Source organism: Oncorhynchus clarkii, unplaced genomic scaffold (genome assembly GCF_045791955.1).
Source record: "Oncorhynchus clarkii lewisi isolate Uvic-CL-2024 unplaced genomic scaffold, UVic_Ocla_1.0 unplaced_contig_9158_pilon_pilon, whole genome shotgun sequence".
In the NCBI taxonomy this organism is placed as follows: domain Eukaryota; kingdom Metazoa; phylum Chordata; class Actinopteri; order Salmoniformes; family Salmonidae; genus Oncorhynchus; species Oncorhynchus clarkii.
The window spans coordinates 18762-89555 of record NW_027258079.1 but is presented as its reverse complement, the minus strand read 5'-3'; the positions used below and the strand labels follow the sequence as shown (position 1 = coordinate 89555).

General features: G+C 40.3%; 1 protein-coding gene, 1 non-coding gene and 1 pseudogene across 3 annotated transcripts; all 3 read left to right on the top strand.

Moving 5' to 3' along the window:
- LOC139395233 (globoside alpha-1,3-N-acetylgalactosaminyltransferase 1-like) overlaps positions 1-7089 on the top strand; it is a 68131-nt pseudogene extending 61042 nt beyond the window's left edge.
- Positions 7090-39492: 32403 nt separating this feature from the next.
- Positions 39493-66861, top strand: LOC139395234 (uncharacterized). 2 transcript variants are annotated; one of them, XM_071142882.1, is made up of 13 exons: positions 39561-39760; positions 39881-39942; positions 40517-40665; positions 41473-41601; positions 41719-41830; positions 41895-41961; positions 42063-42109; positions 46640-46821; positions 46950-47063; positions 49353-49639; positions 49745-49843; positions 65660-65738; positions 66601-66861. In XM_071142882.1, exons 2-13 carry the CDS (start codon positions 39894-39896, stop codon positions 66610-66612), a joined length of 1326 nt encoding a protein of 441 aa, XP_070998983.1. In that variant the 5' UTR covers positions 39561-39760; positions 39881-39893; the 3' UTR covers positions 66613-66861. The 2 variants fall into 2 exon arrangements, with proteins under 2 accessions (XP_070998984.1, XP_070998983.1); XM_071142883.1 differs by having other exon boundaries at positions 39493-39942.
- Positions 47494-47565, top strand: trnaa-ugc (transfer RNA alanine (anticodon UGC)). The gene has a single exon. It is a non-coding gene; the product is annotated as a tRNA-Ala (tRNA).
- Positions 66862-70794: the final 3933 nt, after the last annotated feature.

The following is a 70794-nucleotide window of genomic DNA, read 5'->3' as shown; positions in this document are numbered from 1 at the left end:
TTACGGCAAAAGCATAGCATGCGATTGTCTGAGGACATCGCCACACATCAACATATTTTTCATCCAGCACAGGCATCACAAAAACACAAGTATCGATAAAATAAATCACTTACTTTTGAAGATCTTCCTCTGTTTGCAATCCCAAGGGTCCCACTTACACAATGAATGGTTGTTTTGTCTGATAAAGTCCTTCTTTATATCCCAAAAAGTCAATTTAGTTGGCGCCATTGATTTCAGTAATCCACTCGTTCAACATGCAGACAAAGGAATCCAAAAAGTTATCGGTAAAGTTCGTCCAAACAAGTCAAACGACGTTTCTAATTAATCCTCAGGTACTCTAATATCTAAATAAACGATAATATTTCACATGGGAAAGTAGTATGTTCAATAGGAAAGAAAAGAACGAACTATACAACTTACTTTTTCTAGCTTAACAGCTGTTTGAATGTTTTTGGGTCATTTAGAAAAGTCCTTGTTTTTGAAAGAAACACACATTTTTATTACCATTAAAATAACATCAAATTGATCAGAAATACAGTGAAGACATTGTTCATGTTGTAAATGACTATTGTAGCTGGAAACGACAGATTTTTAGTGGAATATCTACATAGGCGTACAGAGGCCCATTATCAGCAACCATCACTCCTGTGTGACAATGGCATGTTGTGTTAGCTAATCCAAGTTTATCATTTTAAAAGGTTAATTGATCGATAGAAAACCCCTTTGCAGTTATGTTAGTGAAGGGTTAAAGTTGATATTGTGTGTCTTCTCAAGACCCCCACCACAGATTATGTTGTTATTAATTTGCTTACGTGCCATTGTACTGATGCTCACTCTATAGCTGAATATTAAGGCCTCTGTCTGTGCCTAGCTCTCTGCTAAAACACGCAGGAACCACGGCGTCTGTGTGAAAAGGTGAGAAAAGGGACTGTGGGTGATAGCGAGACACAGAGAGACAGCGTCTGTTTTTCTCTGATACTGTGGCAGATTTGCATAACGCTGAAACAGGTTCTCAGAAACCTCGTGTTAACTGGGTCTTTTAGCTGCACATGCAGTGTTTTCACACTGGTGTTTAATGGTTTATGTTACCATGAGGTAGGAGATAGGAGGAGATGGCACCATGAGGTGTGACCTCGGGTGTATAAGATCCTGTCTTTCTTTTGTTCGGGGCTGAACTCAGGACGGACATACGTTTGTATGTTGATCTTTGACTTCTGACTACAACTGTTTTCTAATTAAAATATCTTAATGTTAAATATGCACATTTAGTGTATTCAACCAACATTAGCTGAAAACGGTTGAACATTTAGTGTAGTCATTATTTGTTAAGTAAATAAACGGAGCCCAGAAAAGTGGAACCAACATTAGAACAGCTGAAAACTGTTGTTCTGATTAATGAGGCATTAACACGGTCTTTCTTTAGACTAGCTGAGTATCTGGAGCATCAGCATTTGTGGGTTCGATTACAGGCTCGAAATTGGCCAGAAACAAAGATATTTCTTTTGAAACTCGTCAGTCTATTCTAGTTCTGAGAAATGAAGGCCGTTCCATGCGAGAAATTGCCAAGAAACTGAAGATCTCATACAACGCTGTGTACTTCTCCCTTCACAGAACAGCGCAAACTGGCTCTAACCAGAATAGAATGAGAAATGGGCTAGGCCCCGGTGCACAACTGAGCAAGAGGACAAGTACATTCAAGTGTCTAGTTTGAGAAACAGATGCCTCACAAGTCCTCAACTGGCAGCTTCATTAAATAGTAACCGCAAAACACCAGTCTCAACGTCGGTAGTGAAGAGGTGACTCCGGGATGCTGGCCTTCTAGGCAGAGTTGCAAAGAAAAAGTTGTATCTCAGACTGGCCAATAAAAATAAAAGATGGGCAAAAGAACACAGGCACTGGACAGAGGAACTCTGCCTAGAAAGCCAGCATCCCAGTTTTATTTTATTTTCCTCTGTAAAATATCCCCACAACATGATGCTGCCACCACCATGCTTCACCGTAGGGATGGTGCCAGGTTTCCTCCAGACGTTACGCTTGTTATTCAGGCCAAAGAGTTCAATCATCCGAACAGAGAATCTTGTTTCTCATGGTCAGAGTCCTTTAGGTGCCTTGTGGAAATCTCCAAGTGGGCTGTCATGTGCATTTTACTGAGTAGTTGCTTCCGTCTGGCCACTCAACCATAAAGGCCTGATTGTTGCGGTGCTGCAGAGATGGTTGTCCTTCTGAAAGATTCTACCATCTCCACAGAGGAACTCTGGAGCTCTTTCAGAGTGTTGTTATGTAATGTTAGTTACATATCATTGTTATCTTCCACATTAGCGTGTAGCCTAGTATACCACACGTCTTTTCAAGGACCTTTATTTGCAAAACTACTGAGATAATAATCAGTATGTCACGATTGTCGTAAGAAGCGGACCAAAGCGCAGCGTGGTGTGAATGCATAATTTAATAGATGACGAAAAACACGAAGTAAACTGTACAAAAACAATAAACAAATAACGACCGTGACGCTATCATAAGAACTGTGCTGACACAAGCAACTAACATAGACAATCACCCACAAACAAATAGTGCAACCCAGGCTACCTAAGTATGATTCTCAATCAGAGACAACTAATGACACCTGCCTCTGATTGAGAACCATACTAGGCCGAAACATAGAAATCCCCAAAATCATAGAAAAACAAACAAAGACTGCCCACCCAAATCACGCCCTGACCATACTAAATAAATACACAACAAAGGAAATAAAGGTCAGAACGTGACACAGTACAACACAGTCTGGCTTGATCTGTATATCTGTAAACATTGAGATCATAATCAGAACAACACAGTCTGGCTTGATCTGTATATCTGTAAACATTGAGATCATAATCAGTACAACACAGTCTGGCTTGATCTGTATATCTGTAAACATTGAGCTCATAATCAGTACAACACAGTCTGGCTTGATCTGTATATCTGTAAACATTGAGCTCATAATCAATACAACACAGTCCAGCTTGAGCTGTATATCTGTAAACATTGAGCTCATAATCAGTACAACACAGTCCAGCTTGATCTGTATATCTGTAAACATTGAGATCATAATCAGTACAACACAGTCTGGCTTGATCTGTATATCTGTAAACATTGAGATCATAATCAGTACAACACAGTCCAGCTTGATCTGTATATCTGTAAACATTGAGCTCATAATAGGTACTATACAGTCCCGCTTGATCTGTATATCTGTAAACATTGAGATCATAATCAGTACAACACAGTCCGGCTTGATCTGTATATCTGTAAACATTGAGATCATAATCAGTACAACACAGTCTGGCTTGATCTGTATATCTGTAAACATTGAGATCATAATCAGTACAACACAGTCCAGCTTGATCTGTATATCTGTAAACATTGAGCTCATAATAGGTACTATACATTCCAGCTTGATCTGTATATCTGTAAACATTGAGATCATAATCAGTACAACACAGTCCGGCTTGATCTGTATATCTGTAAACATTGAGATCATAATCAGTACAACACAGTCCAGCTTGATCTGTATATCTGTAAACATTGAGATTATAATCAGTACAACACAGTCCAGCTTGATCTGTATATCTGTAAACATTGAGATCATAATCAGTACAACACAGTCCGGCTTGATCTGTATATCTGTAAACATTGAGCTCATAATCAGTACAACACAGTCCGGCTTGATCTGTATATCTGTAAACATTGAGCTCATAATCAGTACAACACAGTCCGGCTTGATCTGTATATCTGTAAACATTGAGCTCATAATCAGTACAACACAGTCCAGCTTGATCTGTATATCTGTAAACATTGAGATCATAATCAGTACAACACAGTCAGGCTTGATCTGTATATCTGTAAACATTGAGCTCATAATCAGTACAACACAGTCCGGCTTGATCTTGTTTTGTTTCTTTAGTCGTACTGATGTGGTGGCAGTCACCCCATGGTTGGCACCCATCGTCTGGGAAGGAACCTTTGACCCTGACCTCGTCGACACAATCTACAAGTCCATGAACATCACCATAGCAACCACAGTGTTTGCCGTTGGAAAGTGAGCAGCCTACAACCTTTCCCAAATATTCAAAAAGGGAAATTAAACTAGCAATATTTTTATAAACACTGAAACTACACTGAGTGTACAAAACATTATGACCACCTGCTTTCTCCATGACAGACTGACCAGGTGAATCCAGGTGAAAGCTATGATCCCTTATTGATGTCACTTGTTAAATTCACTTCAATCAGTGTAGACGAAGAGGAGGAGACGGGTTAAAGAAGGATTGTTAAGCCTCAACACATTTAAGACATGGATTGTGTTTGTGTGCCATTCAGATGGTGAATGGGCAAGACAACAACAACACTGTGTATGAGGCCATCACCAGCTATGGGAAGCATTGGAGTCAACATGGGCCAGAATCCCTGTGGAACGCTTTCAGCACCTAGTAGAGTGTATGAGGACATGACCAGCTATGGGAAGCATTGGAGTCAACATGGGCCAGAATCCCTGTGGAACACTTTCAGCACCTAGTAGAGTGTATGAGGACATGACCAGCTATGGGAAGCATTGGAGTCAACATGGGCCAGAATCCCTGTGGAACACTTTCAGCACCTAGTAGAGTGTATGAGGACATGACCAGCTATGGGAAGCATTGGAGTCAACATGGGCCAGAATCCCTGTGGAAAGCTTTCAACACCTAGTAGAGTGTATGAGGACATGATCAGCTATGGGAAGCATTGGAGGCAACATGGGCCAGAATCCCTGTGGAACGCTCTCGGTGGTGCAACTCAATATTAAGGTGTTGTTAATGTTTTGTACACTCAGTGTATGAGGACATAACTAGCTCATGTCACATGGCAGGTAATACAATATCATAATTGTCATGATTCACAGCTTGGCTAAGATTTGAATAATTGTACTACTTTGTTTATTTTCTGGTAGACTGTAATTTCGGGTCGGAAACGGTTTAGAATGTCCTATACAGTCCTATGAGAATGACCATACAACAAATAGAACAACTAGAATATTCTATAATTGTGGTACAACAAAGGTCAACTATTCTAGTTCTGGGTCCATGTGTCCATGTTCTGATTCTCTGGGTCCATGTTCTGGTTCTCTGGGTCCATGTTCTGGGTCCCTGTGTCCATGTTCTGGTTCTCTGGGTCCATGTTCTGTGTCTCTGGGTCCATGTTCTGGGTCTCTGTGTCTCTGGGTCCATGTTCTGGGTCTCTGGGTCCATGTTCTGGGTCTCTGTGTCTCTGGGTCCAAGTTCTGGGTCCATGTTCTACAGAGCGTTTCTGGCATCAGAATTGCAGGTGCCTGATACTGCCGTTGTGCCATTGAGCAAGGCACCTTAAACCCTTATGTATTGTACAGGTCACTGAACAAAATAATGGAAAACACTAGTAAATGAGGGATACAACGTATATTGAAAGCAGGTGCGTCCACACAGGTGTGGTTCCTGAGTTAATTAAGCAATTAACATCCCATTATGCTAACTGTCATGTATAAAAAGGCTGGGCTGACTATTATTTCAGTCATTCTTTTTGCTACCATGGCTAATCACCCAGAACAACAATGCCCCCATTTACAGGGCACAAGTGGTCACTAAATGGTTTGATGAGCATGAAAACGATGTAAACCATATGCCAGTCACCAGATCTCAATCCAAATGAGGCCGTACCTGAGATAGAGTTTTCCACGACTATCAACAAAACACCAAATTATCCCTCCGATAGAGTTTCAGACACTCGTAGAATCTTTGCCAAGGTGCATTAGAGCTGTTCTGGTGGCTGGTGGTAGCCCAAGGTTGGTGGTGGTGGCCCAAGGTTGCTGGTGGTGGCACAAGGTTGCTGGTGGTGCCCCAAGGTGGCTGGTGGAGGCCCAAGGTGGGTGGTGGTGCCCCAAGGTGGCTGGTGGAGGCCCAAGGTTGCTGGTGGAGGCCCAAGGTTGCTGGTGGAGGCCCAAGGTTGCTGGTGGAGGCCCAAGGTTGCTGGTGGTGGCCCAAGGTTGCTGGTGGTGGACCAAGGTGGCTGGTGGTGGACCAAGGTGGCTGGTGGTGGACCAATGTTGCTGGTGGAGGACCAAGGTGGCTGGTGGAGGACCAAGGTTGCTGGTGGTGGACCAAGGTGGCTGGTGGAGAACCAAGGTGGCGGCCCAACTCTCTATTAAGATGCTTTATGTTGATGTTTCTTTTATTTTGCCAGTAACCTGTGTGTCTTTAAATTCTGACAGATACGTCCGCTTTCTCCGAGATTTCCTGGAGACAGCAGAGAAGCACTTCATGGTCGACTTCAACGTGCGCTACTACGTTTTCACAGATCGTCCCGACGATGTTCCATCAGTGAACCTGTCTCAGGGGAGACATTTGAGTGTGATCCAGGTGCCAGGTTCAAACCGCTGGCAGGAGATATCAGCCCGGAGGATGGAGATCATCCAGACAGCCATCGAACGTCAGATCAGCAGGGAGGCCGACTACATCTTCTGTCTGGACGTGGACAGCAAGTTCCACGCTCGCTGGGGAGCCGAGTCTCTGGGCAGGCTGGTTGCTGTGATTCACCCATGGTTCTACCAGGCGACCCGTGACCACTTCACATACGAACGGCGTCCAGCCTCGACAGCCTACATCCCCATGGATGAGGGAGATTATTAATTTGCCGGGGCCCTGTTTGGAGGATTCGTGGAGGATGTGTACACACTACCAAAGGTATGTCGGAACCAGCTTGAAGAGGACGCGAGGAATTCCATCGAGGCTGCCTGGCAGGAGGAGAGTCACCTCAACAGGTACCTGCTTTCCAACAAGCCCAGCAAGCTCTTGTCTCCAGAGTACCAGTGGGATGACAAGAAGACCAAAACCAAAGAGGTCAAAATCATTCGCTTCTCTGGGATCATTAAAAACTATGCTGAAATTCGTCCCAATGTAAAGGACTAGGAATTGGATATTCGACCGACAGAAGAAAAACTTAATAGATTATGGTTAATGTTAGGTTAAGTTCAGGTATAGCTTCACTGAGGTTTGGGTTAATGTTAGGTTAAGTTCAGGTATAGCTTCACTGAGGTTTGGGTTAAGGTTAGGTTAAGTTCAGGTATAGCTTCACTGAGGTTTGGGTTAAGGTTAGGTTAAGTTCAGGTATAGCTTCACTGAGGTATGGGTTAATGTTAGGTTAAGTTCAGGTATAGCTTCACTGAGGTTTGGGTTAATGTTAGGTTAAGTTAAGGTATAGCTTCACTGAGGTTTGGGTTAATGTTAGGTTAAGTTCAGGTATAGCTTCACTGAGGTTTGGGTTAATGTTAGGTTAAGTTCAGGTATAGCTTCACTGAGGTTTGGGTTAATGTTAGGTTAAGTTCAGGTATAGCTTCACTGAGGTTTGGGTTAAGGTTAGGTTAAGTTCAGGTATAGCTTCACTGAGGTTTGGGTTAATGTTAGGTTAAGTTCAGGTATAGCTTCACTGAGGTTAAGGTTAGGTTAAGTTCAGGTATAGCTTCACTGAGGTTTGGGTTAATGTTAGGTTAAGTTCAGGTATAGCTTCACTGAGGTTTGGGTTAATGTTAGGTTAAGTTCAGGTATAGCGTTACTGAGGTTTGAGTTAAGGTTAGGTTAAGTTCAGGTATAGCTTCACTGAGGTTTGAGTTAATGTTAGGTTAAGTACAGGTATAGCTTCACTGAGGTTTGGGTTAAGGTTAGGTTAAGTTCAGGTATAGCTTCACTAAGGTTTGGGTTAATGTTAGGTTAAGTTCAGGTATAGCTTCACTGAGGTTTGGGTTAATGTTAGGTTAAGTTCAGGTATAGCTTCACTGAGGTTTGGGTTAAGGTTAGGTTAAGTACAGGTATAGCTTCACTGAGGTTTGGGTTAAGGTTAGGTTAAGTTCAGGTATAGCTTCACTGAGGTTTAGGTTAATGTTAGGTTAAGTTCAGGTATAGCTTCACTGAGGTTTGGGTTAATGTTAGGTTAAGTTCAGTTATAGCTTCACTGAGGTTTGGGTTAATGTTAGGTTAAGTTCAGGTATAGCTTCACTGAGGTTTGGGTTAATGTTAGGTTAAGTTCAGGTATAGCTTCACTGAGGTTTGGGGTAAGGTTAGGTTAAGTTCAGGTATAGCTTCACTGAGGTTTGGGTTAATGTTAGGTTAAGTTCAGGTATAGCTTCACTGAGGTTTGGGTTAAGGTTAGGTTAAGTTCAGGTATAGCTTCACTGAGGTTTGGGTTAATGTTAGGTTAAGTTCAGGTATAGCTTCACTGAGGTTTGGGTTAATGTTAGGTTAAGTTCAGGTATAGCTTCACTGAGGTTTGGGTTAATGTTAGGTTAAGTTCAGGTATAGCTTCACTGAGGTTTGGGTTAATGTTAGGTTAAGTTCAGGTATAGCTTCACTGAGGTTTGGGTTAAGGTTGGGCTAAGTTCAGGTATAGCTTCACTGAGGTTTGGGTTAAGGTTAGGTTAAGTTCAGGTATAGCTTCACTGAGGTTTGAGTTAATGTTAGGTTAAGTTCAGGTATAGCTTCACTGAGGTTTGGGTTAATGTTAGGTTAAGTTCAGGTATAGCTTCACTGAGGTTAAGTTCAGGTATAGCTTCACTGAGGTTAAGTTCAGGTATAGCTTCACTGAGGTTTGGGTTAAGGTTAGGTTAAGTTCAGGTTTAGCTTCACTGAGGTTTGGGTTAATGTTAGGTTAAGTTCAGGTATAGCTTCACTGAGGTTTGGGTTAATGTTAGGTTAAGTTCAGGTATAGCTTCACTGAGGTTTGGGTTAATGTTAGGTTAAGTTCAGGTATAGCTTCACTGAGGTTTGGGTTAATGTTAGGTTAAGTTCAGGTATAGCTTCACTGAGGTTTGGGTTAATGTTAGGTTAAGTTCAGGTATAGCTTTACTGAGGTTTTGGTTAATGTTAGGTTAAGTTCAGGTATAGCTTCACTGAGGGTTGGGTTAAGGTTAGGTTAAGTTCAGGTATAGCTTCACTGAGGTTTGGGTTAATGTTAGGTTAAGTTCGGGTATAGCTTCACTGAGGTTTGGGTTAATGTTAGGTTAAGTTCAGGTATAGCTTCACTGAGGTTTGGGTTAATGTTAGGTTAAGTTCAGGTATAGCTTCACTGAGGTTTGGGTTAAGGTTAGGTTAAGTTCAGGTATAGCTTCACTGAGGTTTGGGTTAATGTTAGGTTAAGTTCAGGTATAGCTTCACTGAGGTTAAGGTTAGGTTAAGTTCAGGTATAGCTTCACTGAGGTTTGGGTTAATGTTAGGTTAAGTTCAGGTATAGCTTCACTGAGGTTTGGGTTAATGTTAGGTTAAGTTCAGGTATAGCTTCACTGAGGTTTGGGTTAAGGTTAGGTTAAGTACAGGTATAGCTTCACTGAGGTTTGGGTTAAGGTTAGGTTAAGTTCAGGTATAGCTTCACTGAGGTTTAGGTTAATGTTAGGTTAAGTTCAGGTATAGCTTCACTGAGGTTTGGGTTAATGTTAGGTTAAGTTCAGGTATAGCTTCACTGAGGTTTGTTAGGTTAAGTTCAGGTATAGCTTCACTGAGGTTTGGGGTAAGGTTAAGTTCAGGTATAGCTTCACTGAGGTTTGTGTTAATGTTAGGTTAAGTTCAGGTATAGCTTCACTGAGGTTTGGGTTAAGGTTAGGTTAAGTTCAGGTATAGCTTCACTGAGGTTTGGGTTAAGGTTAGGTTAAGTTCAGGTATAGCTTCACTGAGGTTTGGGTTAATGTTAGGTTAAGTTCAGATAGCTTCACTGAGGTTTGGGTTAATGTTAGGTTAAGTTCAGGTATAGCTTCACTGAGGTTTGGGTTAATGTTAGGTTAAGTTCAGGTATAGCTTCACTGAGGTTTGGGTTAATGTTAGGTTAAGTTCAGGTATAGCTTCACTGAGGTTTGGGTTAAGGTTAGGCTAAGTTCAGGTATAGCTTCACTGAGGTTTGGGTTAAGGTTAGGTTAAGTTCAGGTATAGCTTCACTGAGGTTTGAGTTAATGTTAGGTTAAGTTCAGGTATAGCTTCACTGAGGTTTGGGTTAATGTTAGGTTAAGTTCAGGTATAGCTTCACTGAGGTTAAGTTCAGGTATAGCTTCACTGAGGTTAAGTTCAGGTATAGCTTCACTGAGGTTTGGGTTAAGGTTAGGTTAAGTTCAGGTTTAGCTTCACTGAGGTTTGGGTTAATGTTAGGTTAAGTTCAGGTATAGCTTCACTGAGGTTTGGGTTAATGTTAGGTTAAGTTCAGGTATAGCTTCACTGAGGTTTGGGTTAATGTTAGGTTAAGTTCAGGTATAGCTTCACTGAGGTTTGGGTTAATGTTAGGTTAAGTTCAGGTATAGCTTCACTGAGGTTTGGGTTAATGTTAGGTTAAGTTCAGGTATAGCTTTACTGAGGTTTTGGTTAATGTTAGGTTAAGTTCAGGTATAGCTTCACTGAGGGTTGGGTTAAGGTTAGGTTAAGTTCAGGTATAGCTTCACTGAGGTTTGGGTTAATGTTAGGTTAAGTTCGGGTATAGCTTCACTGAGGTTTGGGTTAAGGTTAGGTTAAGTACAGGTATAGCTTCACTGAGGTTTGGGTTAAGGTTAGGTTAAGTTCAGGTATAGCTTCACTGAGGTTTGGGTTAAGGTTAGGTTAAGTTCAGGTATAGCTTCACTGAGGTTTGGGTTAATGTTAGGTTAAGTTCAGGTTTAGCTTCACTGAGGTTTGGGTTAAAGTTAGGTTAAGTTCAGGTATAGCGTTACTGAGGTTTGAGTTAAGGTTAGGTCAAGTTCAGGTATAGCTTCACTGAGGTTTGGGTTAAGGTTAGGTTAAGTTCAGGTATAGCTTCACTGAGGTTTGGGTTAAGGTTAGGTTAAGTTCAGGTATAGCTTCACTGAGGTTTGGGTTAATGTTAGGTTAAGTTCAGGTATAGCTTCACTGAGGTTTGGGTTAATGTTAGGTTAAGTTCAGGTATAGCTTCACTGAGGTTAAGTTCAGGTATAGCTTCACTGAGGTTAAGTTCAGGTATAGCTTCACTGAGGTTTGGGTTAATGTTAGGTTAAGTTCAGGTATAGCTTCACTGAGGTTTGGGTTAATGTTAGGTTAAGTTCAGGTATAGCTTCACTGAGGTTTGGGTTAAGGTTAGGTTAAGTTCAGGTATAGCTTCACTGAGGTTTGGGTTAATGTTAGGTTAAGTTCAGGTATAGCTTCACTGAGGTTTGGGTTAATGTTAGGTTAAGTTCAGGTATAGCTTCACTGAGGTTTGGGTTAATGTTAGGTTAAGTTCAGGTATAGCTTCACTGAGGTTTGGGTTAAGGTTAGGTTAAGTTCAGGTATAGCTTCACTGAGGTTTGAGTTAATGTTAGGTTAAGTTCAGGTATAGCTTCACTGAGGTTTGGGTTAATGTTAGGTTAAGTTCAGGTATAGCTTCACTGAGGTTAAGTTCAGGTATAGCTTCACTGAGGTTAAGTTCAGGTATAGCTTCACTGAGGTTTGGGTTAAGGTTAGGTTAAGTTCAGTTATAGCTTCACTGAGGTTTGGGTTAAGGTTGGTTAAGTTCAGGTATAGCTTCACTGAGGTTTGGGTTAAGGTTAGGTTAAGTTCAGGTATAGCTTCACTGAGGTTTGAGTTAATGTTAGGTTAAGTTCAGGTATAGCTTCACTGAGGTTTGGGTTAATGTTAGGTTAAGTTCAGGTATAGCTTCACTGAGGTTAAGTTCAGGTATAGCTTCACTGAGGTTAAGTTCAGGTATAGCTTCACTGAGGTTTGGGTTAAGGTTAGGTTAAGTTCAGGTTTAGCTTCACTGAGGTTTGGGTTAATGTTAGGTTAAGTTCAGGTATAGCTTCACTGAGGTTTGGGTTAATGTTAGGTTAAGTTCAGGTATAGCTTCACTGAGGTTTGGGTTAATGTTAGGTTAAGTTCAGGTATAGCTTCACTGAGGTTTGGGTTAATGTTAGGTTAAGTTCAGGTATAGCTTCACTGAGGTTTGGGTTAATGTTAGGTTAAGTTCAGGTACAGCTTTACTGAGGTTTTGGTTAATGTTAGGTTAAGTTCAGGTATAGCTTCACTGAGGGTTGGGTTAAGGTTAGGTTAAGTTCAGGTATAGCTTCACTGAGGTTTGGGTTAATGTTAGGTTAAGTTCGGGTATAGCTTCACTGAGGTTTGGGTTAATGTTAGGTTAAGTTCAGGTATAGCTTCACTGAGGTTTGGGTTAATGTTAGGTTAAGTTCAGGTATAGCTTCACTGAGGTTTGGGTTAAGGTTAGGTTAAGTTCAGGTATAGCTTCACTGAGGTTTGGGTTAATGTTAGGTTAAGTTCAGGTATAGCTTCACTGAGGTTAAGGTTAGGTTAAGTTCAGGTATAGCTTCACTGAGGTTTGGGTTAATGTTAGGTTAAGTTCAGGTATAGCTTCACTGAGGTTTGGGTTAATGTTAGGTTAAGTTCAGGTATAGCTTCACTGAGGTTTGGGTTAAGGTTAGGTTAAGTACAGGTATAGCTTCACTGAGGTTTGGGTTAAGGTTAGGTTAAGTTCAGGTATAGCTTCACTGAGGTTTAGGTTAATGTTAGGTTAAGTTCAGGTATAGCTTCACTGAGGTTTGGGTTAATGTTAGGTTAAGTTCAGGTATAGCTTCACTGAGGTTTGGGTTAATGTTAGGTTAAGTTCAGGTATAGCTTCACTGAGGTTTGGGGTAAGGTTAGGTTAAGTTCAGGTATAGCTTCACTGAGGTTTGGGTTAATGTTAGGTTAAGTTCAGGTATAGCTTCACTGAGGTTTGGGTTAAGGTTAGGTTAAGTTCAGGTATAGCTTCACTGAGGTTTGGGTTAATGTTAGGTTAAGTTCAGGTATAGTTTCACTGAGGTTTGGGTTAATGTTAGGTTAAGTTCAGGTATAGCTTCACTGAGGTTTGGGTTAATGTTAGGTTAAGTTCAGGTATAGCTTCACTGAGGTTTGGGTTAATGTTAGATTAAGTTCAGGTATAGCTTCACTGAGGTTTGGGTTAAGGTTAGGCTAAGTTCAGGTATAGCTTCACTGAGGTTTGGGTTAAGGTTAGGTTAAGTTCAGGTATAGCTTCACTGAGGTTTGAGTTAATGTTAGGTTAAGTTCAGGTATAGCTTCACTGAGGTTTGGGTTAATGTTAGGTTAAGTTCAGGTATAGCTTCACTGAGGTTAAGTTCAGGTATAGCTTCACTGAGGTTAAGTTCAGGTATAGCTTCACTGAGGTTTGGGTTAAGGTTAGGTTAAGTTCAGGTTTAGCTTCACTGAGGTTTGGGTTAATGTTAGGTTAAGTTCAGGTATAGCTTCACTGAGGTTTGGGTTAATGTTAGGTTAAGTTCAGGTATAGCTTCACTGAGGTTTGGGTTAATGTTAGGTTAAGTTCAGGTATAGCTTCACTGAGGTTTGGGTTAATGTTAGGTTAAGTTCAGGTATAGCTTCACTGAGGTTTGGGTTAATGTTAGGTTAAGTTCAGGTATAGCTTTACTGAGGTTTTGGTTAATGTTAGGTTAAGTTCAGGTATAGCTTCACTGAGGGTTGGGTTAAGGTTAGGTTAAGTTCAGGTATAGCTTCACTGAGGTTTGGGTTAATGTTAGGTTAAGTTCGGGTATAGCTTCACTGAGGTTTGGGTTAAGGTTAGGTTAAGTACAGGTATAGCTTCACTGAGGTTTGGGTTAAGGTTAGGTTAAGTTCAGGTATAGCTTCACTGAGGTTTGGGTTAATGTTAGGTTAAGTTCAGGTATAGCTTCACTGAGGTTTGGGTTAAGGTTAGGTTAAGTTCAGGTATAGCTTCACTGAGGTTTGGGTTAATGTTAGGTTAAGTTCAGGTTTAGCTTCACTTAGGTTTGGGTTAAAGTTAGGTTAAGTTCAGGTATAGCGTTACTGAGGTTTGAGTTAAGGTTAGGTCAAGTTCAGGTATAGCTTCACTGAGGTTTGGGTTAAGGTTAGGTTAAGTTCAGGTATAGCTTCACTGAGGTTTGGGTTAAGGTTAGGTTAAGTTCAGGTATAGCTTCACTGAGGTTTGGGTTAATGTTAGGTTAAGTTCAGGTATAGCTTCACTGAGGTTTGGGTTAATGTTAGGTTAAGTTCAGGTATAGCTTCACTGAGGTTAAGTTCAGGTATAGCTTCACTGAGGTTAAGTTCAGGTATAGCTTCACTGAGGTTTGGGTTAATGTTAGGTTAAGTTCAGGTATAGCTTCACTGAGGTTTGGGTTAATGTTAGGTTAAGTTCAGGTATAGCTTCACTGAGGTTTGGGTTAAGGTTAGGCTAAGTTCAGGTATAGCTTCACTGAGGTTTGGGTTAAGGTTAGGTTAAGTTCAGGTATAGCTTCACTGAGGTTTGAGTTAATGTTAGGTTAAGTTCAGGTATAGCTTCACTGAGGTTTGGGTTAATGTTAGGTTAAGTTCAGGTATAGCTTCACTGAGGTTAAGTTCAGGTATAGCTTCACTGAGGTTAAGTTCAGGTATAGCTTCACTGAGGTTTGGGTTAAGGTTAGGTTAAGTTCAGGTTTAGCTTCACTGAGGTTTGGGTTAATGTTAGGTTAAGTTCAGGTATAGCTTCACTGAGGTTTGGGTTAATGTTAGGTTAAGTTCAGGTATAGCTTCACTGAGGTTTGGGTTAATGTTAGGTTAAGTTCAGGTATAGCTTTACTGAGGTTTTGGTTAATGTTAGGTTAAGTTCAGGTATAGCTTCACTGAGGGTTGGGTTAAGGTTAGGTTAAGTTCAGGTATAGCTTCACTGAGGTTTGGGTTAATGTTAGGTTAAGTTCGGGTATAGCTTCACTGAGGTTTGGGTTAAGGTTAGGTTAAGTTCAGGTATAGCTTCACTGAGGTTTGGGTTAATGTTAGGTTAAGTTCAGGTATAGCTTCACTGAGGTTAAGTTCAGGTATAGCTTCACTGAGGTTAAGTTCAGGTATAGCTTCACTGAGGTTTGGGTTAAGGTTAGGTTAAGTTCAGGTATAGCTTCACTGAGGTTTGGGTTAAGGTTGGGCTAAGTTCAGGTATAGCTTCACTGAGGTTTGGGTTAAGGTTAGGTTAAGTTCAGGTATAGCTTCACTGAGGTTTGAGTTAATGTTAGGTTAAGTTCAGGTATAGCTTCACTGAGGTTTGGGTTAATGTTAGGTTAAGTTCAGGTATAGCTTCACTGAGGTTAAGTTCAGGTATAGCTTCACTGAGGTTAAGTTCAGGTATAGCTTCACTGAGGTTTGGGTTAAGGTTAGGTTAAGTTCAGGTTTAGCTTCACTGAGGTTTGGGTTAATGTTAGGTTAAGTTCAGGTATAGCTTCACTGAGGTTTGGGTTAATGTTAGGTTAAGTTCAGGTATAGCTTCACTGAGGTTTGGGTTAATGTTAGGTTAAGTTCAGGTATAGCTTCACTGAGGTTTGGGTTAATGTTAGGTTAAGTTCAGGTATAGCTTCACTGAGGTTTGGGTTAATGTTAGGTTAAGTTCAGGTATAGCTTTACTGAGGTTTTGGTTAATGTTAGGTTAAGTTCAGGTATAGCTTCACTGAGGGTTGGGTTAAGGTTAGGTTAAGTTCAGGTATAGCTTCACTGAGGTTTGGGTTAATGTTAGGTTAAGTTCGGGTATAGCTTCACTGAGGTTTGGGTTAATGTTAGGTTAAGTTCAGGTATAGCTTCACTGAGGTTTGGGTTAATGTTAGGTTAAGTTCAGGTATAGCTTCACTGAGGTTTGGGTTAAGGTTAGGTTAAGTTCAGGTATAGCTTCACTGAGGTTTGGGTTAATGTTAGGTTAAGTTCAGGTATAGCTTCACTGAGGTTAAGGTTAGGTTAAGTTCAGGTATAGCTTCACTGAGGTTTGGGTTAATGTTAGGTTAAGTTCAGGTATAGCTTCACTGAGGTTTGGGTTAATGTTAGGTTAAGTTCAGGTATAGCTTCACTGAGGTTTGGGTTAAGGTTAGGTTAAGTACAGGTATAGCTTCACTGAGGTTTGGGTTAAGGTTAGGTTAAGTTCAGGTATAGCTTCACTGAGGTTTAGGTTAATGTTAGGTTAAGTTCAGGTATAGCTTCACTGAGGTTTGGGTTAATGTTAGGTTAAGTTCAGGTATAGCTTCACTGAGGTTTGGGTTAATGTTAGGTTAAGTTCAGGTATAGCTTCACTGAGGTTTGGGGTAAGGTTAGGTTAAGTTCAGGTATAGCTTCACTGAGGTTTGGGTTAATGTTAGGTTAAGTTCAGGTATAGCTTCACTGAGGTTTGGGTTAAGGTTAGGTTAAGTTCAGGTATAGCTTCACTGAGGTTTGGGTTAATGTTAGGTTAAGTTCAGGTATAGCTTCACTGAGGTTTGGGTTAATGTTAGGTTAAGTTCAGGTATAGCTTCACTGAGGTTTGGGTTAATGTTAGGTTAAGTTCAGGTATAGCTTCACTGAGGTTTGGGTTAATGTTAGATTAAGTTCAGGTATAGCTTCACTGAGGTTTGGGTTAAGGTTAGGCTAAGTTCAGGTATAGCTTCACTGAGGTTTGGGTTAAGGTTAGGTTAAGTTCAGGTATAGCTTCACTGAGGTTTGAGTTAATGTTAGGTTAAGTACAGGTATAGCTTCACTGAGGTTTGGGTTAATGTTAGGTTAAGTTCAGGTATAGCTTCACTGAGGTTAAGTTCAGGTATAGCTTCACTGAGGTTAAGTTCAGGTATAGCTTCACTGAGGTTTGGGTTAAGGTTAGGTTAAGTTCAGGTTTAGCTTCACTGAGGTTTGGGTTAATGTTAGGTTAAGTTCAGGTATAGCTTCACTGAGGTTTGGGTTAATGTTAGGTTAAGTTCAGGTATAGCTTCACTGAGGTTTGGGTTAATGTTAGGTTAAGTTCAGGTATAGCTTCACTGAGGTTTGGGTTAATGTTAGGTTAAGTTCAGGTATAGCTTCACTGAGGTTTGGGTTAATGTTAGGTTAAGTTCAGGTATAGCTTTACTGAGGTTTTGGTTAATGTTAGGTTAAGTTCAGGTATAGCTTCACTGAGGGTTGGGTTAAGGTTAGGTTAAGTTCAGGTATAGCTTCACTGAGGTTTGGGTTAATGTTAGGTTAAGTTCGGGTATAGCTTCACTGAGGTTTGGGTTAAGGTTAGGTTAAGTACAGGTATAGCTTCACTGAGGTTTGGGTTAAGGTTAGGTTAAGTTCAGGTATAGCTTCACTGAGGTTTGGGTTAATGTTAGGTTAAGTTCAGGTATAGCTTCACTGAGGTTTGGGTTAAGGTTAGGTTAAGTTCAGGTATAGCTTCACTGAGGTTTGGGTTAATGTTAGGTTAAGTTCAGGTTTAGCTTCACTTAGGTTTGGGTTAAAGTTAGGTTAAGTTCAGGTATAGCGTTACTGAGGTTTGAGTTAAGGTTAGGTCAAGTTCAGGTATAGCTTCACTGAGGTTTGGGTTAAGGTTAGGTTAAGTTCAGGTATAGCTTCACTGAGGTTTGGGTTAAGGTTAGGTTAAGTTCAGGTATAGCTTCACTGAGGTTTGGGTTAATGTTAGGTTAAGTTCAGGTATAGCTTCACTGAGGTTTGGGTTAATGTTAGGTTAAGTTCAGGTATAGCTTCACTGAGGTTAAGTTCAGGTATAGCTTCACTGAGGTTAAGTTCAGGTATAGCTTCACTGAGGTTTGGGTTAATGTTAGGTTAAGTTCAGGTATAGCTTCACTGAGGTTTGGGTTAATGTTAGGTTAAGTTCAGGTATAGCTTCACTGAGGTTTGGGTTAAGGTTAGGCTAAGTTCAGGTATAGCTTCACTGAGGTTTGGGTTAAGGTTAGGTTAAGTTCAGGTATAGCTTCACTGAGGTTTGAGTTAATGTTAGGTTAAGTTCAGGTATAGCTTCACTGAGGTTTGGGTTAATGTTAGGTTAAGTTCAGGTATAGCTTCACTGAGGTTAAGTTCAGGTATAGCTTCACTGAGGTTAAGTTCAGGTATAGCTTCACTGAGGTTTGGGTTAAGGTTAGGTTAAGTTCAGGTTTAGCTTCACTGAGGTTTGGGTTAATGTTAGGTTAAGTTCAGGTATAGCTTCACTGAGGTTTGGGTTAATGTTAGGTTAAGTTCAGGTATAGCTTCACTGAGGTTTGGGTTAATGTTAGGTTAAGTTCAGGTATAGCTTCACTGAGGTTTGGGTTAATGTTAGGTTAAGTTCAGGTATAGCTTCACTGAGGTTTGGGTTAATGTTAGGTTAAGTTCAGGTATAGCTTTACTGAGGTTTTGGTTAATGTTAGGTTAAGTTCAGGTATAGCTTCACTGAGGGTTGGGTTAAGGTTAGGTTAAGTTCAGGTATAGCTTCACTGAGGTTTGGGTTAATGTTAGGTTAAGTTCGGGTATAGCTTCACTGAGGTTTGGGTTAAGGTTAGGTTAAGTACAGGTATAGCTTCACTGAGGTTTGGGTTAAGGTTAGGTTAAGTTCAGGTATAGCTTCACTGAGGTTTGGGTTAATGTTAGGTTAAGTTCAGGTATAGCTTCACTGAGGTTTGGGTTAAGGTTAGGTTAAGTTCAGGTATAGCTTCACTGAGGTTTGGGTTAATGTTAGGTTAAGTTCAGGTTTAGCTTCACTGAGGTTTGGGTTAAAGTTAGGTTAAGTTCAGGTATAGCGTTACTGAGGTTTGAGTTAAGGTTAGGTCAAGTTCAGGTATAGCTTCACTGAGGTTTGGGTTAAGGTTAGGTTAAGTTCAGGTATAGCTTCACTGAGGTTTGGGTTAAGGTTAGGTTAAGTTCAGGTATAGCTTCACTGAGGTTTGGGTTAATGTTAGGTTAAGTTCAGGTATAGCTTCACTGAGGTTTGGGTTAATGTTAGGTTAAGTTCAGGTATAGCTTCACTGAGGTTAAGTTCAGGTATAGCTTCACTGAGGTTAAGTTCAGGTATAGCTTCACTGAGGTTTGGGTTAAGGTTAGGTTAAGTTCAGGTATAGCTTCACTGAGGTTTGGGTTAAGGTTAGGTTAAGTTCAGGTATAGCTTCACTGAGGTTTGGGTTAATGTTAGGTTAAGTTCAGGTATAGCTTCACTGAGGTTTGGGTTAATGTTAGGTTAAGTTCAGGTATAGCTTCACTGAGGTTAAGTTCAGGTATAGCTTCACTGAGGTTAAGTTCAGGTATAGCTTCACTGAGGTTTGGGTTAAGGTTAGGTTAAGTTCAGGTTTAGCTTCACTGAGGTTTGGGTTAATGTTAGGTTAAGTTCAGGTATAGCTTCACTGAGGTTTGGGTTAATGTTAGGTTAAGTTCAGGTATAGCTTCACTGAGGTTTGGGTTAAGGTTAGGTTAAGTACAGGTATAGCTTCACTGAGGTTTGGGTTAAGGTTAGGTTAAGTTCAGGTATAGCTTCACTGAGGTTTGGGTTAATGTTAGGTTAAGTTCAGGTATAGCTTCACTGAGGTTTGGGTTAATGTTAGGTTAAGTTCAGGTTTAGCTTCACTGAGGTTTGGGTTAAAGTTAGGTTAAGTTCAGGTATAGCGTTACTGAGGTTTGAGTTAAGGTTAGGTCAAGTTCAGGTATAGCTTCACTGAGGTTTGGGTTAAGGTTAGGTTAAGTTCAGGTATAGCTTCACTGAGGTTTGGGTTAAGGTTAGGTTAAGTTCAGGTATAGCTTCACTGAGGTTTGGGTTAATGTTAGGTTAAGTTCAGGTATAGCTTCACTGAGGTTTGGGTTAATGTTAGGTTAAGTTCAGGTATAGCTTCACTGAGGTTTGGGTTAATGTTAGGTTAAGTTCAGGTATAGCTTCACTGAGGTTTGGGTTAATGTTAGGTTAAGTTCATGTATAGCTTCACTGAGGTTTGAGTTAATGTTAGGTTAAGTTCAGGTATAGCTTCACTGAGGTTAAGTTCAGGTATAGCTTCACTGAGGTTAAGTTCAGGTATAGCTTCACTGAGGTTTGGGTTAAGGTTAGGTTAAGTTCAGGTTTAGCTTCACTGAGGTTTGGGTTAATGTTAGGTTAAGTTCAGGTATAGCTTCACTGAGGTTTGGGTTAATGTTAGGTTAAGTTCAGGTATAGCTTCACTGAGGTTTGGGTTAATGTTAGGTTAAGTTCAGGTATAGCTTCACTGAGGTTTGGGTTAATGTTAGGTTAAGTTCAGGTATAGCTTCACTGAGGTTTGGGTTAAGGTTAGGCTAAGTTCAGGTATAGCTTCACTGAGGTTTGGGTTAAGGTTAGGTTAAGTTCATGTATAGCTTCACTGAGGTTTGAGTTAATCTTAGGTTAAGTTCAGGTATAGCTTCACTGAGGTTTGGGTTAATGTTAGGTTAAGTTCAGGTATAGCTTCACTGAGGTTAAGTTCAGGTATAGCTTCACTGAGGTTAAGTTCAGGTATAGCTTCACTGAGGTTTGGGTTAAGGTTAGGTTAAGTTCAGGTTTAGCTTCACTGAGGTTTGGGTTAATGTTAGGTTAAGTTCAGGTATAGCTTCACTGAGGTTTTGGTTAATGTTAGGTTAAGTTCAGGTATAGCTTCACTGAGGTTTGGGTTAATGTTAGGTTAAGTTCAGGTATAGCTTCACTGAGGTTTGGGATAATGTTAGGTTAAGTTCAGGTATAGCTTCACTGAGGTTTGGGTTAATGTTAGGTTAAGTTCAGGTATAGCTTTACTGAGGTTTGGGTTAATGTTAGGTTAAGTTCAGGTATAGCTTCACTGAGGTTTGGGTTAAGGTTAGGTTAAGTTCAGGTATAGCTTCACTGAGGTTTGGGTTAATGTTAGGTTAAGTTCAGGTTTAGCTTCACTGAGGTTTGGGTTAAGGTTAGGTTAAGTTCAGGTATAGCTTCACTGAGGTTTGGGTTAATGTTAGGTTAAGTTCAGGTATAGCGTTACTGAGGTTTGAGTTAAGGTTAGGTTAAGTTCAGGTATAGCTTCACTGAGGTTTGGGTTAAGGTTAGGTTAAGTTCAGGTATAGCTTCACTGTGGTTTGGGTTAAGGTTAGGTTAAGTACAGGTATAGCTTCACTGAGGTTTGGGTTAAGGTTAGGTTAAGTTCAGGTATAGCTTCACTGAGGTTTGGGTTAATGTTAGGTTAAGTTCAGGTATAGCTTCACTGAGGTTTGGGTTAATGTTAGGTTAAGTTCAGGTTTAGCTTCACTGAGGTTTGGGTTAAAGTTAGGTTAAGTTCAGGTATAGCGTTACTGAGGTTTGAGTTAAGGTTAGGTCAAGTTCAGGTATAGCTTCACTGAGGTTTGGGTTAAGGTTAGGTTAAGTTCAGGTATAGCTTCACTGAGGTTTGGGTTAAGGTTAGGTTAAGTTCAGGTATAGCTTCACTGAGGTTTGGGTTAATGTTAGGTTAAGTTCAGGTATAGCTTCACTGAGGTTTGGGTTAAGGTTAGGTTAAGTTCAGGTATAGCTTCACTGAGGTTTGGGTTAATGTTAGGTTAAGTTCAGGTATAGCGTTACTGAGGTTTGAGTTAAGGTTAGGTTAAGTTCAGGTATAGCTTCACTGAGGTTTGGGTTAAGGTTAGGTTAAGTTCAGGTATAGCTTCACTGAGGTTTGGGTTAAGGTTAGGTTAAGTACAGGTATAGCTTCACTGAGGTTTGGGTTAAGGTTAGGTTAAGTTCAGGTATAGCTTCACTGAGGTTTGGGTTAATGTTAGGTTAAGTTCAGGTATAGCTTCACTGAGGTTTGGGTTAATGTTAGGTTAAGTTCAGGTTTAGCTTCACTGAGGTTTGGGTTAAAGTTAGGTTAAGTTCAGGTATAGCGTTACTGAGGTTTGAGTTAAGGTTAGGTCAAGTTCAGGTATAGCTTCACTGAGGTTTGGGTTAAGGTTAGGTTAAGTTCAGGTATAGCTTCACTGAGGTTTGGGTTAAGGTTAGGTTAAGTTCAGGTATAGCTTCACTGAGGTTTGGGTTAATGTTAGGTTAAGTTCAGGTATAGCTTCACTGAGGTTTGGGTTAATGTTAGGTTAAGTTCAGGTATAGCTTCACTGAGGTTTGGGTTAATGTTAGGTTAAGTTCAGGTATAGCTTCACTGAGGTTTGGGTTAATGTTAGGTTAAGTTCATGTATAGCTTCACTGAGGTTTGAGTTAATGTTAGGTTAAGTTCAGGTATAGCTTCACTGAGGTTTGGGTTAATGTTAGGTTAAGTTCAGGTATAGCTTCACTGAGGTTTGGGTTAATGTTAGGTTAAGTTCAGGTATAGCTTCACTGAGGTTTGGGTTAAGGTTAGGCTAAGTTCAGGTATAGCTTCACTGAGGTTTGGGTTAAGGTTAGGTTAAGTTCATGTATAGCTTCACTGAGGTTTGAGTTAATGTTAGGTTAAGTTCAGGTATAGCTTCACTGAGGTTAAGTTCAGGTATAGCTTCACTGAGGTTAAGTTCAGGTATAGCTTCACTGAGGTTTGGGTTAAGGTTAGGTTAAGTTCAGGTTTAGCTTCACTGAGGTTTGGGTTAATGTTAGGTTAAGTTCAGGTATAGCTTCACTGAGGTTTGGGTTAATGTTAGGTTAAGTTCAGGTATAGCTTCACTGAGGTTTGGGTTAATGTTAGGTTAAGTTCAGGTATAGCTTCACTGAGGTTTGGGTTAATGTTAGGTTAAGTTCAGGTATAGCTTCACTGAGGTTTGGGTTAAGGTTAGGCTAAGTTCAGGTATAGCTTCACTGAGGTTTGGGTTAAGGTTAGGTTAAGTTCATGTATAGCTTCACTGAGGTTTGAGTTAATGTTAGGTTAAGTTCAGGTATAGCTTCACTGAGGTTTGGGTTAATGTTAGGTTAAGTTCAGGTATAGCTTCACTGAGGTTAAGTTCAGGTATAGCTTCACTGAGGTTAAGTTCAGGTATAGCTTCACTGAGGTTTGGGTTAAGGTTAGGTTAAGTTCAGGTTTAGCTTCACTGAGGTTTGGGTTAATGTTAGGTTAAGTTCAGGTATAGCTTCACTGAGGTTTGGGTTAATGTTAGGTTAAGTTCAGGTATAGCTTCACTGAGGTTTGGGTTAATGTTAGGTTAAGTTCAGGTATAGCTTCACTGAGGTTTGGGATAATGTTAGGTTAAGTTCAGGTATAGCTTCACTGAGGTTTGGGTTAATGTTAGGTTAAGTTCAGGTATAGCTTTACTGAGGTTTGGGTTAATGTTAGGTTAAGTTCAGGTATAGCTTCACTGAGGTTTGGGTTAAGGTTAGGTTAAGTTCAGGTATAGCTTCACTGAGGTTTGGGTTAATGTTAGGTTAAGTTCAGGTTTAGCTTCACTGAGGTTTGGGTTAAGGTTAGGTTAAGTTCAGGTATAGCTTCACTGAGGTTTAGGTTAATGTTAGGTTAAGTTCAGGTATAGCTTCACTGAGGTTTGGGTTAAGGTTAGGCTAAGTTCAGGTATAGCTTCACTGAGGTTTGGGTTAAGGTTAGGTTAAGTTCAGGTATAGCTTCACTGAGGTTTGGGTTAATGTTAGGTTAAGTTCAGGTATAGCTTCACTGAGGTTTGGGTTAATGTTAGGTTAAGTTCAGGTGTAGCTTCACTGAGGTTTGGGTTAAGGTTAGGTTAAGTTCAGGTATAGCTTCGCTGAGGTTTGGGTTAAGGTTAGGTTAAGTTCAGGTATAGCTTCACTGAGGTTTGGGTTAATGTTAGGTTAAGTTCAGGTATAGCGTTACTGAGGTTTGAGTTAAGGTTAGGTTAAGTTCAGGTATAGCTTCACTGAGGTTTGGGTTAAGGTTAGGTTAAGTTCAGGTATAGCTTCACTAAGGTTTGGGTTAATGTTAGGTTAAGTTCAGGTTTAGCTTCACTGAGGTTTGGGTTAAGGTTAGATTAATTTCAGGTATAGCTTCACTGAGGTTAAGTTCAGGTATAGCTTCACTAAGGTTTGGGTTAATGTTAGGTTAAGTTCAGGTTTAGCTTCACTGAGGTTTGGGTTAAGGTTAGTTTAAGTTAAGGTATAGCTTCACTGAGGTTTGGGTTAATGTTAGGTTAAGTTCAGGTATAGCTTCACTGAGGTTTGGGTTAAGGTTAGGTTAAGTTCCGGTATAGCTTCACTGAGTTTTGGGTTAAGGTTAGGTTAAGTTCAGGTATAGCTTCACTGAGGTTTGGGTTAATGTTTGGTTAAGTTCAGGTATAGCTTCACTGAGGTTTGGGTTAAGGTTAGGTTAAGTTCAGGTTTAGCTTCACTGAGGTTTGGGTTAATGTTAGGTTAAGTTCAGGTATAGCTTCACTGAGGTTTGGGTTAATGTTAGGTTAAGTTCAGGTATAGCTTCACTGAGGTTTGGGTTAAGGTTAGGTTAAGTTCAGGTATAGCTTCACTGAGGTTTGGGTTAATGTTAGGTTAAGTTCGGGTATAGCTTCACTGAGGTTTGGGTTAAGGTTAGGTTAAGTACAGGTATAGCTTCACTGAGGTTTGGGTTAAGGTTAGGTTAAGTTCAGGTATAGCTTCACTGAGGTTTGGGTTAATGTTAGGTTAAGTTCAGGTATAGCTTCACTGAGGTTTCGGTTAAGGTTAGGTTAAGTTCAGGTATAGCTTCACTGAGGTTTGGGTTAATGTTAGGTTAAGTTCAGGTTTAGCTTCACTGAGGTTTGGGTTAAAGTTAGGTTAAGTTCAGGTATAGCTTCACTGAGGTTTGGGTTAATGTTAGGTTAAGTTCAGGTATAGCGTTACTGAGGTTTGAGTTAAGGTTAGGTCAATTTCAGGTATAGCTTCACTGAGGTTTGGGTTAAGGTTAGGTTAAGTTCAGGTATAGCTTCACTGAGGTTTGGGTTAAGGTTAGGTTAAGTTCAGGTATAGCTTCACTGAGGTTTGGGTTAATGTTAGGTTAAGTTCAGGTATAGCTTCACTGAGGTTTGGGTTAAGGTTAGGTTAAGTTCCGGTATAGCTTCACTGAGTTTTGGGTTAAGGTTAGGTTAAGTTCAGGTATAGCTTCACTGAGGTTTGGGTTAATGTTAGGTTAAGTTCAGGTTTAGCTTCACTGAGGTTTGGGTTAAAGTTAGGTTAAGTTCAGGTATAGCTTCACTGAGGTTTGGGTTAATGTTAGGTTAAGTTCAGGTATAGCGTTACTGAGGTTTGAGTTAAGGTTAGGTCAAGTTCAGGTATAGCTTCACTGAGGTTTGGGTTAAGGTTAGGTTAAGTTCAGGTATAGCTTCACTGAGGTTTGGGTTAAGGTTAGGTTAAGTTCAGGTATAGCTTCACTAAGGTTTGGGTTAATGTTAGGTTAAGTTCAGGTTTAGCTTCACTGAGGTTTGGGTTAAGGTTAGGTTAAGTTCAGGTATAGCTTCACTGAGGTTAAGTTCAGGTATAGCTTCACTAAGGTTTGGGTTAATGTTAGGTTAAGTTCAGGTTTAGCTTCACTGAGGTTTGGGTTAAGGTTAGGTTAAGTTAAGGTATAGCTTCACTGAGGTTTGGGTTAATGTTAGGTTAAGTTCAGGTATAGCTTCACTGAGGTTTGGGTTAAGGTTAGGTTAAGTTCCGGTATAGCTTCACTGAGTTTTGGGTTAAGGTTAGGTTAAGTTCAGGTATAGCTTCAATGAGGTTTGGGTTAATGTTTGGTTAAGTTCAGGTATAGCTTCACTGAGGTTTGGGTTAAGGTTAGGTTAAGTTCAGGTTTAGCTTCACTGAGGTTTGGGTTAATGTTAGGTTAAGTTCAGGTATAGCTTCAATGAGGTTTGGGTTAATGTTAGGTTAAGTTCAGGTATAGCTTCACTGAGGTTTGGGTTAATGTTAGGTTAAGTTCAGGTATAGCTTCACTGAGGTTTGGGTTAATGTTAGGTTAAGTTCAGGTTTAGCTTCACTGAGGTTTGGGTTAAGGTTAGGTTAAGTTCAGGTATAGCTTCACTGAGGTTTGGGTTAATGTTAGGTTAAGTTCGGGTATAGCTTCACTGAGGTTTGGGTTAAGGTTAGGTTAAGTTCAGGTATAGCTTCACTGAGGTTTGGGTTAATGTTAGGTTAAGTTCAGGTTTAGCTTCACTGAGGTTTGGGTTAAAGTTAGGTTAAGTTCAGGTATAGCTTCACTGAGGTTTGGGTTAATGTTAGGTTAAGTTCAGGTATAGCGTTACTGAGGTTTGAGTTAAGGTTAGGTCAATTTCAGGTATAGCTTCACTGAGGTTTGGGTTAAGGTTAGGTTAAGTTCAGGTATAGCTTCACTGAGGTTTGGGTTAAGGTTAGGTTAAGTTCAGGTATAGCTTCACTGAGGTTTGGGTTAATGTTAGGTTAAGTTCAGGTATAGCTTCACTGAGGTTTGGGTTAAGGTTAGGTTAAGTTCCGGTATAGCTTCACTGAGTTTTGGGTTAAGGTTAGGTTAAGTTCAGGTATAGCTTCACTGAGGTTTGGGTTAATGTTTGGTTAAGTTCAGGTATAGCTTCACTGAGGTTTGGGTTAAGGTTAGGTTAAGTTCAGGTTTAGCTTCACTGAGGTTTGGGTTAATGTTAGGTTAAGTTCAGGTATAGCTTCAATGAGGTTTGGGTTAATGTTAGGTTAAGTTCAGGTATAGCTTCACTGAGGTTTGGGTTAATGTTAGGTTAAGTTCAGGTATAGCTTCACTGAGGTTTGGGTTAATGTTAGGTTAAGTTCAGGTATAGCTTCACTGAGGTTTGGGTTAAGGTTAGGTTAAGTTCAGGTATAGCTTCACTGAGGTTTGGGTTAATGTTAGGTTAAGTTCGGGTATAGCTTCACTGAGGTTTGGGTTAAGGTTAGGTTAAGTACAGGTATAGCTTCACTGAGGTTTGGGTTAAGGTTAGGTTAAGTTCAGGTATAGCTTCACTGAGGTTTGGGTTAATGTTAGGTTAAGTTCAGGTATAGCTTCACTGAGGTTTGGGTTAAGGTTAGGTTAAGTTCAGGTATAGCTTCACTGAGGTTTGGGTTAATGTTAGGTTAAGTTCAGGTTTAGCTTCACTGAGGTTTGGGTTAAAGTTAGGTTAAGTTCAGGTATAGCTTCACTGAGGTTTGGGTTAATGTTAGGTTAAGTTCAGGTATAGCGTTACTGAGGTTTGAGTTAAGGTTAGGTCAATTTCAGGTATAGCTTCACTGAGGTTTGGGTTAAGGTTAGGTTAAGTTCAGGTATAGCTTCACTGAGGTTTGGGTTAAGGTTAGGTTAAGTTCAGGTATAGCTTCACTGAGGTTTGGGTTAATGTTAGGTTAAGTTCAGGTATAGCATTACTGAGGTTTGAGTTAAGGTTAGGTTAAGTTCAGGTATAGCTTCACTGAGGTTTGGGTTAAGGTTAGGTTAAGTTCAGGTATAGCTTCACTAAGGTTTGGGTTAATGTTAGGTTAAGTTCAGGTTTAGCTTCACTGAGGTTTGGGTTAAGGTTAGGTTAAGTTCAGGTATAGCTTCACTGAGGTTTGGGTTAATGTTAGGTTAAGTTCAGGTATAGCTTCACTGAGGTTAAGTTTAGGTATAGCTTCACTAAGGTTTGGGTTAATGTTAGGTTAAGTTCAGGTTTAGCTCGACTGAGGTTTGGGTTAAGGTTAGGTTAAGTTCAGGTATAGCTTCACTGAGGTTTGGGTTAAGGTTAGGTTAAGTTCCGGTATAGCTTCACTGAGTTTTGGGTTAAGGTTAGGTTAAGTTAAGGTATAGCTTCACTGAGGTTTGGGTTAATGTTTGGTTAAGTTCAGGTATAGCTTCACTGAGGTTTGGGTTAATGTTAGGTTAAGTTCAGGTATAGCTTCACTGAGGTTTGGGTTAATGTTAGGTTAAGTTCAGGTATAGCTTCACTGAGGTTTGGGTTAAGGTTAGGTTAAGTTCAGGTATAGCTTCACTGAGGTTTGGGTTAATGTTAGGTTAAGTTCAGGTATAGCTTCACTGAGGTTTGGGTTAAGGTTAGGTTAAGTTCAGGTTTAGCTTCACTGAGGTTTGGGTTAAAGTTAGGTTAAGTTCAGGTATAGCTTCACTGAGGTTTGGGTTAATGTTAGGTTAAGTTCAGGTATAGCGTTACTGAGGTTTGAGTTAAGGTTAGGTCAATTTCAGGTATAGCTTCACTGAGGTTTGGGTTAAGGTTAGGTTAAGTTCAGGTATAGCTTCACTGAGGTTTGGGTTAAGGTTAGGTTAAGTTCAGGTATAGCTTCACTGAGGTTTGGGTTAATGTTAGGTTAAGTTCAGGTATAGCTTCACTGAGGTTTGGGTTAAGGTTAGGTTAAGTTCCGGTATAGCTTCACTGAGTTTTGGGTTAAGGTTAGGTTAAGTTCAGGTATAGCTTCACTGAGGTTTGGGTTAATGTTTGGTTAAGTTCAGGTATAGCTTCACTGAGGTTTGGGTTAAGGTTAGGTTAAGTTCAGGTTTAGCTTCACTGAGGTTTGGGTTAATGTTAGGTTAAGTTCAGGTATAGCTTCAATGAGGTTTGGGTTAATGTTAGGTTAAGTTCAGGTATAGCTTCACTGAGGTTTGGGTTAAGGTTAGGTTAAGTTCAGGTATAGCTTCATTGAGGTTTGGGTTAATGTTAGGTTAAGTTCAGGTATAGCTTCACTGAGGTTTGGGTTAAGGTTAGGTTAAGTTCAGGTATAGCTTCACTGAGGTTTGGGTTAATGTTAGGTTAAGTTCGGGTATAGCTTCAATGAGGTTTGGGTTAAGGTTAGGTTAAGTACACGTATAGCTTCACTGAGGTTTGGGTTAAGGTTAGGTTAAGTTCAGGTATAGCTTCACTGAGGTTTGGGTTAATGTTAGGTTAAGTTCAGGTATAGCTTCACTGAGGTTTGGGTTAAGGTTAGGTTAAGTTCAGGTATAGCTTCACTGAGGTTTGGGTTAATGTTAGGTTAAGTTCAGGTTTAGCTTCACTGAGGTTTGGGTTAAAGTTAGGTTAAGTTCAGGTATAGCTTCACTGAGGTTTGGGTTAATGTTAGGTTAAGTTCAGGTATAGCGTTACTGAGGTTTGAGTTAAGGTTAGGTCAATTTCAGGTATAGCTTCACTGAGGTTTGGGTTAAGGTTAGGTTAAGTTCAGGTATAGCTTCACTGAGGTTTGGGTTAAGGTTAGGTTAAGTTCAGGTATAGCTTCACTAAGGTTTGGGTTAATGTTAGGTTAAGTTCAGGTTTAGCTTCACTGAGGTTTGGGTTAAGGTTAGGTTAAGTTCAGGTATAGCTTCACTGAGGTTTGGGTTAATGTTAGGTTAAGTTCAGGTATAGCTTCACTGAGGTTAAGTTCAGGTATAGCTTCACTAAGGTTTGGGTTAATGTTAGGTTAAGTTCAGGTTTAGCTTCACTGAGGTTTGGGTTAAGGTTAGGTTAAGTTAAGGTATAGCTTCACTGAGGTTTGGGTTAATGTTAGGTTAAGTTCAGGTATAGCTTCACTGAGGTTTGGGTTAAGGTTAGGTTAAGTTCCGGTATAGCTTCACTGAGTTTTGGGTTAAGGTTCGGTTAAGTTAAGGTATAGCTTCACTGAGGTTTGGGTTAATGTTTGGTTAAGTTCAGGTATAGCTTCACTGAGGTTTGGGTTAAGGTTAGGTTAAGTTCAGGTTTAGCTTCACTGAGGTTTGGGTTAATGTTAGGTTAAGTTCAGGTATAGCTTCAATGAGGTTTGGGTTAATGTTAGGTTAAGTTCAGGTATAGCTTCACAGAGGTTTGGGTTAATGTTAGGTTAAGTTCAGGTATAGCTTCACTGAGGTTTGGGTTAATGTTAGGTTAAGTTCAGGTATAGCTTCACTGAGGTTTGGGTTAATGTTAGGTTAAGTTCAGGTATAGCTTCACTGAGGTTTGGGTTAATGTTAGGTTAAGTTCAGGTATAGCTTCACTGAGGTTTGGGTTAATGTTAGGTTAAGTTCAGGTATAGCGTTACTGAGGTTTGAGTTAAGGTTAGGTCAAGTTCAGGTATATCTTCACTGAGGTTTGGGTTAAGGTTAGGTTAAGTTCAGGTATAGCTTCACTGAGGTTTGGGTTAAGGTTAGGTTAAGTTCAGGTATAGCTTCACTGAGGTTTGGGTTAATGTTAGGTTAAGTTCAGGTATAGCGTTACTGAGGTTTGAGTTAAGGTTAGGTTAAGTTCAGGTATAGCTTCACTGAGGTTTGGGTTAAGGTTAGGTTAAGTTCAGGTATAGCTTCACTAAGGTTTGGGTTAATGTTAGGTTAAGTTCAGGTTTAGCTTCACTGAGGTTTGGGTTAAGGTTAGATTAATTTCAGGTATAGCTTCACTGAGGTTAAGTTCAGGTATAGCTTCACTAAGGTTTGGGTTAATGTTAGGTTAAGTTCAGGTTTAGCTTCACTGAGGTTTGGGTTAAGGTTAGGTTAAGTTAAGGTATAGCTTCACTGAGGTTTGGGTTAATGTTAGGTTAAGTTCAGGTATAGCTTCACTGAGGTTTGGGTTAAGGTTAGGTTAAGTTCCGGTATAGCTTCACTGAGTTTTGGGTTAAGGTTAGGTTAAGTTCAGGTATAGCTTCACTGAGGTTTGGGTTAATGTTTGGTTAAGTTCAGGTATAGCTTCACTGAGGTTTGGGTTAAGGTTAGGTTAAGTTCAGGTTTAGCTTCACTGAGGTTTGGGTTAATGTTAGGTTAAGTTCAGGTATAGCTTCACTGAGGTTTGGGTTAATGTTAGGTTGAGTTCAAGTATAGCTTCACTGAGGTTTGGGTTAATGTTAGGTTAAGTTCAGGTATAGCTTCACTGAGGTTTGGGTTAATGTTAGGTTAAGTTCAGGTATAGCTTCGCTGAGGTTTGGGTTAATGTTAGGTTAAGTTCAAGTATAGCTTCACTGAGGTTTGGGTTATTGATTTTACTGAGTTACAGTTCTTATAAGGAAACCAGTCAATGGAAATAAATTCACCAGGCACTAATCTGTTGATTTCACATGACTGGAAATACAGATATGCATCTGTTGGTCAAAGATGACTTTTAAAAAGGTAGGGGCGTGTATCAGACAACTGGTGTATCTCGTGTGACCATCATTTGATCAGGCTGTTGATTGTGGCATGTGGAATGCTGTTTTTGTTGTTGTTTTTTTCACCTTATTTAACCAGGTAGGTCAGATGAGAACAAGTTCTCATTTACAACCTGGCCAAGTTAAAGCAAAGCAGTGCGACAAAAACAACAACACAGTTACACATGGGATAAACAAATGTACCGTCAATAACACAATAGAAAAATATATATACAGTGTGTGCAAATGGAGTAAGGTGTTATCGATGGCGGTTATGATATCGTTTAGTACTTTGAGCGTGGCTGAGCTACACCCGTGACCAGCTCGGAAACCAGACTGCACAGCAGAGAAGGTGTGGTGGGATTCGAAATGGTCAGTGATCTGTTTGTTAACTTGGCTTTCGAAGACTTTAGAAAGGCAGGGCAGGGTGGATATAGATCTGTAACAGTTTGGATGTAGAGTGTCACCCCCTTTGAAGAGGGGGATGACCGCAGCAGCTTTCCAATCTTTAGGTGAGGTTGAACAGATAGGTAATAAGGCTTGCAACAATGGCGACGGATAATTTTAGAAAGAGAGGGTTCAGATTGTCTAGCCCAGCTGATTTGTACGGGTCCATTGTGCAAAGTTATTGGCCGGGGTTGGGGTAGCCAGGATGAAAGCATGACCAGCCGTAGAGAAATACTAATTGAAATTCTCGATTATCGTGGATTTATTGGTGGGGACAACGTTTTCTAGCCTCAGTGCAGTGGGCAGCTGGGAGGAGGTGCCTTTATTTTCCCTGGACTTTACAGTGTCCCAGAGCTTTCTGGAGTTAGAGCTTCAGGATGCAAATTTCTGTTTTAAAAAGCTAGCCTTTGCTTTCCTAACTGAATGTGTGTATTGGTTCCTGACTTCCCTGAAAAGTTACATATCGCTGGGAGTTTTCGATGCTAGAGCAGTAAGCCACAGGATGTTGTGCTGATCGAGGGCAGTCAGGTCTGGAGTGAACCAAGGGCTACATCTGTTCTTAGTTCTGCATTTTTTGAAAGGGGCATGCATATTTAAAATGCTGAGGAAATTACTTTCAAAGATCAACCAGGCATCCTCTACTCACGTGATGAGGTCAATATCCTTCCAGGATACCCGGGCCAGGTCAATTAGAAAGGCCTGCTCGCAGAAGTGTTTTAGGGAGCGTTTGACAGTGATGAGTGGAGGTCGTTTGACCGCGGACCCATAACGGATACAGGCAATGAGTTAGTGATCGCTGAGATCCTGATTGAAAACAGGAGAGGTGAATTTGGAAGGCAAGTTGGTCAGGATAATATCTATGAGGGTGCCGATGTTTACGGATTTAGGTTTGTACCTGGTGGGTTCCTTGATAATTTGTGTGAGATTGAGGGCATCAAGTTTAGATTGTAGGACGGCCGGGGTGTTAAGCATATCCCAGTTTAGGTCACCTAACAGAACGAACTGTGAAGATAGATGGGCAATCAATTCACATATGGTGTCCAGGGTACAGCTGGGAGCTGAGGGGAAACTATTACCGGCAGCAACAGTAAGAGACTTATTTCTGGAGAGATTAATTTTTAAAATTAGAAGCTCGTACTGCACAGTCAACATAGTGTATGTAAACTTCTGACCCACTGTAATTGTAATACAGTGAATTATAAGTGAAATAATCTGTCTGTAAACAATTGTTGGAAAATTACTTGTGTCGTGCACAAAGTAGATGTCCTAACCGACTTACCAAAACTATAGTTTGTTAACAAGAAATTTGTGGAGTGGTTGAAAAACGAGTTTTAACCTAAGTGTATGTAGACTTCCGACTTCAATTGTATACACTACAGACAAAAAACTACTATTTTAAATGCACTATTTATCAGTCACTGTTGTAGTTTGGGGATAATAACATTCTTCACTTCTAAGAAAATATATATTTTTATTACCTTATTCATCCTGTATTATGTAGCCTATCTACTGTATGTTGATTACTGGGAACAATGTCAATAAATATACCTAAATACATACATTTAGGTTGGAGTCATTAAAACTCATTTTTCAACAACTCCACAAAAACCGCCATAAAAAAGCCAGACTACTGTTTGCAACTGTGCCCGGACTGGGCCCGCCGAGGAAGGCTCCGGCCATGGAGCTGGACTGGACACCGTGCCTGGACTGGGTTAATGTTAGGTTAAGTTCAGGTATAGCTTCACTGAGGTTTGGGTTAAGGTTAGGTTAAGTTCAGGTATAGCTTCACTAAGGTTTGGGTTAATGTTAGGTTAAGTTCAGGTATAGCTTCACTGAGGTTTGGGTTAATGTTTGGTTAAGTTCAGGTATAGCTTCACTGAGGTTTGGGTTAAGGTTAGGTTAAGTTCAGGTTTAGCTTCACTGAGGTTTGGGTTAAGGTTAGGTTAAGTTCAGGTATAGCTTCACTGAGGTTTGGGTTAATGTTAGGTTAAGTTCAGGTATAGCTTCACTGAGGTTTGGGTTAATGTTAGGTTAAGTTCAGGTATAGCTTCACTAAGGTTTGGGTTAATGTTAGGTTAAGTTCAGGTTTAGCTTCACTGAGGTTTGGGTTAAGGTTAGGTTAAGTTCAGGTATAGCTTCACTGAGGTTAAGTTCAGGTATAGCTTCACTAAGGTTTGGGTTAATGTTAGGTTAAGTTCAGGTTTAGCTTCACTGAGGTTTGGGTTAAGGTTAGGTTAAGTTAAGGTATAGCTTCACTGAGGTTTGGGTTAATGTTAGGTTAAGTTCAGGTATAGCTTCACTGAGGTTTGGGTTAAGGTTAGGTTAAGTTCCGGTATAGCTTCACTGAGTTTTGGGTTAAGGTTAGGTTAAGTTCAGGTATAGCTTCACTGAGGTTTGGGTTAAGGATAGGTTAAGTTCAGGTATAGCTTCACTGAGGTTTGGGTTAAGGTTAGGTTAAGTTCAGGTTTAGCTTCACTGAGGTTTGGGTTAATGTTAGGTTAAGTTCAGGTATAGCTTCACTGAGGTTTGGGTTAATGTTAGATTAAATTCAGGTATAGCTTCGCTGAGGTTTGGGTTAATGTTAGGTTAAGTTCAGGTATAGCTTCACTGAGGTTTGGGTTAATGTTAGGTTAAGTTCAGGTATAGCTTCACTAAGGTTTGGGTTAATGTTAGGTTAAGTTCAGGTTTAGCTTCACTGAGGTTTGGGTTAAGGTTAGGTTAAGTTCAGGTATAGCTTCACTGAGGTTAAGTTCAGGTATAGCTTCACTAAGGTTTGGGTTAATGTTAGGTTAAGTTCAGGTTTAGCTTCACTGAGGTTTGGGTTAAGGTTAGGTTAAGTTAAGGTATAGCTTCACTGAGGTTTGGGTTAATGTTAGGTTAAGTTCAGGTATAGCTTCACTGAGGTTTGGGTTAAGGTTAGGTTAAGTTCCGGTATAGCTTCACTGAGTTTTGGGTTAAGGTTAGGTTAAGTTCAGGTATAGCTTCACTGAGGTTTGGGTTAAGGATAGGTTAAGTTCAGGTATAGCTTCACTGAGGTTTGGGTTAAGGTTAGGTTAAGTTCAGGTTTAGCTTCACTGAGGTTTGGGTTAATGTTAGGTTAAGTTCAGGTATAGCTTCACTGAGGTTTGGGTTAATGTTAGATTAAATTCAGGTATAGCTTCGCTGAGGTTTGGGTTAATGTTAGGTTAAGTTCAAGTATAGCTTCACTGAGGTTTGGGTTATTGATTTTACTGAGTTACAGTTCTTATAAGGAAACCAGTCAATGGAAATAAATTCACCAGGCACTAATCTGTTGATTTCACATGACTGGAAATACAGATATGCATCTGTTGATCGAAGCTGACTTTTAAAAAGGTAGGGGCGTGTATCAGACAACTGGTGTATCTCGTGTGACCATCATTTGATCAGGCTGTTGATTGTGGCATGTGGAATGCTGTTTTTGTTGTTGTTTTTTTCACCTTATTTAACCAGTTAGGTCAGATGAGAACAAGTTCTCATTTACAACCTGGCCAAGTTAAAGCAAAGCAGTGCGACAAAAACAACAACACAGAGTTACACATGGGATAAACAAATGTACCGTCAATAACACAATAGAAAAATATATATACAGTGTGTGCAAATGGAGTAAGGAGGCAAAGCAATAAATAGGCCACTGTTGTAGTTTGGGGATAATAACGTTCTCCACTTCTAAGAAAATATATATTTTGTTGGAGCCACGAAAACTCATTTTTTAACCACTCAGAATTAAATTACAGTAACAGCTGTTTAATCTCACTCAATCCTACAGAGTTCTAACGTCCTCTGAGGACCTCTGTGTTGCTGCGTTGGTCCCTGTGGAGTGGACGGGGGCCAGGTCTGGGCCAGACGGACTTCCTCTCTGGTCTGGTAGAGGTGGTGGTCTGCTGCAGGGTAGTAGGCTGGGCCCTGTGGAGTGGACGGGGGCCAGGTCTGGGCCAGACGGACTTCCTCTCTGGTCTGGTAGAGGTGGTGGTCTGCTGCAGGGTAGTAGGCTGGTCCCTGTGGAGTGGACGGGGGCCAGGTCTGGGCCAGACGGACTTCCTCTCTGGTCTGGTAGAGGTGGTGGTCTGCTGCAGGGTAGTAGGCTGGGCCCTGTGGAGTGGACGGGGGCCAGGTCTGGGCCAGACGGACTTCCTCTCTGGTCTGGTAGAGGTGGTGGTCTGCTGCAGGGTAGTAGGCTGGTCCCTGTGGAGTGGACGAGGGCCAGGTCTGGGCCAGACGGACTTCCTCTCTGGTCTGGTAGAGGTGGTGGTCTGCTGCAGGGTAGAAGGCTGGGCCCGGTCCAGTCTGGCTAAGCTGATGGAGGTGATGATGCCCTGGTGATGGGTGGGGCCTGTGGGGGGCACTGGGTCTGGTTGGTGGTCCTCTGTCCAGCGCAGCATAGGGGGTGTTTGCCTACCAAGTACCACGTCCTTTAGAGACTTGGCAAACATCCCTACTGTCTGCTTCCTCAGGTGGGAGTGGTCGTGCAGGTGCTCTGGGGTGATTGTTGGGTGGTGAGCAACGTGCACGTTCGGGAGTAGGCCACACCCTCTGGTGATGTCAGCGTTGACTTTATGAATGGTACGGGGATGAAAGTCTTTGCGGGGCAGCAGAGTGGAGATGGTAATTGGGGTATTTGAGTGGTATTTGGGGAACCACTCGGAGGCCCTCTCTGCTACTCTGTTGACCAGGCTGCCTACTCTTTCCTGCTCCTCCCGCAGGTTGTTGGTGCCGGTGGTGAATAATAATGTAGCCTGGTGTTCCAAAGTCAGGCTGGGAAAGGGTGGTTGGTATGGGGGGGGGGGGGGGGGGGGGGTAAAGGGTGGTCGGTATGGGGGGGTAAAGGGTGGGTGTAAGGTGTACTAAACCTGTTGTACTCGGCTCACGTGACAAATAAACGTTGATTTGAATGTAATTTTTCTCTCTGTCACGCCCTGGTCGTATTTTGTGTTTATCTTCATTTATTTGGTCAGGCCAGGGTGTGGCATGGGTTTTTGTATGTGGTGTGTTGGTATTGGGATTGTAGCTTAGTGGGGTGTTCTAGTTAAGTCTATGGCTGTCTGAAGTGGTTCTCAATCAGAGGCAGGTGTTTATCGTTGTCTCTGATTGGGAACCATATTTAGGCAGCCATATTCTTCGAGTGTTTCGTGGGTGATTGTCCTTAGTGTCCTGATGTCCGTGGTTATGTGCACGAGTATTAGGCTGTTTCGGTTTTCGTTAAATTTATTGTTTTGTAGTGTTTGTATTTAGATTTGTGTTGCTTCAGTTTAATAAACATGGATCGCAATCTACACGCCGCATTTTGGTCTGACTCTCTTTCACGTACAGAAAACCGTTACACTCTCTCTCTCCTGTTGTCCCTTTACATCATATTTTTGTCTCAAGGGCCCCAATTTAACAGAGAGACCGTTTTTTTTCTTCCTCACCATCTTAGCTCCGTTCAAAAAATGCAGAACTAAGAACAGATATAGCCCTTGGTTCACTCCAAACCTGACTGCCCTCAACCAGCACAAAAACATTCTGTGGCAGACTGCAATAGCATTGAATAGTCCCCGCGATATGCAACTGTTCAGGGAAGTCAGGAACCAATACATCCAGTCAGTCAGGAAAGCAAAGGCCAGCTTTTTCAAGCAGAAATGTGCATCCTGTAGTGCGAACTCCAAAAAGTTCAGGGACACAGTAAAGTCCATGGAGAACAAGAGCACCTCCTCCCAGCTGCCCACTGCACTGAGGCTAGGTAACACGGTCACCACCGATAAATCCATGATTATCGAAAACTTCAAGCATTTCTCAACATTTCCCAGCTTCTCCTTTACCCAAATCCACATAGCAGATGTCCTGAAAGAGCTGCAAAACCTGGACCCGTACAAATCAGCTGGGCTTGACACTCAATTTCTGAAACTATCAGCCGCCATTGTCACAACCCCTATTACCAGCCTGTTCAACCTCTCTTTCATATCGTCTGAGATCCCCAAGGATCGGAAAGCTGCCGCAGTCATCCCCCTCTTCAAAGGGGAAGACACCCTGGACCCAAACTGTTACAGACCTATATCCATCCTGCCCTGCCTATCTGAGGTCTTCGAAAGCCAAGTCAACAAACAGATCACTGACCATCTCGAATCCCACCGTACCTTCTCTGCTGTGCAATCTGGTTTCCGAGCCGGTCACGGGTGCACCTCAGCCACGCTCAAGGTACTAAACAATATTATAACCGCCATCAATAAAAGACAGTACTGTGCAGCCGTCTTCATCGACCTGGCCAAGGCTTTCGACTCTGTCAATCACCATATTCTCATCGGCAGACTCAGTAGCCTCGGTTTTTCTAATGACTGCCTTGCCTGGTTCACCAACTACTTCAGTAGTTCAGTGTGTCAAATCGGAGGGCATGTTGTCCGGTCCTCTCGCAGTCTCTATGGGGGTGGCACAGGGTTAAATTCTCAGGCCGACTCTTTTCTCTGTATATATCAATGATGTTGCTCTTCTTGCGGGCGATTCCCTGATCCACCTCTACGCAGACGACACCATTTTGTATACTTCTGGCCCGTCCTTGGTCACTGTGCTAGCTAACCTCCAAACGAGATTCAATGCCATACAACACTCCTTCCGTGGCCTCCAACTGCTCTAAAACGCTAGTAAAACCAAATGCATACTTTTCAACCGTTCGCTGCCTGCACCCGCATCACCACCCTGGATGGTTCCGACCTAGAATATGTGGACATCTATAAGTACCTAGGTGTCTGGCTAGACTGTAAACTCTCCTTCCAGACTCACATCAAACATCTCCAATCTAAAATCAAATCTAGAGTCGGCTTTCTATTCCGCAACAAAGCCTCCTTCACTAACGCCGCCAAACTTACCCTAGTAAAATTGACTATCCTAGCGATCCTTGACTTCGGCGATGTCATCTACAAAATAGCTTCCAATACTCTATTCAGCAAACTGGATGCAGTTTATCACAGTGCCATCCGTTTCGTTACTAAAGCACCTTATACCACCCACCACTGCGACCTGTATGCTTTAGTCGGCTGGCCCTCGCTACATATTCGTCGCCAGACCCACTAGCTCCAGGTCATATACAAGTCCATGCTAGGTAAAGCTCCGCCTTATCTCAGTTCACTGGTCACGATGGCAACACCCACCCGTAGCACGCGCTCCAGCAGGTGCATCTCACTGATCATCCCTAAAGCCAACACCTCATTTGGCCGCCTTTCCTTCCAGTTCTCTGCTGCCTGTGACTGGAACAAATTGCAATAATCCCTGAAGTTGGAGACTTTTATCTCCCTCACCAACTTCAAACATCTACTATCTGAGCAGCTAACCGATCGCTGCAGCTGTACATAGTCCATCGGTAAATAGCCCACCCAATTTACCTACCTCATCCCCATACTGTTTTTATTTATTTACTTTTCTGCTCTTTTGCACACCAACTGATCAGTTATCACTCCAGTGTTAATCTGCAAAATTTTAATTATTCGCCTACCTCCTCATGCCTTTTGCACACAATGTATATAGACTCGTTTTTTTCCCACTTTGTTATTGACTTGTTTATTGTTTACTCCATGTGGAACTCTGTGTTGTTGTCTGTTCACACTGCTATGCTTTATCTTGGCAGGGTCGCAGTTGTAAATGAGAACTTGTTCTCAAATAGCCTACCTGGTTAAATAAAGGTGAAATTAAAATGACATTTTGGACTGATTTGTTTGTCCAAATCAATTTGCAGGTCCATCATCATTTGTCAATGCATCTCTCTGATTGCAGACATTCAAGAGTAGCCTGAAGTCCTTTTTCAATCCTAAATAATAATTTGTTGGGATGCAAAGATGTTGTTTTTTTTGCAAACAATTGTCTTCGTTCATTTACATGCACTATAATTTTTAAGTGTAAAACAGAGAGAGAGAGTGTGTGTCTGAGCGGTTTACTCTGTGTCTTCTGTCAGAACAGAAGATGTGTTGTTGGAACTAGCAGGATGTTGATGTGATTCTAGTCTGTCAGAACAGGAGATGTGTTGCTAGAACTAGCAGGTTGTTGATGTGATTCTAGTCTGTCAGAACAGGAGATGTGTAGTTAGAACTAGCAGGATGTTGATGTGATTCTAGTCTGTCAGAACAGGAGATGTGTTGTTAGAACTAGCAGGTTGTTGGTGTGATTCTAGTCTGTCAGAACAGGAGATGTGTTGTTGGAACTAGCAGGTTGTTGATGTGATTCTAGCCTGTCAGAACAGGAGATGTGTTGTTGGAACTAGCAGGTTGTTGATTTGATTCTAGTCTGTCAGAACAGGAGATATGTTGTTGGAACTAGCAGGTTGTTGGTGTGATTCTAGTCTGACTGATAATGAGAGTGGGGGGGGCTGAGGCTTTTAGGACACACCCACTAGTGTAGAGAGGAGGATATGGGCTGGTTGCTGTTCTGCAGTACCTCATCATTTCCTCATCTCTTCTCCTTACATCACCTAATTTCACTCCTCCTCCTCCTCCTCAACAGTGACTAATTCAAGCCAGAAGCAGTAGCCAGCTCAGGTACTCTCAACATTCTCTGATTCTGAGCTATCCTACCAAGACCAAGCTACTACTACTACTGCCACTGTGTTTCTAGCCAGCTCAGGTACTCTCAACATTCTCTGATTCTGAGCTATCCTACCAAGACCAAGCTACTACTACTACTGTCACTGTGTTTCTAGCCAGCTCAGGTACTGTCAGCATTCTCTGATTCTGAGCTATCCTACCAATTTTTTATTTTACCTTTATTTTCTCATGTAGAGTTAAGTTGTTATGTAATGTAATGTAATGTATCATTGTTTCCTCTGTAGGTCGGTTGGCAGAATGTCTCTGCTGCTTTGTTGTATAGTGATGGCTCTGCACCTCTCAACAGGTGAATATGAAACTTGAAATTAAACAGTGTGTGTGTGTAAATAGTTTAATTCAATGATAAAAAACACCCTCTGTGTTCTGTCATTTTTCTATTTGATTTAACCTTCATTTAACTCGGCAGGTGAGTTAAGAACAAATTGTTATTTATTTAAACAGGTAACTATTTATCCACATTATAGCAGGAGGTGTAAAGCCAAAACAGACACGTTTTTCCAGCATCAGACTACGATTGATAATGTCAAAAGCTGCACTGAAGTCTAACAAAACAACTCCAACAATCTTTTAATCATCAATTTCACTCGGCCAATCATCAACCATCTGTGTAAACGCTGTGCATGTTGAATGTCCTTCCCTATAAGAGTGCTGAAAGTCTGTTGTCAATTTGTTTACAGTAAAATAGCATTATATCTAGTCAAACCCAACTCTAGATGCTATACAGTATTTGAGGTGCTACTTGATCTAGCTTAGTTTGCTTTTTTGGGATTATTCCATGAATTGCTTCATATGTACCAGGTAAAATAAGTCAAGCACAGCTCTTGAACAGTACATACTGTCGGTGTGTGTTGTTGTTCCAGGGTTGGATGCTGCCCCGGGGGTAGTGAACACTACAGAGGAGGAGGTGGAAGGCGTGGACTCCCAGTCACCATGCCCAGCCGGGTGGCATCAGAATGAGCATCGCTGCTTCTCCTTCTACCCCGTCTGGGCCACCTGGGCCACTGCAGAGGTAACGCTTGTAATTGGGAGAGACTGAGAAACTAAAGGTCACCTTGTTCTGTTGCTGTAATAGAGTTGGTTAGGAATTGATTTAGGGCAAATCTATGTTAAAAGAATGACGCTAAAATCAGATTTTTCACATAAAATGTTATACTTTCAAATGTAGTTAAATTAAAAACTATTACAGGGACTACCGGGTGGTGCAGTGGTTAAGGGCGCTGTACTGCAGCGCCAGCTGTGCCATCAGAGACTCTGGGTTCAGGCTCTTTTGCATCCGGCCGCGACCGGGAGGTTCGTGGGGCGACGCACAATTGGCCTAGCGTCTTCCGGGTTAGGGAGGTCTTGGCCGGTAGGGATCTCATTGAGCACCAGTGACTCCTCTCATTGCGCACCAGCGACTCCTGTGGCGGGCCAGGCGCAGTGCACGCTAACCAAGTCTGTTAAAGAAGCAGTGCGGCTTGGTTGGGTTGTGTTTCAGAGGAAGAATGGCTTTCGACCTTCGTCTCTCCCGAGCCCGTTCGGGAGTTGTAGCGATGAGACAAGATAGTAGTTACTAACAATTGGATACCATGAAATTGGGGGTAAAAAAAATAAAAACGATTACTACTCCTACTAGTACTACTTCTGTCACTAATACTACCACTTCTTCTGCTGTCACTACAACTGCTATTACTATTTCACAACCATTGATATTTCAATACATTTAATTTAATTCAGGAAATGTCCATTTCTAGCCTGCATTGATCTTCGCTCCCTGAGGTACTGCCAGGGCTTTAGCTCAGTGGGCTAACACAGTGTTCTCTGACTGTCTCTCTAGTTGTACTGCTCCCAGCACAGAGGGAACCTGGTGTCGGTTCACAGCCCGGGTCAACAGGTGTTTGTCCAGGATCTGGTCAGGAGACACACAGACCAGCCGGTCTGGGTGGGAGGCTACGATGCAGCTCAGGTACATGGGGTCAATGATTAGTCAGTCAGTCAGTCAGTCTGTCAAATGTCTTTGTACTTTCAGTTTAAAAACAATGAAGTGGTTTCAATCCATCAATCAATGTGTTTCTGTGATAAGGAGGGGATGTGGCTGTGGAGTGACGGCTCAGCTGTTGACAGTTTCTACTGGGAGGAGGATGAGCCCAGTAACTCTGGACAGGGGGAGAACTGTATGGAGCTACACACTGGAGGTACACACACACACACACTCTGAGCACATTGAAATAACTGAAGTGAGATTTGTCTTGACAACAGGTGGGCAGGGCTGGAATGACGTGTCCTGTGCAGAGCTGAGGTTCTATGTGTGTTCTACGGAGACAAGGTAGCAGGTCTAACACTGTCTTGTATCTGGACATGTTTTATACAGGCACCATATTAAAACTCAATTACATTCATGTCTTTTTTTATTTCATTTTCTTTTAGATCTGGTTTAGCAGTAATTCCAAGTCAGAAGAAATCACACGAGAGAGGTAGGAATGTCTTGGCCCATTGCCTCGGATAGATAATAAGTTAATTTTGTTACAGGTGCAGCTCCTTGTTGAATGGCACTCTGACATTTAGAAGATGACAGCTGTCTGATGATTAATGGCACTACGCCCTTTCAAGCTTTAAAACGTGTTGACCGATCTGGAATTGATTTTAAACTAGTAAGCTTTTTTGTCCTCCTAGAAAACCTCTTCCTCTTTAACGGGATTTCTTCAACATTCTAAATATCCCTTGATTTAAATCTCCCATTTTAAATCTGACTTCCAACAGTCTATTCACTCTAAACAATGTGATTTTGACCACTTTCCCTGTAGCGTCGACAAAAACATAGCGCATGTTATTAGTCTATTTCTCTGCTATTCAAATCTAAAATTAGAACAGAAAAACCTTCTACCAATTAAACTATACAGCTGTTTTGGTAACTGCATCAACTCATTTAATGTAGCTAACTTCATACTGTTGAATTAACTACCATAGAACTAGTTTAATGTAGCTAACTTCCTACTGTTGAATTAACTACCATAGAACTAGTTTAATGTAGCTAACTTCCTACTGTTGAATTACTACCATATAACTAGTTTAATGTAGCTAACTTCCTACTGTTGAAATAACTACCATAGAACTAGTTTAATGTAGCTAACTTCCTAATGTTGAATTAACTACCACAGAACTAGTTTAATGTAGCTAACTTCCTACTGTTGAATTAACTACCATAGAACTAGTTTAATGTAGCGAACTTCCTACTGTTGAATTAACTACCATAGAACTAGTTTAATGTAGCTAACTTCCTACTGTTGAATTAACTACCATAGAACTAGTTTAATGTAGCTAACTTCCCACTGTTGAATTAACTACCATAGAACTAGTTTAATGTAGCTAACTTCCTACTGTTGAATTAACTACCATAGAACTAGTTTAATGTAGCTAACTTCCTACTGTTGAATTAACTACCATAGAACTAGTTTAATGTAGCTAACTTCCTACTGTTGAATTAACTACCATAGAACTAGTTTAATGTAGCTAACTTCCTACTGTTGAATTAACTACCATAGAACTAGTTTAATGTAGCTAACTTCCTACTGTTGAATTAACTACCATAGAACTAGTTTAATGTAGCTAACTTCCTACTGTTGAATTAACTACCATAGAACTAGTTTAATGTTGCTAACTTCCTACTGTTGAATTAACTACCATAGAACTAGTTAATGTAGCTAACTTCCTACTGTTGAATTAACTACCATAGAACTAGTTAATGTAGCTAACTTCCTACTGTTGAATTAACTACCATATAACTAGTTTAATGTAGCTAACTTCCTACTGTTGAATTAACTACCATAGAACTAGTTTAATGTAGCTAACTTCCTACTGTTGAATTAACTACCATAGAACTAGTTTAATGTAGCTAACTTCCTACTGGTGAATTAACTACCATAGAACTAGTTTAATGTAGCGAACTTCCTGCTGTTGAATTAACTACCATAGAACTAGTTTAATGTAGCTAACTTCCCACTGTTGAATTAACTACCACAGAACTTTTAGAATGTTCTCATTAAGACTGATTATGCGTTATGCTAATTATATCACCTCTAACCCACTTTCCTGTGGTAGCAATTCTACAGGAAGAGAGAGACTGCAGATTCTTTCAAACAACATTTTTATAAGATTTGCATTAAATGAAGCAATCAACCATCTCCAAGAAGGGTTCAGAGTTGAAAGATTAACGAACATAGTCGGGTCTCTGCTTTTATAGAAGAATACATCCTTCTTGTATAGATGGCAGTCAGCAGACAGAGTGTATAAGGTCATTAGTCGTCTGTGCAGATTTAAGATCGCACGAGGTTGATAGTCTGAGGACTCAACCGTCTAACTGCATTTACAACAACAACAAACAACAAAACCTTTTGGCATGACAAATCCAAGCCGGACATAGTTCTGGATTGATGCCATTGCATGCCTCATCCATGGCCTGAAGGAGGGCGGTATACTCAAGGGGACGGCCATCATACATCTTCCACCTCTATTGTAATCCTTAAATGTATTTTAATTGTGCTTATGTATTATAGTGTGTGTGGCTCAGTTAGTATGAGCATGGCACCAGCAACACCAGAGCTGTGGGTTTGATTCTTAGGTATTATAGTGTGTGTGGCTCAGTTAGTATGAGCATGGCACCAGCAACACCAGAGCTGTGGGTTTGATTCTTAGGTATTATAGTGTGTGTGGCTCAGTTAGTATGAGCATGGCACCAGCAACACCAGAGCTGTGGGTTTGATTCTTATGTATTATAGTGTGTGTGGCTCAGTTAGTATGAGCATGGCACCAGCAACACCAGAGCTGTGGGTTTGATTCTTATGTATTATAGTGTGTGTGGCTCAGTTAGTATGAGCATGGCACCAGCAACACCAGAGCTGTGGGTTTGATTCTTAGGTATTATAGTGTGTGTGGCTCAGTTAGTATGAGCATGGCACCAGCAACACCAGAGCTGTGGGTTTGATTCTTATGTATTATAGTGTGTGTGGCTCAGTTAGTATGAGCATGGCACCAGCAACACCAGAGCTGTGGGTTTGATTCTTATGTATTATAGTGTGTGTGGCTCAGTTAGTATGAGCATGGCACCAGCAACACCAGAGCTGTGGGTTTGATTCTTAGGTATTATAGTGTGTGTGGCTCAGTTAGTATGAGCATGGCACCAGCAACACCAGAGCTGTGGGTTTGATTCTTATGTATTATAGTGTGTGTGGCTCAGTTAGTATGAGCATGGCACCAGCAACACCAGAGCTGTGGGTTTGATTCTTAGGTATTATAGTGTGTGTGGCTCAGTTAGTATGAGCATGGCACCAGCAACACCAGAGCTGTGGGTTTGATTCTTATGTATTATAGTGTGTGTGGCTCAGTTAGTATGAGCATGGCACCAGCAACACCAGAGCTGTGGGTTTGATTCTTAGGTATTATAGTGTGTGTGGCTCAGTTAGTATGAGCATGGCACCAGCAACACCAGAGCTGTGGGTTTGATTCTTAGGTATTATAGTGTGTGTGGCTCAGTTAGTATGAGCATGGCACCAGCAACACCAGAGCTGTGGGTTTGATTCTTATGTATTATAGTGTGTGTGGCTCAGTTAGTATGAGCATGGCACCAGCAACACCAGAGCTGTGGGTTTGATTCTTAGGTATTATAGTGTGTGTGGCTCAGTTAGTATGAGCATGGCACCAGCAACACCAGAGCTGTGGGTTTGATTCTTATGTATTATAGTGTGTGTGGCTCAGTTAGTATGAGCATGGCACCAGCAACACCAGAGCTGTGGGTTTGATTCTTAGGTATTATAGTGTGTGTGGCTCAGTTAGTATGAGCATGGCACCAGCAACACCAGAGCTGTGGGTTTGATTCTTAGGTATTATAGTGTGTGTGGCTCAGTTAGTATGAGCATGGCACCAGCAACACCAGAGCTGTGGGTTTGATTCTTAGGTATTATAGTGTGTGTGGCTCAGTTAGTATGAGCATGGCACCAGCAACACCAGAGCTGTGGGTTTGATTCTTAGGTATTATAGTGTGTGTGGCTCAGTTCGTATGAGCATGGCACCAGCAACACCAGAGCTGTGGGTTTGATTCTTATGTATTATAGTGTGTGTGGCTCAGTTTGTATGAGCATGGCACCAGCAACACCAGAGCTGTGGGTTTGATTCTTAGGTATTATAGTGTGTGTGGCTCAGTTAGTATGAGCATGGCACCAGCAACACCAGAGCTGTGGGTTTGATTCCCACTGAGGTTACATACCAACACTTTGGAGAAAAACACCTGCCACACAAATGGCATGTATTAGAGTGATAGTAAAATATATTTTAACAAATGAGAAGAGAATCATACCTAAAGTAAAGAGTGAGTTGCATTGTGAAAAGCATTTACATTTATGTGAACATGTATTGCAATGTGAAACATGTATTTCTAGATGAAACACCGATTTAAGTTTGGTGAATAAGTGACTGTTTGATTTTGTGTCTTGTAATAATTAAAAAAAAATGGTAATAATTTTAAAAAATGGTAATAATTTTTTTTAAATGTGCTCAGAGTTTTGAAACTACTGTCTTTTTGATGTTTAGAGTTTTGGACTAATCATTAAAAATAAAATGTCCCACATAGTTGTGAACACTGTCCCTCCCTCTCTCCCCCTCCCTCCCTCCCTCCCTCCCTCCCTCCCTCCCTCCCTCCCTCCCTCCCTCCCTCCCTCCCTCCCTCTCTCTCTCCCCCTCCCTCCCTCCCTCCCTCCCTCCCTCCCTCCCTCCCTCCCTCCCTCCCTCCCTCCCTTCCTTTCCCTCCCTCCCTCCCTCACTCCCTCCCTCCCTCCCTTCCCTCCCTGCCTCCCTCCCTCCCTCCCTCCCTTCCTTCCTTCCCTCCCTCCCTCCCTCCCTCCCTCCCTCCCTCCCTCCCTCCCTCCCTCCCTTCCTCCCTCCCTCCCTCCCTCCCTTCCCTCCCTCCCTCTCTCCCTCCCTCCCTCCCTTCCCTCCCTCCCCCCCGCCCCCAGAGCTGGTTAAAGAGGTGAGTATTTATGACGTCCTGTGGGAGACCAGTGAGAGAGTAGCAGATGAGATCCTCTACTCATCCTTCCTCAGAGGGATGTATTCCAGACGTCTGCCTGCCCGCTGCTATGCTGACTTCTGCCACCAGGAGGTGCTATACCTGGACAGAGTCATCCCCATGCTGCGGGTGAAAAGAAAACACATGAAATTAAACCATAAAGATTTACTTACTATGACTGTGATACGTGGTTGTCGTTCCTAGTTATCTTAAGATAAGTTGCTCTGTACAACAGTGTAAATGTGTGTATGAGCCAGGTGCTGATCAGAACAGTCCAGGGTCCTCCAGACATCATGCTGTTTCTCCAGAGAACACATCAACGCTACCAGGAGTCTCTGAAGGAGGCCCAGAACCAAACTCCACCACACCTGGTAAGAAGCTCTTATAACAATCACCTTTTAAATGTATACTTTAATATACAATTTATTAGGAAAAACAACTAGAACGTAGTAGGTGATTTATCAATTCAGTAAACCTTCCATAAACGTGTTCAATGACCCCTATTTGACCTTTTTTTGTTTTGGTTAAATTCAAGTTCGATTTCGGTTACCCAGGTTACCCAGGTAACCCAAGTTTTAGTGTATTTAGACACCCCCCCAAAACAGAAATCTCTTCTTTATTTTCTGACTTCCTTTAGTTCGTTCACTTCATAGTATTTTAGTATTACAATAATATTCCCTTTAGCTCAGAGTGACTTAGTAAGTACATGTAATTTTTCAGACTTCTTTTCATACTATTTCCCTGGGGGAATCGAACCCACAAGCCTGGCGGGTTTTTAGATAAATCATATATATTTTCACCGTGTAGCTCAGTTGGTAGAGCATGGCGCTTGCAATGCCAGGGTTGTGGGTTCGATTCCCACAGGGGGGACCAGTCTGAAAGCGTATGCGATTAAGTCACTCTAGATCAGAGCGCCTGAAAAGATATATAACGATCTTCTTCTATTTGATTGATAAAAATGTGTTGGTAGGACAAGACTCTGTCTGTTTCTGCTGTTGGGAAGAGAATAGTTGTGGATAAAAATCTGTCGGAAGGACAATTATGTCAGTGTTTACTACAAATGCGATGTGACTAAAAAGGGTTTTTAGTTGCCTAAAAGGCGCCAACCTTTTTCGTCATTTTGACAATTTGTCTAATTCGTTATTCGAATGACAATTTTTTTTGACTTAATTATATTTTAGGAAAAATTACTAAATGACTCTTCTTGGTTTAGCGCCAAGATGGCGCCGACGGAGAAGGGGGACATCTTACAAGCTGCAACCCAACTTTACCCTGCCTTAATGAACACACTGTATCAACCTCAAATAGATTATCCATCCTTATGCCTAGTCACTTTACCCTGCCTTAGTGAACATACTGTATCAACCTCAAATACATGATTATTATCTATCCTTATGCCTAGTCACTTTACCCTGCCTTAGTGAACATACTGTATCAACCTCAAATACATTATCCATCCTTATGCCTAGTCACTTTACCCTGCCTTAGTGAACATACTGTATCAACCTCAAATACATGATTATTATCTATCATTATGCCTAGTCACTTTACCCTGCCTTAGTGAACATACTGTATCAACCTCAAATACATTATCCATCCTTATGCCTAGTCACTTTACCCTGCCTTAGTGAACATACTGTATCAACCTCAAATACATGATTATTATCTATCCTTATGCCTAGTCACTTTACCCTGCCTTAATGAACATACTGTATCAACCTCAAATACATTATTATTATCTATCCTTATGCCTAGTCACTTTACCCTGCCTTAATGAACATACTGTATCAACCTCAAATGCCTGGTACCTCTGAACATTGATCTGGTACTGTTACTCCCTGTATATAGCTCCACATTGAACTGGTACTGGTACTACCTGTATATTAGCTCCACATTGATCTGGTACTGGTACTCCCTGTATATAGCTCCACATTGATCTGGTACTGGTACTCCCTGTATATAGATCCAGATTGATCTGGTACTGTCACTCCCGGTATATAGATCTACATTGATCTGGTACTGATACTCCCTGTATATAGCTCCACATTGATCTGGTACTGGTACTCCCTGTATATAGCTCCACATTGATCTGGTACTCCCTGTACATAGCTCCACATTGATCTGGTACTGTTACTCCCTGTATATAGCTCCACATTGATCTGGTACTGTCACTCCCGGTATATAGATCTACATTGATCTGGTACTGATACTCCCTGTATATAGCTCCACATTGATTTGGTACTGGTACTCCCTGTATATAGCTCCACATTGATCTGGTACTCCCTGTATATTAGCTCCACATTGATATGTTACTGGTACTTTCTGTATATAGCTCCACAGTGATCTGGTACTGGTACTTTCTGTATATAGCTCCACATTGATCTGGTACTGCTACTTCCTGTATATAGCTCCACATTGATCTGGTACTCCCTGTACCTAGCTCCACATTGATCTGGTACTGGTACTTCCTGTATATAGCTCCACATTGATCTGGTACTGGTACTCCCTGTATATTAGCTCCACGTTGATCTGGTACTGTTACTACCTACCTGTATATTAGCTCCACATTGATCTGGTACTGGTACTCCATGTATATAGCTTCACCTTGGTCTCCCTGTCTCTCTTCCTCCTCCTCTTCATCCTCCTCCTCATGCCTACAGAACCTGTCCTCAATCCAGCCCTCTGCAGCTGTGCGTCAGTACCTCCAGAGCTTCCATGACATTGTGAATGAGGAGCCCATCTACTGGCTGGTGTCTCTGCTGCCCAGAGCCCTGCTCAGACCTTACCTGGCACAGAACCTGCCCCTGGGAGAGAGGACCAGACCAGGCCCCAGCCCCTGCCTCTACCCCTGGCTAAGCCTCTTCCCCTGCCCCTGCTACCAGTGGGGGGGTGAGGACATGAAGCCAGACCAGAGGAACCAGAAGGACAAGTCAGGGACATATTACAGGTATCTTGAGGTTTATAGTGTCTCAACTCCACATTGTTGTGTTTAATCTTGTCAAGTGTGGTGATATTGTGGAGTGACTCTTTTCTATCCTGTCTCTCTCTCCAGGCATCTACTGGAGAAGTACCAGGATGTGATAGACGTCTACAAGGCTGTCAACATCTTCAGAGTCCAGATGATCAACGAGAAGGCTCTCTTCACCTCCAGGTGCAGTTAGCCTAATTTACGAATGCTGTTAGCCAGGTCCTGCTATCTAAATCTACAGTTAGCCTGGTCCTGCTATCTAATTCTACAGTTAGCCTGGTCCTGCTATCTAATTCTACAGTTAGCCTGGTCCTGCTATCTAATTCTACAGTTAGCCTGGTCCTGCTATCTAATTCTACAGTTAGCCTGGTCCTGCTATCTAAATCTACAGTTAGCCTGGTCCTGCTATCTAATTCTACAGTTAGCCTGGTCCTGCTATCTAATTCTACAGTTAGCCTGGTCCTGCTATCTAATTCTACAGTTAGCCTGGTCCTGCTATCTAATTCTACAGTTAGCCTGGTCCTGCTATCTAAATCTACAGTTAGCCTGGTCCTGCTATATAATTCTACAGTTAGCCTGGTCCTGCTATCTAATTCCACAGTTAGCCTGGTCCTGCTATCTAATTCTACAGTTAGCCTGGTCCTGCTCTCTAATTCTACAGTTAGCCTGGTCCTGCTATCTAATTATACAGTTAGCCTGGTCCTGCTATCTAATTCCACAGTTAGCCTGGTCCTGCTATCTAATTATACAGTTAGCCTGGTCCTGCTCTCTACTTCTACAGTTAACCTGGTCCTGCTAACTAAGTGTACAGTTAGCCTGGTCCTGCTAACTAAGTCTACAGTTAGCCTGGTCATGCTAAACAAGTCTTGCCAGGTCTCCCTCGCAAAACAGGCTCTCAACCCTACGTATCTCCATAGCCTGGTGTCATGACGTTGCCCTCTTTGGGTACAGCAAGCCCCATCCCCCTTTCCCTGTCTTCTACACACAGGCTGCTGTGGTCAGAGAGAGGTCGTAAATTCTTGGAGGAGATTATTTCCTCATGGCCACAGTATAGAGACAGAGTCACTTTTCATAGAGAACAAAGGAATTTCTTCAACCTCACAGAAGTTGAGGTCCCAACAACATTTATGTTCTGAAGAAGGTATAAAAGATCGGTGAAGAATCCAGCTACGAACTGGTCCGTTTGGTACAATTTGGTGAAACTCATGGGAGCCAATACGACCACATTACCATAATGCTGTTTATATAATAGCCTCAGATATGAGGTTTACATCTAATTGGTGTATAAGATGAATGAATGAGGATGATACTGTTTGAAATTAGTGTAATGTGATTTTGGACAGTTTAATGAAGGAAACTCCAATTCTCTTTTGAGTTGAACTAAATCAAAGGACCGTCCATGAGCTCAGTCGGGTCGGGCATCCTGGGACAGGCCCTTTTCTGCAACTCCCGAATAAAACCCCCACTTTGAGAATTTCTCAACAGACCATGTTTCTCTCAATCACGACAGGACAAAGGTTGCAGACCAGCTTACCTCGATAACGAGAGGGCCAAGGTTTGAGTAGATGGCTGAATCTTTTAACCATACCACGTGGTTAAACTCTTAGACTATCGATACTGACAGAATAAGAACAAGTCTTTGATATGAATTACTAGTCTGCAGCTAGGAATTCGGTATCACTGAACGCGATGAACGACAACCGCCGAAACATCTATTCTATAACCACATGAATGAATGTCACTCTGAACTATCCATTCTAACTACGAGACAGAGAGCGAGAGAGGACAGACACTCTACAACAGAAACAAACTTTTCAACAGAGACCCCGACGACACACTGAGCGTAAATATATAAATTATTATAATTATCAACTGTGTGTTGTCTTATCTCAGTCGACCACCACTTCCCTTTTGTGCACCAAGCCGCGATGCCGGTTTATCCCACTAGGGAAACTCCGTTATAATTTCCTTGTAACTATCTACTGTTTGTTTATGCTTCCTAGTTAATTACAGTTAGATGATTAATCAGTTTAATCGCGTAATAATAATTACAGAGAGTCATTTGATAAAGATGAATCTTCAGTGTAATGATAGTAAAGACACAACACTGGGTACCAGTCTATTTTGTGGTAACATTCTACTCCTTGTCAACATAACTTGGCATATGACATGGAGTACAAGAACTGGAATCCCAACTAGCAAATTTGATTTGCTGAACGTTGTAGGAACATACATGTTTGGTTTACCATTGGTTCTGGGGAGGAAGCCATGACTTTACTGACTGGTAAAACGGAGCGTTTTTTTTACTTTCTAAAAATGGAAATTAAAACTTAGCCTGTTCTGGGAACGTTAAGTTTTAGGTTGCAGGGGGGTTTCTGAGAACGTTTTACTATGGTTCCAGGGAGGTTCTGAGAACGTCTAACTATGGTTCCAGGGAGGTTCTGAGAACGTCTTACTATGGTTCCAGGGAGGTTCTGAGGTTCTGAGAATGTCTAACTATGGTTCCATGGAGGTTCTGAGGTTCTGAGAACGTCTAACTATGGTTCCAGGGAGGTTCTGAGGTTCTGAGAACGTCTAACTATGGTTCCAGGGAGGGTCTGAGAACGTCTAACTATGGTTCCAGGGAGGTTCTGAGAACGTCTTACTATGGTTCCAGGGAGGTTCTGAGAACATATAACTATGGTTCCAGGGAGGTTCTGAGAACATCTTACTATGGTTCCAGGGAGGTTCTGAGAACGTCTTACTATGGTTTCAGGGAGGTTCTGAGAACGTCTAACTATGGTTCCAGGGAGGTTCTGAGAACGCCTTACTATAGTTTCAGGGAGGTTCTGAGAACATCTTACTATGGTTCCAGGGAGGTTCTTAGAACGTCTTGCTATGGTTCCAGGGAGGTTCTGAGGTTCTGAGAACGTCTAACTATGGTCCCAGGGAGGTTCTGAGGTTCTGAGAATGTCTAACTATGGTTCCAGGGAGGTTCTGAGAACGTCTTACTATGGTTCCAGGGAGGTTCTGAGGTTCTGAGAACGTCTAACTATGGTTCCAGGGAGGTTCTGAGGTTCTGAGAACGTCTATCTATGGTTCCAGGGAGGGTCTGAGAACGTCTAACTATGGTTCCAGGGAGGTTCTGAGAACTTCTTACTATGGTTCCAGGGAGGTTCTGAGAACATCTAACTATGGTTCCAGGGAGGTTCTGAGAACATCTTACTATGGTTCCAGGGAGGTTCTGAGAACGTCTTACTATGGTTTCAGGGAGGTTCTGAGAACGTCTAACTATGGTTCCAGGGAGGTTCTGAGAACGCCTTACTATGGTTTCAGGGAGGTTCTGAGAACATCTTACTATGGTTCCAGGGAGGTTCTGAGAACGTCTAACTATGGTTCCAGGGAGGTTCTGAGAACGTTTAACTATGGTTTCAGGGAGGTTCTGAGAACGTCTAACTATGGTTTCAGGGAGGTTCTGAGAACGTCTTACTATGGTTCCAGGGAGGTTCTGAGAACATCTAACTATGGTTCCAGGGCGGTTCTGAGGTTCTGAGAACGTCTTACTATGGTTCCAGGGAGGTTCTGAGAACGTCTTACTATGGTTTCAGGGAGGTTCTGAGAACGTCTAACTATGGTTCCAGGGAGGTTCTGAGAACGCCTTACTATAGTTTCAGGGAGGTTCTGAGAACATCTTACTATGGTTCCAGGGAGGTTCTTAGAACGTCTTGCTATGGTTCCAGGGAGGTTCTGAGGTTCTGAGAACGTCTAACTATGGTCCCAGGGATGTTCTGAGGTTCTGAGAATGTCTAACTATGGTTCCAGGGAGGTTCTGAGAACGTCTTACTATGGTTCCAGGGAGGTTCTGAGGTTCTGAGAACGTCTAACTATGGTTCCAGGGAGGTTCTGAGGTTCTGAGAACGTCTATCTATGGTTCCAGGGAGGGTCTGAGAACGTCTAACTATGGTTCCAGGGAGGTTCTGAGAACTTCTTACTATGGTTCCAGGGAGGTTCTGAGAACATCTAACTATGGTTCCAGGGAGGTTCTGAGAACATCTTACTATGGTTCCAGGGAGGTTCTGAGAACGTCTTACTATGGTTTCAGGGAGGTTCTGAGAACGTCTAACTATGGTTCCAGGGAGGTTCTGAGAACGCCTTACTATGGTTTCAGGGAGGTTCTGAGAACATCTTACTATGGTTCCAGGGAGGTTCTGAGAACGTCTAACTATGGTTCCAGGGAGGTTCTGAGAACGTTTAACTATGGTTTCAGGGAGGTTCTGAGAACGTCTAACTATGGTTTCAGGGAGGTTCTGAGAACGTCTTACTATGGTTCCAGGGAGGTTCTGAGAACATCTAACTATGGTTCCAGGGCGGTTCTGAGGTTCTGAGAACGTCTTACTATGGTTCCAGGAAGGTTCTGAGAACGTCTTACTATGGTTCCAGGGAGGTTCTTAGAACGTCTAACTATGGTTCCAGGGAGGTTCTGAGGTTCTGAGAGCGTCTTACTATGGTTCCAGGGAGGTTCTTAGAACGTCTTGCTATGGTTCCAGGGAGGTTTCTGAGGTTCTGAGAACGTCTTACTATGGTTCCCTGAACATTTTCCTGTGAGGTTTTGTTAACACTCAGATAACAGGAATTATAGGTTATTTAGAGTTTTGTTTTTACTTCCTGAAAAAGTTCAATTAATATTTCAATAATAGTTTTAATAACAGTGTTAACACATTCTGGATTAACTTTTTGAAAGTCCAAGCACAAATATGACCAGGGGAGCAACTTTATGTGCTAGAATGGTCTGAATTTCAGGCTCACTACAGTATAACACATGTATCATCGCATCTTTATGGGATGTTAACACAAAACATGTCTGGATTTCAGGCTCTCAGTGAAACACTACAGTAGAACACATGTATCACATTAACCAGGTGATGTCTGTATTAATGTTAAACGTCTCTGTGATGTTCCTCTCTGTATTAATGTTAAACGTCTCTGTGATGTTCATCTCTGTATTAATATCTCTGTGATGTTCATCTCTGTATTAATGTCTCTGTGATGTTCATCTCTGTATTAATGTCTCTGTGATGTTCATCTCTGTATTAATGTTTAATGTCTCTGTGATGTTCATCTCTGTATTAATGTCTCTGTAATGTTCATCTCTGTATTAATGTTTAATATCTCTGTGATGTTCATCTCTGTATTAATGTCTCTGTGATGTTCATCTCTGTATTAATGTCTCTATGATGTTCATCTCTGTATTACTAGTTGACAGAGTAATATAACTGAGGTCATATATAATGTTGTCTCTGTGATGTTCATCTCTGTATTAATGTCTCTGTGATGTTCATCTCTGTATTAATGTCTCTGTGATGTTCATCTCTGTGTTAATGTCTCTGTGATGTTCATCTCTGTGTTAATGTCCATGTGATGTTCATCTCTGTGTTAATGTCTCTGTGATGTTCATCTCTGTGTTAATGTCTCTGTGATGTTCATCTCTGTGTTAATGTCTCTGTGATGTTCATCTCTGTGTTAATGTCTCTGTGATGTTCATCTCTGTGTTAATGTCTCTGTGATGTTCATCTCTGTATTAATGTCTCTATGATGTTCATCTCTGTGTTAATGTCTCTGTGATGTTCATCTCTGTATTAATGTCTCTGTGATGTTCATCTCTGTGTTAATGTTTAATATCTCTGTGATGTTCATCTCTGTATTAATGTCTCTGTGATGTTAATCTCTGTGTTAATGTTTAATATCTCTGATGTTCATCTCTGTGTTAATATCTCTGTGATGTTCATCTCTGTATTAATGTCTCTGTGATGTTCATCTCTGTATTAATGTCTCTGTGATGTTCATCTCTGTGTTAATGTCTCTGTGATGTTCATCTCTGTATTAATGTCTCTGTGATGTTCATCTCTGTGTTAATGTTTAATGTCTCTGATGTTCATCTCTGTATTAATGTTTAATGTCTCTGTGATGTTCATCTCTGTATTAATGTTTAATGTCTCTGTGATGTTCATCTCTGTGTTAATGTTTAATGTCTCTGTGATGTTCATCTCTGTGTTAATGTTTAATGTCTCTATGATGTTCATCTCTGTATTAATGTCTCTGTGATGTTCATCTCTGTGTTAATGTTTAATATCTCTGTGATGTTCATCTCTGTGTTAATGTCTCTGTGATGTTCATCTCTGTATTACTAGTTGACAGAGTAATATAATTGAGGTCATATATAATGTTGTCTCTGTGATGTTCATCTCTGTATTAATGTCTCTGTGATGTTCATCTCTGTATTAATGTCTCTGTGATGTTCATCTCTGTGTTAATGTCTCTGTGATGTTCATCTCTGTATTAATGTTTAATGTCTCTGTGATGTTCATCTCTGTGTTAATGTTTAATGTCTCTGTGATGTTAATCTCTGTGTTAATGTTTAATGTCTCTGTGATGTTCATCTCTGTATTAATGTTTAATGTCTCTGTGATGTTCAGCTCTGTATTAATGTTTAATATCTCTGTGATGTTCATCTCTGTGTTAATGTCTCTGTGATGTTCATCTCTGTATTAATGTTTAATGTCTCTGTGATGTTCATCTCTGTGTTACTAGTTGACAGAGTAATATAACTGAAGTCATATATAATGTTGTCTCTGTGATGTTCATCTCTGTATTAATGTCTCTGTGATGTTCATCTCTGTATTAATGTCTCTGTGATGTTCATCTCTGTATTAATGTCTCTGTGATGTTCATCTCTGTATTAATGTTTAATGTCTCTGTGATGTTAATTTCTGTGTTAATGTTTAATGTCTCTGTGATGTTAATCTCTGTGTTAATGTTTAATATCTCTGTGATGTTCATCTCTGTATTAATGTCTCTGTGATGTTCATCTCTGTATTAATGTTTAATGTCTCTGTGATGTTCATCTCTGTGTTAATGTCTCTGTGATGTTCATCTCTGTATTAATGTCTCTGTGATGTTCATCTCTGTATTAATGTTTAATGTCTCTGTGATGTTAATCTCTGTGTTAATGTTTAATGTCTCTGTGATGTTAATCTCTGTGTTAATGTTTAATATCTCTGTGATGTTCATCTCTGTATTAATGTCTCTGTGATGTTCATCTCGGTATTAATGTTTAATGTCTCTGTGATGTTCATCTCTGTGTTAATGTCTCTGTGATGTTCATCTCTGTGTTAATGTTTAATGTCTCTGTGATGTTAATCTCTGTGTTAATGTTTAATGTCTCTGTGATGTTAATCTCTGTGTTAATGTTTAATATCTCTGTGATGTTCATCTCTGTATTAATGTCTCTGTGATGTTCATCTCTGTGTTAATGTTTAATATCTCTGTGATGTTCATCTCTGTATTAATGTCTCTGTGATGTCCATCTCTGTGTTAATGTTTAATGTCTCTGTGATGTTCATCTCTGTATTAATGTCTCTGTGATGTTCCTCTCTGTATTAATGTCTCTGTGATGTTCATCTCTGTGTTAATGTTTAATGTCTCTGTGATGTTCATCTCTGTATTAATGTCTCTGTGATGTTCCTCTCTGTATTAATGTCTCTGTGATGTTCATCTCTGTGTTAATGTCTCTGTGATGTTCATCTCTGTATTAATGTCTCTGTGATGTTCATCTCTGTGTTAATGTCTCTGTGATGTTCATCTCTGTGTTAATGTCTCTGTGATGTTAATCTCTGTATTAATGTTTAATGTCTCTGTGATGTTCATCTCTGTGTTAATGTCTCTGTGATGTTCATCTCTGTATTAATGTCTCTGTGATGTTCATCTCTGTATTAATGTCTCTGTGATGTTCATCTCTGTATTAATGTCTCTGTGATGTTCATCTCTGTATTAATGTCTCTGTGATGTTCATCTCTGTATTAATGTCTCTGTGATGTTCATCTCTGTATTAATGTCTCTGTGATGTTCATCTCTGTATTAATGTCTCTGTGATGTTCATCTCTGTGTTAATGTTTAATGTCTCTGTGATGTTCATCTCTGTATTAATGTCTCTGTGATGTTCATCTCTGTGTTAATGTTTAATGTCTCTATGATGTTCATCTCTGTATTAATGTCTCTGTGATGTTCATCTCTGTATTAATGTTTAATGTCTCTGTGATGTTCATCTCTGTGTTAATGTGTCTGTGATGTTCATCTCTGTATTAATGTTTAATGTCTCTGTGATGTTCATCTCTGTGTTCATGTTTAATGTCTCTGTGATGTTCATCTCTGTGTTAATGTCTCTGTGATGTTCATCTCTGTGTTAATGTTTAATGTCTCTGTGATGTTCATCTCTGTATTAATGTGTAATGTCTCTGTGATGTTCATCTCTGTGTTAATGTTTAATGTCTCTGTGATGTTCATCTCTGTATTAATGTTTAATGTCTCTCTGATGTTCATCTCTGTATTAATGTCTCTGTGATGTTCATCTCTGTATTAATGTCTCTGTGATGTTCATCTCTGTGTTAATGTCTCTGTGATGTTCATCTCTGTGTTAATGTCTCTGTGATGTTCATCTCTGTATTACTAGTTGACAGAGTAATATAACTGAGGTCATATATAATGTTGTCTCTGTGATGTTCATCTCTGTATTAATGTCTCTGTGATGTTCATCTCTGTATTTATGTCTCTGTGATGTTCATCTCTGTGTTCATGTCTCTGTGATGTTCATCTCTGTATTAATATCTCTGTGATGTTCATCTCTGTATTAATGTCTCTGTGATGTTCATCTCTGTATTAATGTCTCTGTGATGTTCATCTCTGTGTTAATGTTTAATGTCTCTGTGATGTTAATCTCTGTGTTAATGTTTAATATCTCTGTGATGTTCATCTCTGTATTAATGTCTCTGTGATGTTCATCTCTGTGTTAATGTTTAATATCTCTGTGATGTTCATCTCTGTATTAATGTCTCTGTGATGTTCATATCTGTGTTAATGTTTAATGTCTCTGTGATGTTCATCTCTGTGTTAATGTTTAATATCTCTGTGATGTTCATCTCTGTATTAATATCTCTGATGTTCATCTCTGTGTTAATGTTTAATGTCTCTGTGATGTTCATCTCTGTATTAATGTCTCTTTGATGTTCATCTCTGTGTTAATGTTTAATGTCTCTGTGATGTTCATCTCTGTGTTAATGTCTCTGTGATGTTCATCTCTGTATTAATGTCTCTGTGATGTTCATCTCTGTGTTAATGTTTAATATCACTGATGTTCATCTCTGTGTTAATATCTATGATGTTCATCTCTGTATTAATGTCTCTGTGATGTTCATCTCTGTATTAATGTCTCTGTGATGTTCATCTCTGTGTTAATGTCTCTGTGATGTTCATCTCTGTATTAATGTCTCTGTGATGTTCATCTCTGTATTAATGTCTCTCTGATGTTCATCTCTGTGTTAATGTTTAATGTCTCTGTGATGTTCATCTCTGTATTAATGTCTCTTTGATGTTCATCTCTGTGTTAATGTTTAATGTCTCTGTGATGTTCATCTCTGTGTTAATGTCTCTGTGATGTTCATCTCTGTATTAATGTCTCTGTGATGTTCATCTCTGTGTTAATGTTTAATATCACTGATGTTCATCTCTGTGTTAATATCTATGATGTTCATCTCTGTATTAATGTCTCTGTGATGTTCATCTCTGTATTAATGTCTCTGTGATGTTCATCTCTGTGTTAATGTCTCTGTGATGTTCATCTCTGTATTAATGTCTCTGTGATGTTCATCTCTGTATTAATGTCTCTGTGATGTTCATCTCTGTGTTAATGTTTAATGTCTCTGTGATGTTCATCTCTGTATTAATGTCTCTGTGATGTTCATCTCTGTATTAATGTCTCTGTGATGTTCATCTCTGTATTAATGTCTCTGTGATGTTCATCTCTGTGTTAATGTCTCTGTGATGTTCATCTCTGTATTAATGTCTCTGTGATGTTCATCTCTGTATTAATTTCTCTGTGATGTTCATCTCTGTGTTAATGTTTAATGTCTCTGTGATGTTCATCTCTGTATTAATGTCTCTGTGATGTTCATCTCTGTATTAATGTCTCTGTGATGTTCATCTCTGTGTTAATGTCTATGTGATGTTCTTCTCTGTGTTAATGTCTCTGTGATGTTCATCTCTGTATTAATATCTCTGTGATGTTCATCTCTGTATTAATATCTCTGTGATGTTCATCTCTGTATTAATGTCTCTGTGATGTTCATCTCTGTATTAATGTCTCTGTGATGTTCATCTCTGTATTAATGTCTCTCTGATGTTCATCTCTGTATTACTAGTTGACAGAGTAATATAACTGAGGTCATATATAATGTTGTCTCTGTGATGTTCATCTCTGTATTAATGTCTCTGTGATGTTCATCTCTGTATTAATGTCTCTGTGATGTTCATCTCTGTATTAATGTCTCTGTGATGTTCATCTCTGTATTAATGTCTCTGTGATGTTCATCTCTGTATTAATATCTCTGTGATGTTCATCTCTGTATTAATGTCTCTGTGATGTTCATCTCTGTATTCATGTCTCTGTGATGTTCATCTCTGTGTTAATGTCTCTGTGATGTTAATCTCTGTGTTGATGTTTAATATCTCTGTGATGTTCATCTCTGTATTAATGTCTCTGTGATGTTCATCTCTGTGTTAATGTTTAATATCTCTGTGATCTTCATCTCTGTATTAATGTCTCTGTGATGTTCATCTCTGTGTTAATGTTTAATGTCTCTGTGATGTTCATCTCTGTGTTAATGTTTAATATCTCTGTGATGTTCATCTCTGTATTAATATCTCTGATGTTCATCTCTGTGTTAATGTTTAATGTCTCTGTGATGTTCATCTCTGTATTAATGTCTCTGTGATGTTCATCTCTGTGTTAATGTTTAACGTCTCTGTGATGTTCATCTCTGTATTAATGTCTCTGTGATGTTCATCTCTGTATTAATGTCTCTGTGATGTTCATCTCTGTATTAATGTCTCTGTGATGTTCATCTCTGTGTTAATATCTCTGTGATGTTCATCTCTGTATTAATGTCTCTGTGATGTACATCTCTGTATTAATGTCTCTGTGATGTTCATCTCTGTATTAATGTCTCTGTGATGTTCATCTCTGTATTAATGTCTCTGTGATGTTCAACTCTGTGTTAATATCTCTGTGATGTTCATCTCTGTATTAATGTCTCTGTGATGTTCATATCTGTGTTAATGTTTAATGTCTCTGTGATGTTCATCTCTGTGTTAATGTTTAATGTCTCTGTGATGTTCATCTCTGTATTAATGTCTCTGTGATGTTCATCTCTGTATTAATGTCTCTGTGATGTTCATCTCTGTATTAATGTCTCTGTGATGTTCATCTCTGTATTAATATCTCTGATGTTCATCTCTGTGTTAATGTTTAATGTCTCTGTGATGTTCATCTCTGTATTAATGTCTCTTTGATGTTCATCTCTGTGTTAATGTTTAATGTCTCTGTGATGTTCATCTCTGTGTTAATGTTTCTGTGATGTTCATCTCTGTATTAATGTCTCTGTGATGTTCATCTCTGTGTTAATGTTTAATATCTCTGATGTTCATCTCTGTGTTAATATCTATGATGTTCATCTCTGTATTAATGTCTCTGTGATGTTCATCTCTGTATTAATGTCTCTGTGAAGTTCATCTCTGTGTTAATGTCTCTGTGATGTTCATCTCTGTATTAATGTCTCTGTGATGTTCATCTCTGTATTAATGTCTCTGTGATGTTCATCTCTGTGTTAATGTTTAATGTCTCTGTGATGTTCATCTCTGTATTAATGTCTCTGTGATGTTCATCTCTGTATTAATGTCTCTGTGATGTTCATCTCTGTGTTAATGTCTCTGTGATGTTCATCTCTGTGTTAATGTCTCTGTGATGTTCATCTCTGTATTAATATCTCTGTGATGTTCATCTCTGTATTAATGTCTCTGTGATGTTCATCTCTGTATTAATGTCTCTGTGATGTTCATCTCTGTATTAATGTCTCTGTGATGTTCATCTCTGTATTAATGTCTCTCTGATGTTCATCTCTGTATTACTAGTTGACAGAGTAATATAACTGAGGTCATATATAATGTTGTCTCTGTGATGTTCATCTCTGTATTAATGTCTCTGTGATGTTCATCTCTGTATTAATGTCTCTGTGATGTTCATCTCTGTATTAATGTCTCTGTGATGTTCATCTCTGTATTAATGTCTCTGTGATGTTCATCTCTGTATTAATATCTCTGTGATGTTCATCTCTGTATTAATGTCTCTGTGATTTTCATCTCTGTATTAATGTCTCTGTGATGTTCATCTCTGTGTTAATGTCTCTGTGATGTTCATCTCTGTGTTAATGTTTAATGTCTCTGTGATGTTCATCTCTGTATTAATGTCTCTGTGATGTTCATCTCTGTATTAATGTCTCTGTGATGTTCATCTCTGTATTAATGTCTCTGTGCTGTTCATCTCTGTGTTAATGTTTAATGTCTCTGTGATGTTAATCTCTGTGTTAATGTTTAATATCTCTGTGATGTTCATCTCTGTATTAATGTCTCTGTGATGTTCATCTCTGTGTTAATGTTTAATATCTCTGTGATCTTCATCTCTGTATTAATGTCTCTGTGATGTTCATCTCTGTGTTAATGTTTAATGTCTCTGTGATGTTCATCTCTGTGTTAATGTTTAATATCTCTGTGATGTTCATCTCTGTATTAATATCTCTGATGTTCATCTCTGTGTTAATGTTTAATGTCTCTGTGATGTTCATCTCTGTATTAATGTCTCTGTGATGTTCATCTCTGTGTTAATGTTTAATGTCTCTGTGATGTTCATCTCTGTATTAATGTCTCTGTGATGTTCATCTCTGTATTAATGTCTCTGTGATGTTCATCTCTGTATTAATGTCTCTGTGATGTTCATCTCTGTGTTAATATCTCTGTGATGTTCATCTCTGTATTAATGTCTCTGTGATGTACATCTCTGTATTAATGTCTCTGTGATGTTCATCTCTGTATTAATGTCTCTGTGATGTTCATCTCTGTATTAATGTCTCTGTGATGTTCAACTCTGTGTTAATATCTCTGTGATGTTCATCTCTGTATTAATGTCTCTGTGATGTTCATCTCTGTATTAATGTTTAATGTCTCTGTGATGTTCATCTCTGTATTAATGTTTAATGTCTCTGTGATGTTCATCTCTGTGTTAATATCTCTGTGATGTTCATCTCTGTATTACTAGTTGACAGAGTAATATAACTGAGGTCATATATAATGTTGTCTCTGTGATGTTCATCTCTGTGTTAATGTCTCTGTGATGTTCATCTCTGTGTTAATGTCTCTGTGATGTTCATCTCTGTGTTAATGTCTCTATGATGTTCATCTCTGTATTAATATCTCTGTGATGTTCATCTCTGTATTAATGTCTCTGTGATGTTCATCTCTGTGTTAATGTCTCTGTGATGTTCATCTCTGTATTAATGTCTCTGTGATGTTCATCTCTGTATTAATGTCTCTGTGATGTTCATCTCTGTATTAATGTCTCTGTGATGTTCATCTCTGTATTAATGTCTCTATGATGTTCATCTCTGTGTTAATGTCTCTGTGATGTTCATCTCTGTGTTAATGTCTCTGTGATGTTCATCTCTGTATTAATGTCTCTGTGATGTTCATCTCTGTATTAATGTCTCTGTGATGTTCATCTCTGTATTAATGTCTCTATGATGTTCATCTCTGTGTTAATGTCTCTATGATGTTCATCTCTGTGTTAATGTCTCTGTGATGTTCATCTCTGTGTTAATGTCTCTGTGATGTTCATCTCTGTATTAATGTCTCTGTGATGTTCATCTCTGTGTTAATGTTTAATGTCTCTGTGATGTTCATCTCTGTATTAATGTCTCTGTGATGTTCATCTCTGTATTAATGTCTCTGTGATGTTCATCTCTGTGTTAATATCTCTGTGATGTTCATCTCTGTGTTAATGTCTCTGTGATGTTCATCTCTGTATTAATGTCTCTGTGATGTTCATCTCTGTGTTAATGTTTAATGTCTCTGTGATGTTCATCTCTGTATTAATGTCTCTGTGATGTTCATCTCTGTATTAATGTCTCTGTGATGTTCATCTCTGTATTAAGGTCTCTGTGATGTTCATCTCTGTGTTAATGTCTCTGTGATGTTCATCTCTGTATTAATGTCTCTCTGATGTTCATCTCTGTATTACTAGTTGACAGAGTAATATAACTGAGGTCATATATAATGTTGTCTCTGTGATGTTCATCTCTGTATTAATGTCTCTGTGATGTTCATCTCTGTATTAATGTCTCTATGATGTTCATCTCTGTGTTAATGTCTCTGTGATGTTCATCTCTGTGTTAATGTCTCTGTGATGTTCATCTCTGTATTAATGTCTCTGTGATGTTCATCTCTGTATTAATGTCTCTGTGATGTTCATCTCTGTATTAATGTCTCTATGATGTTCATCTCTGTATTAATGTCTCTATGATGTTCATCTCTGTGTTAATGTCTCTATGATGTTCATCTCTGTGTTAATGTCTCTGTGATGTTCATCTCTGTGTTAATGTCTCTGTGATGTTCATCTCTGTATTAATGTCTCTGTGATGTTCATCTCTGTGTTAATGTTTAATGTCTCTGTGATGTTCATCTCTGTATTAATGTATCTGTGATGTTCATCTCTGTATTAATGTCTCTGTGATGTTCATCTCTGTGTTAATATCTCTGTGATGTTCATCTCTGTGTTACTAGTTGACAGAGTAATATAACTGAGGTAATATATAATGTTGTCTCTGTGATGTTCATCTCTGTATTAATGTCTCTGTGATGTTCATCTCTGTATTAATGTCTCTGTGATGTTCATCTCTGTATTAAGGTCTCTGTGATGTTCATCTCTGTGTTAATGTCTCTGTGATGTTCATCTCTGTATTAATGTCTCTCTGATGTTCATCTCTGTATTACTAGTTGACAGAGTAATATAACTGAGGTCATATATAATGTTGTCTCTGTGATGTTCATCTCTGTATTAATGTCTCTGTGATGTTCATCTCTGTATTAATATCTCTGTGATGTTCATCTCTGTGTTAATGTTTCATGTCTCTGTGATGTTCATCTCTGTATTAATGTCTCTGTGATGTTCATCTCTGTATTAATGTCTCTGTGATGTTCATCTCTGTATTAATGTCTCTGTGATGTTCATCTCTGTATTAATGTCTCTGTGATGTTCATCTCTGTGTTACTAGTTGACAGAGTAATATAACTGAGGTAATATATAATGTTGTCTCTGTGATTTTCATCTCTGTATTAATATCTCTGTGATGTTCATCTCTGTATTAATATCTCTGTGATGTTCATCTCTGTATTAATGTCTCTGTGATGTTCATCTCTGTATTAATGTCTCTGTGATGTTCATCTCTGTATTAATGTTTAATGTCTCTGTGATGTTCATCTCTGTATTAATGTCTCTGTGATGGTCATCTCTGTATTAATGTCTCTGTGATGTTCATCTCTGTGTTAATGTCTCTGTGATGTTCATCTCTGTGTTAATGTCTCTGTGATGTTAATCTCTGTATTAATGTTTAATGTCTCTGTGATGTTCATCTCTGTGTTAATGTCTCTGTGATGTTCATCTCTGTATTAATGTCTCTGTGATGTTCATCTCTGTATTAATGTCTCTGTGATGTTCATCTCTGTATTAATGTCTCTGTGATGTTCATCTCTGTATTAATGTCTCTGTGATGTTCATCTCTGTATTACTAGTTGACAGAGTAATATAACTGAGGTAATATATAATGTTGTCTCTGTGATGTTCATCTCTGTATTAATGTCTCTGTGATGTTCATCTCTGTGTTAATGTTTAATGTCTCTGTGATGTTCATCTCTGTATTAATGTCTCTCTGATGTTCATCTCTGTGTTACTAGTTGACAGTGTAATATAACTGAGGTAATATATAATGTTGTCTCCGGCTGGAGTGTCCTTATACTTTAATTATCAAATCAATAAATCAATGAATATCTGATGTAATCTAATCCGTCTGTGTTATATTATCCTAGCTGGTTTCCCACTGGTGACGAGGAGGAAGAGGAGGACCAACCCAACCTGTTTTCTGTGGAGTCTGGTCCTGACGTTAGGGTGAGTGACATATTTATTTATGACATGTTTATCTTGTTTTGACATCAGTCTGGGAATGTGAACATTTTTTATATTTTATTTCACCTTTATTTAACCAGGTAGGCCAGTTGAGAACACCTTTATTTAACCAGGTAGGCTAGTTGAGAACACCTTTATTTAACCAGGTAGGCTAGTTGAGAACACGTTCTCATTTACAACTGCGATTTGGCCAAGATAAAGCAAATCAGTTCGACACAAACAACAACACAGAGTTACACATGGAATAAACAAACAAACAGGCAATAATACAGTAGAAAAAGTCTATATACAGTGTATGCAAATGAGGTAAGATAAGGGAGGTAAGGCAATAAATAGGCCATGGTGGCAAAGTAATTACAATATAGCATTTAATCACTGGGGTGCTAGATGTGCAAAAGACGAACGTGCAAGTAGAGATACTGGGGTGCAAAGGATCAAGATAAATAAATAAATAAATACAGTATGGGGATGAGGTAGTTGGATGGGCTATTTACAGATGGGGTATGTACAGGTGCAGTGATCTGTGATGATTGATAATGTGACTGTTTCTCTTTTCAACATTTACATGTATTTTCTAACACATGTATTTTCTAACACACTACCCCCCCCCCCCCCCCCCCAAAACAGTTGTTCTTTGCAAACACCCAATTTAGGCCAGCCCACTCTGCTTAAAGATGGACCGGCCTATCTGGCCCCAAAATGTCCTATGGCCAGTCAGTTTCTGTTTCATAGTGACTCTATTGGGACATTTATGTCAGGAGAGTCTTTCAGATAAGATGTGTTATCTGTCATTGGTCTTGTTTGTCCTGTCCCTTTAATCTGGTTGTTTCTGTCGCCCCTCTAGGTGAAGCTGTAGCAGTGCTGCTGTAGAAACAGGGAGCTGAGTGTGTAAGGCTGTGTGTGTTGGCTTTCACACTGGGCAGGACTGTTCCACTTGTCTGACATATTCCAATATTCCACTTTTATGTTAGTAACTTCCCCCAAATAACTACTGTTTAAACTGTATTAATGCAATAACACAATGAATGTACACATTTAATTATTGTCAACAAAGGAGCTACAATAAAATAAATAACATTTAGGTAATAAAATCAAAGAATGAAAATGTGTGAACTGTTAAACTGCAATGTCAATAATACACAGCCAATCACATTGCTGTGCTCTACCACAATCAGAAGAATTGCTCTGACTAGCCAATAAACATATGGTATTGCTTCCAAGAATGGACCAATCAGAAAAAGTTAAGGTTGCCCCACTAGCAGTGGGTAAATATTTGAAAGCTCCATTGTATAAACAATTGTATTTATCCTGTGTGGAAATTTTACATTCATGTTGGATCCACTGATTTCAAACAATTAGAGAATAGTTGTCTTTTAATTCTGTCTTTAATTATGTCCTGGATTTACAATCAAAACAACTTGGCTAACATTATGGTTGAGATGTAAACCTGTTCTTAAATGAATAGATGAAACCCATTCTCTTTGGGACATACCAAACATAACTCCTGTTACTTTAAAACTTTCACCTTTCTGGGTGTAACATTGTGAAGTTCCTATCCTGACGAGTGGATTGACAAAAATATAAGGTTTTATATCAGAATTTATGGTCTGGATGACGATGACAGATTTACATGTTGAGGAGCAAGGATAGATAGAAACCAGATGTTTTCTCCTGTCAGATTTACATGTTGAGGAGAGTTAGAAACCTGATGTTTTCTCCTGTCAGATTTACATGGCGAAGAGCGAGGATAGTTAAATGCCTTCCACAAGCTTCCCACAATAGTTGGGTACATTTTGGTCCATTCCTCCTGACAGAGCTGTTGTAACTGAGTCAGATTTGTAGGCCTCCTTGCTCGCACACACTTTTTCAGTTCTGCCCACAAATGTTGTATGGGATTGAGGTCAGGGCTTTGTGATGGCCACTCCAATACCTTGACTTTGTTGTCCTTAAGCCATTTTGCTACAATTTTGGAAGTATGCTTGGGGTCGTTGTCCATTTGAAAGACCCATTTACGACCAAACTTTAACTTCCTGCCTGAAATCTTGAGATTTTGTTTCAATACATAATTTTCCTGCTTCATGATGCCATCTATTTTGTGAAGGGAACCAGTCCCTCCCTCCCTTTGTGAATTTATGTAACCTGTGCTGGTGGAAAAATATTTCTATGTGGGGCGCCGTCCTCAAACAATCGCATGGCATGCTTTCGCTGTAAAGCCTATTGTAAATCGGACAGTGCAGTTAGATTAACAGGAATTTAAGCTTTTATTCGATATAAGACACTTGTTCCTTGTATGTTCCTAAGTGTTTAATATTCGTTATTTTTATGATTATTTATTTGAATTGCGTGCCCTCCAGTTTCACCAGAAGTTGTCCTGCTTGCCGGACGCCTAGCCTGAAGTTTTAATGAGTAACTTAATTTATTTCACCCTTCCACCAGATAATACACAGACTGTACAAAACATTAGGAACACCTTACTAATGTTGAGTTGCACCCCCTTTTGCCATCAGAACAGCCTACATTCGTCGGGGCGTGGACTATACAAGGTGTTGAAAGCGCTCCACAGGGATGCTGGTCCATGTTGACTCCAACGCTTCCCACAGTCGTGTCAAGTTGGCTGGATGTTCTTTGGGTGGTGGACCATTCTTGATACACATAGGAAAACTGTTGAGCATGAAAAATTACTTAACTTTTTATGGCTGCAGGGGCAGTATTGTGTAGCTTGGATGAAAAGGTGCCCATTGTAAACGGCCAGCTCCTCAGTCTCAGTTGCTAATATTTGCATGTTATTATTATTATTATTGGATAGAAAACACTCTAAAGTTTCCAAAACTGTCAAAATATTGTCTGTGAGTATAACAGAACTGATATTGCAGGCGAAACCCTGAGGAAAATCAAAACAGGAAGTGGCTTCTATTTTGAAAACTCCATGTTCCATAGCCTACCTTTGCTCCATTTAAAGGGATATGAACCAGATTCCTTTTCCTATCTTTTCCTCAAGGTGTCAACAGACTTCAGACATAGTTTCAGGCTTTTATTTTGAAAAATGAGCCAGAACAATAACATCGCATCAAGTTGTCACATGAGTTTTGCTTGCGCAACAGAATTTGGATAGGTATTGCTTTTCCCTCTCCTACTGTGAAAGACATTTGTGGTTGATATATTATTGATTATACATTTTAAAAACAACCTTAGGATTGATTATAAAAAAATGACCGCTCTTTCCTGTGTATTTCTGAACATTACGCGACAAACAAACAGAGGAATTTTGGATCTAATAGTAATCTTTATGGAACAAAAGGAACATTTGTTGTGTAACTGGGAGTCTCGTGAGAGAAAACATCCGAAGATCATCAAAGGTAAACTATTAAATGATTGCTTTTCTGGTTGTCGTGACCGAGCTACCTGATGCTAAGTGTACTTAATGTTTTATCGTGCGATCGATAAACTTACACAAACGCTTGGATTGCTTTCGCTATAAAGCATATTTTCAAAATCTGACACGACAGGTGGATTAACAAAAGGCTAAGCTGTGTTTTCCTCTATTGCACTTGTGATTTCATGAATATAAATATTTATAGTAATATTTATTGTATGTAGTGCTATGCTATTCAGCGGTTGTTGATGACACTTATCCCAATATCAGGATTGCTGTGTTGCTTGATATGTTTGGAAGAAGTTTTATTGGTAATTTACGGGATTCATTTGTATGTATTTTGAACCGGTGGATTACTGAGTCTAGCGCGCCAATGAAACTGTCTTTTTTGGGATATAAAGAAAGACTTTATCGAACAAAAGGACCATTTGTTATGTAGCTGGGACCCTTGTGATTGCAACCAGATGAAGATCTTCAAGGTAAGTGACGCCTCTGCAGGGATGGAAAATGTATGTAATGCTTTGTGTGCTGGGCGCTGTCCTCAGATAATCACATGGTGTGCTTTCGCCGTAAAGCCTTTTTGAAATTGAACAATGCGGCTGAATTAACAAGAAGTTAAGCTTTTAAATTATGTATGGCACTTGCATTTTCATGAATGTTTAATATTACGATTTCTGTAATTTGAATTTCGCCCTCTGCAATTTCACAGGATGTTGTCGAGGTGAGACGCTCGCGTCCCAGTGATCCGTAAGAAGTTAATGGACCCCAGGAGGAGTAGCTGCTGCATGTTCAGTAGGTAATGGACCCCAGGATGAGTAGCTGCTGCATATTCAGTAGGTAATGGACCCCAGGAAGAGTAGCTGCTGCATGTTCAGTAGGTAATGGACCCCAGGAAGAGTAGCGGCTGCATGTTCAGTAGTTAATGGACCCCAGGAAGAGTAGCTTCTGCCTATTCAGTAGGTAATGGACCCCAGGAAGAGTAGCTGCTGCATGTTCAGTAGGTAATGGACCCCAGGAAGAGTAGCTGCTGCATGTTCAGTAGGTAATGGACCCCAGGAAGAGTAGCTTCTGCCTGTTCAGTAGGTAATGGACCCCAGGAAGAGTAGCTTCTGCCTGTTCAGTAGGTAATGGACTCCAGGAAGAGTAGCTTCTGCCTGTTCAGTAGGTAATGGACCCCAGGAAGAGTAGTTGCTGCATATTCAGTAGTTATTGGACCCAAGGAAGAGTAGCTGCTGCATATTCAGTAGTTAATGGACCCTTGGAAGAGTTGCTGCTGCATTTTCAGTCGTTAATGTTTCAGTGCACGGTCTAGTTTCCCGAATTTCCGCCTGTCTGACGTGCCCAAAGTAAACTGCCTGTTACTCAGGCCCAGAAGCTAGGATAAGCATATAATTGGTATAATTGGATAGAAAACACTCTTGACGTTTCTAGAACTGTTTGAATAATGTCTGTGTGTATAACACAACTGATATGTCAGGGAGAAAAGGGGAAATCCATTCTGAATTCTTTTTTTGAGCTCCCAGCCACTTCAAATGTGAAGCTATGGAAAACTATGACGTCAGCCTCCCAGATTGCAGTTCCTATGGCTTCCACTAGATGTCAACAGTCTTTATACATAGATTCCGGCTTGTTTTCTGAAAAACCAACGAGGAATAGTAGTTTATC

What these genes read in the sequence shown, in the direction of transcription:
- LOC139395234 (XM_071142883.1), top strand. Translation starts at nt 39,858, where the DNA reads ATGTATCATTGTTTCCTCTGTAGGTCGGTTGGCAGAATGTCTCTGCTG. An exon ending in CCACCTGGGCCACTGCAGAG is followed by an intron (nt 40,666 to 41,472) that starts GTAACGCTTGTA and finishes CTGTCTCTCTAG; the next exon opens with TTGTACTGCTCCCAGCACAG. An exon ending in GAGTCATCCCCATGCTGCGG is followed by an intron (nt 46,822 to 46,949) that starts GTGAAAAGAAAA and finishes TGTATGAGCCAG; the next exon opens with GTGCTGATCAGAACAGTCCA.